Source organism: Tiliqua scincoides, chromosome 1 (assembly GCF_035046505.1).
Source record: "Tiliqua scincoides isolate rTilSci1 chromosome 1, rTilSci1.hap2, whole genome shotgun sequence".
NCBI classification, from domain to species: Eukaryota; Metazoa; Chordata; class Lepidosauria; order Squamata; family Scincidae; genus Tiliqua; species Tiliqua scincoides.
The window spans coordinates 119,394,467-119,462,438 of NC_089821.1; the positions used below are offsets into that span (position 1 = coordinate 119,394,467).

The window sequence follows — 67,972 nt, forward strand, 5'->3', positions numbered from 1 at the left end:
ACTTTTTCAAACATTGCATCCCCATGTAAGGGGAAAGACAACATCTTGACTGGTGAGGGACCAAAGCTTGGGGCGAGATACATGCTTTGCACACATCAGATTTCCCAGTTCAGTTCCTGGCCTCTAGTGAAAAGGACCCCAGTTACAGAGCTAAGAAGAATGTCATTCTGAGACACTGGAGACCTGTTGCCGGTCGAAAGAGACACTTGTGGGCTTAATGAATCAACAGGCCAGCTCTACATATACAGTAGAACCTCTTTAAGTTGACCACCCAAGGGACTGGAGAAATTGGTCAACATAGGGAAATGGTCAACATATGGGGGGAAAAGGCATTTAAATATTATCATGTTTAGCTCCCAGGACAACAAATGCAAGGCCAAGTTATTATTTAGATTGGATTTTTTAAAAGTTTTATTGCAAATATCAATGAGAATTGATCCTCTTGTGATGCTTACTATTTATATCATCTATATCTATATCAAGAGACAGAGAATAAACAGCCCACAATCAGTGTTTAAAAAAGCCCCTGAAAATTCATAAACTTAAAAAAAATTGTAAGTTAAAAAAATACTTTGTTTCATAGCAGACAGGTGGACCAATGCTGTCCCTTGCCAGCCCATAGCATGTAGCATGTTACATAGCCCCAACAGCTACAACAAAACAAAAAAAACCACTTTTTTACTTAGGCTGCCTGGCCTCCACTGGATCTCCTCAGATTCACCAAATGCCAGAAGGTGTTTGATACGGTCCCTCACTAAAAGCTGCTGAGAAAACTCCACAGTCAGGGAATAAGAGGAGAGGTCCTCTCATGGATTGGGAACTGGTTGAGGACCAGGAAACAGAGAGTGGTGTCAATGGGCAATTGACAAAAAAAAGTGGAGAGAGTTGGAAATTGGAGTGCCTCAAGGATCTGTCCTGGGACTGGTGCTTTTCAACATCTTCATAAATGACCTGGAAACAGGGATAAGCAGGGAGGTGGACAAGTTTATGGATGACACTAAACTTTTCTGAGTGGTGAAGTCCAGAAGGGATTGTGAAGTGCTCCAGAAGGATCTCTCCAAACCGGAAGAATAGGCAGCAAAATAGCAGTTGTGTTTCAATATAAGTGTAAAGTAATGTACTGGTGATGGGAACCAAAGTGAAGGGACAGTGGCTGCACTATGCACAAGCAACCTCATGTCCCTCACAACTTGGTACATGTCCAGGTACAATCGGCAGCCGGTGCATGTCTGTTGGCTATGTGCAGTGTGCCCACCTATAAAAACCCTTTCGCACACATGCCAGCAGGTGTAGGGGAGGGATTTTCACGTAGCTTCTTGCTTTTCCAAAATGGGACAGACCAGACAAAACACAGGCCCACAGTATCGCGTTAAGTGGGCAACGTGCAGAGGGTAAATTAATACTCTGTGCAATGGTTGAAGCAATCAAGATACAACTTTCAGAGGTGGTCAATATAGAGAGGTTGGTCACCCACAGTGTATATGCAGTGTCTGTCCATACTGTGAAAATTAGGTCAACTTAAGGAGGTGGTCAATATAGAGGGGTGGTCAACTTTGGAGGTTCTCCTGTATTATGCCTTCTAGGCAATGATGTGGAAGTAGGAGTTTTCTTTCTCAGGACAATGAGGTAGAAGCACTTGCTTCTTGTCTTCCTCTTTTCCCCTTGGGGCTTTTGAAACAAAATCTACTAAAAGGAGACAAGAAAACAAAGAAGCTCAGCACAACAGAATAAATGACAAGGAAATTGAGCCAATTATTTTGCAAAACTCTAAAAGTGTTGCATAGGAGTCACAAAGAGCACACATCTCAAAGCTACTTGATTTAAGAATGCTCTGCAAACAAAACAGTGTATACATTAAACAAAAAGGCTGAAACAGCAAAACAGTGAAAACAGCAAAAAAAAATTACAGCCAACTCTACAGACTAAGGGCCCAATCCTATCCAACTTGCTGGTGTTGGTGCAGCCACAATGCAGCCCTGAGGAAAGGAAACAAACATTCCTGGCGGAGGCACAAGATGCTTTGAATGCTCCCTCAGCATGGCTGCGCTGGTGTTGGAAAGTTGGATAGGATTTGGCCCTAAGGTGTCAACACCTGAATGTTTTTCCAAAATGAGTCTAGGCCTGTTGACACTTTGGGGCTGAATAAGGGCATGCTTTTCAGCATTTTCTCTTCAGCAGCAAAACTTTCTGGAGGGCAAGCACATAACTACTTCACATCTTCTGTTCTAGTTACACTTACATTAAGACAATGGTTTTCAAAATTTCTACCTTCAGGAAACCTTTACCATCACAACTTGTCTGCAGAGCAACTCCTGAATATCCATGATGGAAATCCTGCACACTGCAGAGGGTTTGGGGGATGGAGAAGCGTTGCAGACGACCTGCAGAGAACCTTCTGTTTGCTTTCTAGATTGCATCCAGCACTCTTTGGTGCCTGCATATTGCAAAAGATCTGTCATGTTGGAAAGCAATCTTTTAGAGATGTTTGTCCTTCATGACTTACTGTATCTTTACACTGAGGAAATTTGATACGTTGCACAGGAAACCGAGCGATATTAGAACCATCAGATGGTTCCTACAGCAGTTCCTACATCACAACAAATCTAAAACTTTGGGACAGCATTTGGGACTGATTTTCTTCAATGTAAAAAGCAAAGATTAGGCTGCAATTGACTCACCTATTGCTTTCTTGACACTGTGCAGAGAGATCTCTCTCATTTCTTCAGAAAACACATAGATACTTGCACTGAACACTTTCAAATGTTTTGGTACTAGGGCAAAGACATGGTCCAGACACAAGTCTTCGATTGGGGTCACATGTTCTGTATCTCTTCCATGGCAAATAAAATAGTAATATTTCAGCAAAATTAGACCATCACATGAGTTTAGCACTATAACAATTTGCTATCATTACATCTGGGCTTGACGGATGTCTGAATTTTTCCAGCCGAAAGTGCCTCACAACTGAAGAGAATGCAAGCATATGGCTATACGCCAACTATATGCCCATGCAGCTTCATAGCATTTGCCCATTCTGCTCCAGGGTTACCACACATGCTTGCTCTCTCACGCAGAAAACCTCTCATGACCGTGCTTCCCAAATTAATCTGTCACAATCCCCCTGCAGTCTCTTCCTCTTGCCTAACTTGGGTGCCACCATCTTGAATGGCAGCACCTGAGGGGAACAGGTGGGGCGCAGCCAGTGACATCCTGCAGTGCCCCTGTGAGTGTACCACAATGTCCTAAGGGGTCACGATGCATACTTTGAAGAACCCTGCCTCATGGTATTGCAAACCGCCAGAGAGGCTGCACTGGTCAGTGTAAGCAATCCTAGTATCTCCACCCAAGCACCCATCCTCCTGTCTCTGCTTGTTAGACATTCAGATCAAAGAGTTATTGTTTTATTGACCAAAATGTCTTTATCAGCACCAGACTCTCATGTGCTAGGCTTTCCTTCTTCTAGTGAAAGATGTTCCTCCACAGTAAAGTGTGGTGGCCTAAAGAAGAAACATGACATTCTGATATCAATATCCAATGGTGGTCTGTAGGCTTCTTTGTCTGCTAGTTTGTAGAGAGAAAATTAGGTCAGGCCCTGCTGATGGGCAGGAAGATCTTTTCTTTCCTTCACTTTCTTAACACAGATGTTTTTGCCACCTGTCTTTTCTTTAAAAAAGGAAAAACTGTATCATTCACATTTGAAAAGAGGGAAGTGCCTTTCAAGAAAACATAGAGATTTCTCACATGATGATGTTAACAAGGGCACTTTGAAAATTTTCCCAGTCCCTTTTACCACTGGTTATTGCTTTAGAAGTTGACAGTCCGTCCCAGCAGCGCACTAGACTTTATGCTTCTTGGCTCTGAGAGTCAAATATTCACCTGAAGGACGAAATCAAGCCAGATTTTGTATGGTACAAGTTCAGGGCTGCCAGTGACAAAGACACAACTTTGCAGAACCCTCAGCTCCTGTGTCTTCCAATTCAACGTTATAATCCCTCACAGTGCAAGCCTATGCCTATCTACTCAGAAGTAAGTCCCACTGTGTTCAATGGGGCTTACTCCCAGGTAAGTGTGCATAGAAAGGGGTCATCAGCAAGCTATCACGGCCAATAGATTTCCATACAACCATATCATCTCAAGTGCAATGCTGAAAATGGGCATCTATGTATTTATTTATTCGATTTATATTCTGCTTTTCTCCCCAAAGGGCACCCAAGGTGGCTAACAATCAGGTTAAAAATACAAAACAGCAGATAAAGATTAAAAATACAAAACAGTTAAAACAATTAAAACAAGATAAAATACATGGATAAAATACATAGCACGCAGTAAAAGACAAATTTATAGCAATAGCCCTTATGGTGCCTCGAAGGCTTTCCTGAATAAAAAAGTCTTCAGGCCCCGCCGGAATGCTAATAATGAGGAAGCAGCTCTTAATTCAAAGGGGAGGGAATTCCATAGTGCAGGTGCCACCACCGAAAAGGCCCTGTTTCTGGCCTCCATTCCCTTCACCACTCTCAATGACGGCACAACCAACAGGGCCCCTTCTGATGACCATCTGATGGCCCTTCTGATGACCAATGATACCATGATGTATGTATCATTGCAGGCAGTTTTCTAATGTATACTATTCCCAGATACTAATGCTTTGCTGTGTCTTTGGATTGAGGCCAATATCATTACCTTTGGTGGGAAAATGGCATAATCCACCCAGGAGGTTATCAGCGGAACTGTTTTATACCATGGAGCTTGTGTTAGCTGCCCTGATTGTGCCCATGAAAAAGCCAAGACACAAATGTAGCAAATAATAAAACCCCACTGGAATGAGTGCAAACTAGACCTGAGGTAGGCTGTTGCGCATCGCCCCTTCATTACAGTTGTATCCATTAAAAAATACACACTTTTGAAAGCTCTAAATCTACACATTAAACCAGCATTTCTCAACCAGTGGTACTTGTACCACCAGTGGTACTGGAGGTGGTGTCCACTTGTACACGCGGAACACCTAGGCCCCCGCCACCTGGCAGTGAGATCAGCAATGCAACGTGACAAGCAGCAATAGGAGGCTTGGCTTAACAGGCAGAGCTCCAGCATGGCTGTTCATACGCTCGAAAAAGCCCTCCATTCACCCTCAGCATTACTAGTGTTTGCTGCGCTGCAACTGGACTCCAAATTCAGTAGTAATGGGCAATGATATCATCGCCCATTACTTCCAGTGCACTTCCAATTGGTGGACCATAACAAAGTGGTACACTGGGGGACAGACATTGCGCAATGCTGCTATAAACAAAAAGCAGCCAAAAAAGAACATCCAATGGTGGTATACATTTTGACATCATCTCCTCCGATTTCCCCTTGTTGGGAGGGCTGAGCTGTGAGGAGGGAATAAAACAAAAAGGCCAAGAAAAACCCCACATTTATTTACACTTCTAATTCAAAATTTTAAAACAAGTTTAAATCATTATGTATGTTCGTTGCTTTCTTGCAGTGTGGTTGTTAGATCTTCATATGTGTTTGTTGTGTGTTCTTTAGCAGAACTCATGAAAGCAGTAGGTTCAAAACAAAAGACACAAATTCCTGCAAAAATACCACTAAAAGAAAAGGGTTTCTACAAGAGGTACATACCACGCTGTTCCAAACTCCCCAGATATAAGGAATGATGGTCCAATCTTGAGAACACTCAGCTACTCTACAGGAGATATGAATTCACTTTTCTCATGATTCTGAAACAACCTGACCATTTGATAAAAAATCCCACATGCCATAATGCATACACTGTAATATAGTTCATGTTTCTATACATCAGTTCAAAGCCCTGGTAGCATTCTTGGTGTGTACCTGGAACTCCTGTATGAGTGGATTTTCTCCATTTACTTCTGTACAGTGGAGTACTATAAGGGTGGATGAGCAGAGCAGACACTGGGAAAAATTTTATGGATAGAGGAAATTCCGTGTGCCCATCAAGAACCCACTACAGTGAACATTTGCTGTCTAGCCCTGCTCCTGTGCCTTTAATAGCAGTTTGACTTAAGTACTTTAAATGAGTGAAACATTAATGCTAAATTCCTGCTTGTGGAAAAATCAAAAGAATATAAGATAAGTACTAAGGCTCTTTAGCAGGGTCAGTAAACAAGATTCATGGCCAAATCCTATCAGGTATCTCATAGTGTGCGCTGGTGTGGGCTCTACTGAATGCTAGAGGTCAGCCAGGGAGTATAACATGATGGAGAGGTAAGTATTTACTGATCAGCTGCACCATGCCATGGTCCCTCATGGGTGTACAGGTTGAGTCTCATTCACAAGGATTCCGTTCCAAGAACTCACGTGGATGGCAAAAAAAATGCACTATAGTAAATCAATTTAAAGAACAAAGTCTCTTTCCTCATAAGAACATAAGAACAGCCCCACTGGATCAGGCCATAGGCCCATCTAGTCCAGCTTCCTGTATCTCACAGCGGCCCACCAAATGCCCCAGGGAGCACACCAGATAACAAGAGACCTGCATCCTGGTGCCCTCCCTTGCATCTGGCATTCTGACTTAACCCATTCCTAAAATCAGGAGGTTGCGCATACACATCATGGCTTGTACCCCATAATGGATTTTTCCTCCAGGAACTTGTCCAATCCCCTTTTAAAGGCGTCTAGGCTAGATGCCAGCACCACATCCTGTGGCAAGGAGTTCCACAGACCGACCACACGCTGAGTAAAGAAATATTTTCTTTTGTCTGTCCTAACTCTCCCAACACTCAATTTTAGTGGATGTCCCCTGGTTCTGGTATTATGTGAGAGTGTAAAGAGCATCTCCCTATCCACTCTGTCCATTCCCTGCATAATTTTGTATGTCTCAAAATGTGATGTCTCAAAATGTCTCCTCCTGTGATTTAAAAACCACCTTGCTGACCTTTTGAAATGCACATAGACTCAATCAGTCTCTCTCCAGGAGCTTAGGCTTCACTAGGAGGCAGCAATCCCTCCCTTCACCAGGAGCCCCAGCAAGGGGGAAAGAATGGAGAAGGTGATAATTGCTGCCATTTAGCCTTCTTTCACTGCTCAGGGGGAAGGGAGGAGTGAAGCCTGCAGAGAGAATGATTGATGGATTGTCAGCCAGCTCCCCTCTCTGGCATTAGACTGTTTTCCTTTAATTTAAAGGCCCCTTCTCATCAGCTTTGAGCTAGAAAAATCTGTGGATGCTTAGGTTATACCTGTAATCACTTCTATGACTGTCTCTCTGCAACAGTAAAAAGCAGTTTTTAAAACTGTGGTTTTAAAGGGGTGCATTTTTTCCTCTTCTCCAGAGATCAGCACATTCCTTCTCATTTGCAGGGGCCATTCATGTTGAGTCAAACCCGTGTATAACAAGGCTGGACCTGTACTCAAATCTCTACCAGTCCTTTGGCTGGTGCAAGTCCAAGTGGGCCCAAGCAGGCTTGTTGAGTCCAGGAAAGGAACAAAGGATATCAGTGGTGGTGCTGCCACCAATATCCATCTCTGCCCTTCTCCAGCATCCCCCCTGACTGGCCCCCCTCCCCATCCAATCCTCCTACCTCCCCACCAACAACCCACTCCTGTTGCCAACTTACCAGCACTAGCAATGGTTGGGTACTCCAAGGGTGCATTCATATAGTTGCGAGCAATTCATGCTGGTGGCCCCATTCTGAACATTGCTATGAGGGTTCCATCAGCGGAAGCCAATATAGGATTGGGCTGTTAGAATTATAGAGTCCCTGTGTCCACACAATATCACTGTATCAGGGCAAAATGTCTTTTAAGTAAAATGTGACTTAACAGGAATTTTATGAGCTAAGGTCCCATTTCCAACACCTCATTCACACAACTCATTTCCTACAGTATTATATTTTCAAATCCATGATTCTGGAAGAAAAGTCACATTCAGGTTTCCTGTCTCCAGGACCAAGAGGAGCCCCACCCACAGCCATTCTATGCAATGGATTCACTCCATATTTAAAATGCCTGCAGGAAAAAGCTCTGGCACTCTCATTTGTTGTGAGAACACCAACCCTCCGACAAACTGTCTGCTTAAGTTTACATTTCAAAAACTAATTTAAAAAAATTATATGAACAGCTGCGAGGAGGATTAGATCCTTTTTAAAAGCCCAACTTTGAAGAGCTCGGGTGCATTTTTTGTTTTCCTGGAGGATGTCATCCTACAATCAACTTTCCACTAATGAGACGAATATATTAAAGTCTCCTTCAACAAATATGGCTCCACCACCTGCTCCTTCCTCAAACAGTGTGAACGTCTAAGTAAATGTCAGAGAGGGACGGGGGGGGAAAAAGCGTTTCAAAAAAAATGTTAATCCACCTATTTACACAAAATAGCAAAAAAAAAAAAAGTTCTATCTACTTCAAAAGGACCAAAAAAAAACCCCTTGCCTATTCCAGAGCAACATTTAGTGACAAGGTTTACTTGTTTAAATGTTCCTAACCAAGCTGGTGAAGGAATGCCCTCTGCTGCTGATACATGAGAAGTACACCCTTGCCAGTGTATCCACTCAATCCCACTACACTGTCAGGTCTTGTACAAAATCATGTGTATCTGATTCTCCGGTTTCAGGCTCTGACTTGTTCACACTTTTAAAAGGTTCATCACAGGTTTACACCCAAGGAAAAGAGCCACTGACTGAGCGTCTGCTGTCTACCTGTTTAATCTCCAAAGACACACGAATGACCATAGAGGCAACACGGCATAAGCTGGTGTTGTATTTCAAGTCTGATGAAAAGACATGCTCTGAGAAGATCCTGGGATGAACTCTTCACTTGCGGCACTTGATCGGTTGGTGTTTACAAGGAATGATCTGACCGGTGTGAAACTGAACACACACTGCAATCCTATGTACAATGGAACTTACTTCTGAGTAGACAATCCTAGGAATTGTGCTCTCAAATTTGAGATCTTCAGAGAGTCCGACTTATACACTTACCTGGGTGTAAGCCCATTGGACACAATAGTATTTACACCTGAGTAGACCTGCACTGGCTTTGCACTGCACTGATTGCATTTTCTTAAGCAGTCTGGGTTTGGTTGCTTGAAGGTGTTGAATTTAACTTTGGCTGAACTGTCTCCATGTAAGTTAGCAACTCACCACCCATTGCTAATGGCTCTTTCCTCACCAATCTCACATCTGGTGATTCACTAAGCCAAACACAGTCCCACCATCCATGAACACCAAACACTTCCTTACAGGGAGACAGACCACAGATCCACTTAGCTCATTGACTAGCAGTGGTTCTCCAGGATTTCAGGCTGGGATCTTTTCCCAGCCCTACTTGGAGGTGCCAAGGACTCAATCTGGGACTTTCGATACGAAAAGTGGAAGGATTATGGTCTGCCTAGTGCTTGAAAACATGCCTCACTATTGCAATCCCAGACAGACAGCAAAACGGGGGGGGGGGGGAGAGTTATCGAGCAAATCATGCCTGGCTGGCAGGCTGCATTCATGCTGATGGTTCTAAAGGTTTACAAGCTTACCCAGTGCTATTCTACCTAATATACAAGTTCATGTTTGGATCATCAGTATCTATAAGTAGAGGATGGAGCAATAGGGGACACCACCAACACTTCACTTTCCATTACTGCTGTTTGAGATGGGCAGCCCAATCCTATCCACCATCACCCTACGCTGATAAAGCAGGGCTAGCACAGGCCACACTGCATCCTAAGGGGGAAATAGGAAAGTTGACAGGCTCCTTGGGGTAAGGGGATATTGGCCCAGGGTAAGACCCAGAACTTAAGCCCCTGATCCACTGGCTGAATCCATGTCAGTGGATCAGGCCCAAGAAGAATTGTGTCATCTACTCAGGAATTGCATTAGGGTTCCTCAGCACATCATCTTGACCCACCATGTTGCTATAAGTTTCTCGCAAAGTTGTAGGCAACAAGTGGAGGGTGGAGGAGAATGAGGAAGGATTGGAACAAGGAAGGAAAGCATCTGAGCACAAGTGTGTAGGAGGCTTTACATTTTGACAACACATTGTTAGACAGAAAGAAGTTAGAAACACAGAAGATGATTCATAATAATACTCATTACATAAGTGACTGCCTTCAGGCACTCATGCCACAAGTGAGTAGAGCACTGAGTCACCACAGCACTTTTTCATGTCTTTGCTGCTACTGACTCCTGTAGAATCCAGGCTTGTGAGGGAAGAGAGCACTGTAGGAAACAGGGAGCTAGTTGGAGGATGGGAAAAATGGACAAGCTAGGTGTCTTGCCAAATTCCTGCTATAAACTTGGCCTAGAGAACCTATGCCCACTTTAAGACCAATTAGTTCCCCCAGTTCAACCACAGCCAGCTCTAGCAAACACTACCACTGTACCCCAGCACCAGTGTAGGCCTGTGGGCTTACAGGGTCCCTCCTCTCAGTTCCTGAGGCAGCAATCCTTCCAGGTGCAGTAGCACCCCTTCAGCTGCCCACCACATAGCAATCTCAGTCCAGGTGATCAGTTGCCTAGTCCATTAGTTAATCCACAAGTCAGTTCATCATGCATCCACCTGTCCATTGATCAAGTTACCAGTGAGTCAATCCAAAAGTCCAGTAAGTCATTAGTCAGGGAGTCAGTCCATGTGTTAACAGGCCAGTTAGCCAAAAAGTCCATTCAGCCAGCCTCCTACACACACTCTCTCCAACTACAGCTTATCCTGCCCCAGGTGCTCCTTATATCCTGTAATAGCCTGACTGCCTCTAGTGGCCGAAGCTGTGCAGCACACCCTCTGCTGAAAGCCCAGGTCTTAACCCCGTGTTTCCCAGATTCACCAGAGCAAAGGTCCACTGCAGACACCACATTCTGTCTCCTCGCCATATCTTCCATGATTCCAACATACTAGGTGCCAGGGTATTAAGGAACGAAGGGAATAAGTAACACTGGAGCAAAAAGTACTACAAATAACTTCACTTCTGAAAGTCTGGTACTTAAATGAAATTTACTTATACATTAGTTACAGTGCAAAAGATCCACCTGGGGTTGGCAATGCAATCACAGCAGTTGTCGTGTAAATGCAGAAGCACTGGGAACCATTTCATATGTGATATTTTTAAGTGGTATACCCAAAAAGTGGATATGTGACAAACAGGTGCCCAAAATGTTTGCCAAATAGGGACACACAGCTCAATCCTGAGCTGCCTAGTGCACGAGGCTGCAGCAGTGCTGAAAATGGCATCCTGCACACTCCAGGCAGCCGGCAGCAGCTCCTTGGGAGAAATGAACTTTTGTCCCCCCCAGGTAAAGCGAGTAGCCCTGCAATGGGGCTACTCGATTCTACGTCAATCTGAAAGTCGGTATAGAATCAAGAGTCTCCATGTCAGGCAGTGAGCCCGACATGGAGGCTCTGGATCCGGTGGAGCAAAGCTCTGTTAGAGTTGCAACCCTTTGTCTGGTAAAGAGTTGTATGGAACCTTGGATGAGCAGGCACACAAAACAGCATACACCAGCAGAGTTCTTTGAATGCAGTGGCTATATTTCAGAGCAAGGGTTATCACAGGTAGAGTAATCAGTCCTAGTCAGCACGATGAGCAGTCAGTCCATAAACAACAAATCCAAATCAGTTTTCCAAGATACACAGTCAAAGTTCACTCCATGGTCAGTAACAACATGTATATGCTCACATCCAGCCTCCCAAGTTACTGGCAGTAGTCTCCTACTACACTCCTACTGCTGCACTGGAAGCTCAACAGACCAAACATTAAGTAGTTGGAGTGGCCAATCAGTGTAGACTATGCCACACCCAGGGTGAGGCAGTCACAGGTGTTTGCTGATCCTGCTGACTCCAGCAATCTGCACCTGTTCCTGAACCACCTTGTTGGCTGTGTTTCTGCCTTATCCAGACCTGACATCCTCTACCGGTCCCGCCTCCCTCCACCCTAAATGCCTCCTCCCTGCCCTCTCCCCTCCCTTCCTCTGCCTCCCCCGGAACACCTCCTCTCCGCCTCCCCCCATGCTCCCACCTACCTGCTCAGTGGTCTACACAACCAATGAGCGGTGAAGCTCTGGTGCTTGCCTGGCACGATGCCTTATGGCACATTTGTGACAGTGTGTGCCAACACTGAGCCGGCGCACCAAACTCAGAATTGGGCTCACTGAGTTGTCTGAGCTGGGAGACAGACCACAGCTGGGATTGTGCAGCCAGTCCCAGACAGCTGAGATGGCTGCACCTCCCTATCAAATATGCACTCAGTGGCAAACCCAGATCTCTTGTCAAGTTACTTGTAAAGGAACAGACATGGGAAATATCCAGGTACGATTGGCAAGTTAATGATACCAAGAATGGGAGATGCAGAAAAAAATGGAACCAAGCTTTGATAGCTTGGGAAAGGAAATCAATAGAAGACAGAGCAATGGGGGATGCATTGGCACCCAGTCAATGCAATGTTTGATGGAGGGATTGCCAAGTTCACTCTAGAGCATCACAGACACACGCTGCCACAGGAGCAGAACAGTGTGGTTTGGGCATTAAGGATTTACTGCAGGGGTTTTCAAACCGAGACGTCATGACGCCCCAGCCTGAGGGCCCTGGCCTCTGCCACCTTAGGGGGCGGGGGCAGCAAGGAGGCAGGGAGGTGGCAGCTGCGCAATCCCCAGGATCACACTGCTCAGGGGGTTGCAGGAGCTTGGGTGCACTTACCAGAGCCTCCTGCAGCCTTCCAAGGGTGCGGGGAGCCCTGCGCAACCATCTGCAGGGCTCCCCAAAGCTGAGGAAGTGAAAGTGGAGTGATCGCGGAGCGGATCGGTTTTGAAAGTGGATCGGTTTTGTGGACCGCTTTCACTTTCTATGGGGATTGCGTTGCTGCCTCCCCCCCCACCCCTGCAAGGACTTAGAGCTGTTCAAACTCTCCTAGAGAGTTTGAAAACTGCTGATTTACTGTATTGGACACCCCTCGGCTGAGAGGATTGGTGGGAGCCAACACAGTAAATGGAACCAAGAGTAGCTTGGAGGGGGGGCGATCAGGAGTGATGTAAGCATGCAGTTAAATTGAACCTGGACTCAAACACTGGATCTGAACAGTTTTCCCCAGTGAAAAAAAAGTGAATCCAAACTTAAAATCCCTTTAATGCCTTGAACCCGAGCTAAATATCCACACACAAAAAGTATTAACCATTTCAAAATAAGCAGCTCACTAATCAAGCATGAGGCATTTGGGCTTGGCTCAGGCATCTTCCTGTACATTCTGGTCACTTTGACTTAGCCAGCACACCTTTGGCCCCCATGGAGGCCAGGCTCAAGACAATAAAAGCAGCCAAGGGGGGGCATTTTTTCCACCCCTAAATGTGTGAACCTTCCATTCACAGTCACTAGAGTTTACGCGCTATTGTTGCCTGTCCCTTTGCCAACCCTATTGCAGTTCCAGTCCTGACCACTAGAGGACCTGCTTCTCTGTTGCTATCCCCAGTGCCCTTCTGCTCACGGGCACTCCAGGAGGCATGAAAGGGAGAAAGGCTAGGTCTGCAGAGATGTGGAAGGTTCATTGCAATCTTACATGCAATTACAAGCATTAAAGCAATTGGCTGGCGTTACAAGGAGCACATCCGAGCTGGCAGAGAAAGCGGGACAAACTATTTGTTACTACAGACAATTGTCCTAGAAACAGCTGCAGAACCTGGAAGAGTGGCTGATTTTCAACCACTGTGCTCCAAACTCCCGCGGCACACCAGCAGGCCTTTCACAACACACCAATATGCAGGCGTTCCACAGCATACCAATTAAAAATTGCTGCCTTAGCCATTGGTTGTTCCTATTCACGACCTGTTCCAGGTATGAGTGAGAGGTTAAAGGTTGTTATCATCATCATCAAGAATCTGAGTAATTTTGAGTTCCTCAGGTGGCAGGCAAGGAGAAGCATGGAAACCCATGAAGAGATGGGAGATTACTTTAGTTGCCTTGCACTTAAACACTTTTTGAAGTGCTGCATTTTCCATCTCTCTCACTGTAAGGGTATCATATTACTCAGACTGGTGGGTTTTTCACTGATTTCCCCCCCCCCCCAATTATTTATAATAATAAAGGAAAAAGAGAAAAATAAAAACAAAAGAAAAAACAGATAACAACATTAAGGATACATAAAAAATATAAAAAGTACAAAGAATACCTCTAATAGTGTAGCACTGGCAAAGTTGGATGTTCTAAGCACTTACAGCTTTATATCTTAATAGTCTCAATTTCCCCCCCATAAATGCATTACATCTCGAACAGCCCCTCTTATCTTCCCAAGTTTTTCACTTATTTTTAAGCATCCCACTTAGTGCCCATTTTGCCTAGTGCAGTGGTTCTCAAACTTTTACTCCCTCAGTAAGTTCTTGCAGGGGAGGGGCTAGGGCAGCAATGCCATCCCCAGGATCGCAACACTAAGGGGGGGGCGACAGGGGTGCTTGTGACTTACATTATATAGGCAGGGCTGCAGCAGGCTGCAGGAGGGTGTGGGGAGCCCTGCGCAGCCCTCCCTGAGGCTTGGAATGTTCAGAAACAGCAGGAGCAAAGCACCTACAAAACGGAAGTGCTTTGTGCCTGCTTTTTCCGAATGTCCCAAGCCTCGGGGAGCACTGTGGAGGGCTGCGCAAGGCTCCCCGCACCTCCTGCAGCCTGCTGCAGCCCTCCCTACATAATGTAAGTCACAAGCACCCCACTTGCCCCTCATATGGATGCGATCCTGGGGATCGCTTCCCTGCCTCTCCCCTTCCCCTGCCCCTTAAAGGAATCGGGGAACCTTTACACGAACCGGTGGGTCACGACCCACCAGTTTGAGAACCACTGGCCTAGTGGCTAGCTCCATTTCCCAGCTTTCATTTTAAAAAAAAGAAAAGCAAATTTCTATGTGCACTGGAAGCCAAAATATGTGCCAAATGCCCAACCAGTGTTCTCTGCCATCCTTCAATGAGGGAAAGCAGAGCCAGACATGCCAGGAAAGCAATTATGATGTACTTTCTTTCCTTCTCATAAATGTGACCTATATCAGAAAAGAGTCTCAGTGCCCAATCCTATTCAACTTTCCAGTGCCGGTGCAGCCGCAATGCAGCCTTGAGGAAAGGGAACAAACATTCCCTTACCTGGAGGAGGCCTGCATGATTGCCTCCTCACCTCAGGATGCAGCACATACCCCACTTGCACGGCTGCACTGGTGCTGGAAAATTGGATAGGATTTGGCCCTCAGTTCAGTTGTTTGACAACAGAACTTACCTATTCCTTTATAAAACCATCAAGCTTTTCTTCTTCCCCTTGACCAGAAGTGAGAGTTGCCCATAGATTACAATGGAGAAATCCAGGATTTCAGCACTGCATAACCGGTTAGCAGTGTCTGCCATCACCACCCCTACAGAAAAAGGTAGCAGCAAAGACAGGAGCTGACACTCTAATTCAGGTCTTATTTCATTTTTTTCAGAAGTGAACTTTTTTAGTCTTAAACATTTAAATGTGTGATATACATGCATACAAGTTGTTGCAGTACAAGGCTGCTGCATGCAACGGTGTGATAAACATCCTCTTCTTCCCAACACGTGTGCAGCCTAACCAGTTTGGTTAGACTCCAGTTTGGGTGCTAGCTGACACTGTTGGGGGCTAGGTAGAACTTCACTCTGGAAGGGGTGATGTTCATGCTGGCACTGGGAAACTCAAAGACAGACCCCAATAGCTGTGGGTTCATCCAAATGTACAGCCGTGTTTGTTATATAGTTCACATAAGTCAAAGCTGAACGTTTTGCTAATGCAGAAGCTTGAGTTCATGGCATTAATAACTGCAATAGTGTTCTTTGACCACAAAGGGGCATATGTTTCCTGCAAATCACCATCTACATGCGGCATTTCATCATGCATTTTGCTGATTCTGTAGGTCAGAAGCAGCTTCACAAACCTTATCTTTTCTCAATGAAACCAATCCATGTGTGCCCACTGACTACCAAGAAGATAGAAAGTGTTGTTCCAGTCTGATGTGTGGCTTGTTCTCCAGTGAAATCTTCATTCTTAAAAGGAATGCCTGTTCCTTCATGTTCCACTCTTTCCACTGAGGTCCTCTTTGGTCCAGCACTGGCCAAGGGCCCACCTGGTCCACTCATGAAGCCCTAGACAGCTTCTAGGCAGCAGCACAAGTCACTCAATTTGCAAGCTGTTCTATCACCATTTTTGCCTATCCAACTCGTTCACAACAGGACTTCCTCTGAGACTCCTGTAATAATGCACAGAGGTAGGCAAAAGAGACACATGGAAAATGGGAGAGTCAAGGCAACAAAATAACAGCTGCCCCCAGGTGCCTCTCTCCCCGGATATCCAGCGAGCTAGATGACAATGCACGTGCCTTTGGCAATTGGAGCAACCAGGCTGAAACAAAAAGCAAAAACAGTCAGGTGGAATAAAGTTTGACTCTAAAGGCATGGGCGCCTCTTTTCCCATGCATGGCAGGCTCTGGAACTTGAAGTCAGGACCTCCAGCACCAAAGGCAAGACATAACTGACATGGATGATGAGAATGAGAAATAAATATTAAGAATATTATCAAGAATACTTACATACCGCTTTTCAACAAGAGTAGTTCGCAAAGCAGTTTACATAGTAAAATAAGGCTGCAATCCTAACCACACTTTCCTGAGAGTAAGCCCCATTGAACAAAATAGGACTTACTTCTGAGTAGACCTGGTTTGGATTGTGCCCTTAATCAGTAAATGGTTCCTTGTTCTCAAAGGGCTCAAAATCTTTAAAAAAAAGATACACCAGCAACAGCCATTGGAAAAGATGCTATGCTGGGGTGAAGAAGATGTGACTTTAAAAGGTGCCTCTTTACCCAATTAGCAGGGGTAATGCCCTGATTAACTTGGGGTCATATTACTCTAGTTTAGCCTTTTGGCATAACTCCTGCTCAGTTTTGTCCCTTGCTCTGTAGAGTTTAACCTTATGCTCCATTATTTTGAATCACATGCCTGTCTTGTTATCAGGTAAGCAAGTCACAGCTTGGTTCATATTCCATCTTTTTTTTTTTCTTTTTTTAAATTTAGCCGAATAAAACACCCTATCACATTTTATTGGTCTATGATCTCATGGTTTTGGAATGGTGTTTACCGTATTGCCTATGACAACGGAAAAACCAGCCTGCCACTTTAGTGCCGCGGTGTGTAGTAACAGATTGCCTGTGAAAAACAACTGCAGGGGGCACATACTGAAGTTGTCCAAAGTATGGATTGTGATGGAAGGTAGTTCATCACGAACTCTTTTCAAAATCTGCATGAGGTTCTAAACATGTAGATGTGATAAGTAATTATGGGAGGAAGAGACACGTAATCCAAGGCACAAGTGCCAGTATGTCGTTACCATTCACATGCATATACAGGTCCAGCCTATTTATACATGGATTTGACTCAACATGAATGGCCCCTGCAAATGAGAAGGAATGTGCAGATCCCTGGAAAAGGGGAAAATGCACCCCTTTAAAACCAGTTTAAAAAACTGAACAGTCCTTTAACAATAGCCTCCTTACTGAGAGAGAGAGGGCAACTGGCTGACAATCCATCAATCCTTCTCTCTCCAGGCGACCCCTCCCTTCCCCCTGAGCACAGAAAGGTGATCACTTTGCATTGGTGAAGGGAGGGGCTGAGGGAAGCTCCTTTCTAAGCTCTTGAAGGACAACTGATTGATGGATTGTCTTCTTAATGACTCTTATCTTACATCACAAAGGTCAGCAAGGTTTTTTTTTAATCACCTGAGCAAAGAAACTTTGTTTTTTAAATTGATTTGCTATAGCAAGTTTTTTGCCATCCACTGTGAGTGCTTGGAACAGAACCCCCGCAAATAATGAGGCTCAACCTGTATATAACACTCACCACACAGCAGCTACTGTTCAATGGCATCATACTTCTGCATACTCAACACTGACCCCAGACTCAGAGTATGCTAGAGATATAATATCCCTAATACATTTTGTGTTTCTTCTAGTCCAGGCCTGTTCACATAAGATTTTAACTTTACAAAATAATCACTGGCTCTTATTGAACCTATTATATGCAACGCAGAGCTTATTCGTTCTCTTACCACCTGGCTATACATAGCTGTTTTTTTTCTATCTACATTCTTCCCAGCTGCTGCTGTTTTATGGTGTTCTTACCGTCTCTTATCATTGCTCTAGGTGAAAAGATAGGCTGCCCATAAATTGCCTGGTTACTTGTTTGTGACATAAACATACTTTGCACATGGTTGGGGTTAATTGCATTATTTCTGCTTTGCACATGACATGGCTGTGGCCAAGGAGGCGCTGAAAAGAGATTCTCTGAATCTGCCCTGCTGAGGCCTAGCTCAAACTAATCTCTGCAGTGGTTGTCTCTAGAGTAGAAATTTGTCCTATCTGGAATGAATCCATGACACGGCTGCTTTGGCTGTTCTATGATGCAACATGCTGGGGCTACAAGGAAGAGACGCTCCCATGTCAGCAATGCTGTGATATTTAATGATCATGCAATAAAAGAACCCTGTCACGTAAGCATTCAGGAAGATTCCAGAACTTGGTCTGAGGGCACAGGATAAGGCAATCTTGATGAAACAAAGGGCATAATCCTAACCCCTTATGTCAGTGCTTTCCAGCACTGACTTAAGGGCAATGCTGCTCTGAGGGAAGGGAACAAACATTCCCTTACTTTGAGGAGACCTCCCTGAGTGACACCCAACTGCAGGATGCAGCACACGTTCCATTGGCACAGCTATGCCAGTGCTGGAAAGTACTGACATAAGGGGTTAGGATTGCGCCCAAAGTCACTTAGAGCCTGGTCAAAGTCTGGAGGGGAGGCTGCTTGGAAATCCCATGAATGTTGCCTTAACCCATTTTTGCCCAGCCCACAGGTGTACACATCTGATCCCTGTTGGTTAGGCAGAAATGGCTTAAGGCAGGAAATTAAACAAAGATGAAAATAGTGGGTGCTGTACAGTTTCTCTTGCATTCTGGTTATAGCACCTTTCCATGTGCACAAAAGGCAGGAATTAATTATTGCTGGTGTCTGTACCTCCTACAGTGCCCGAGCATTACAGAATTTTTTTTAGAATATAGGAACCTTTATTGACATAATAATACAAAGACCTCATGAAATCCACACAATCCACAAGTACCCTGACTACAGCATCATTGCTGTTCATTAGCCCTGCTTTTGACAATCTCCCATAGAAAGGCTGCTGTCCTCTCCTCTACGTTTACAGACTCCATGGATAGAACAAATCAAACCTTTTCCTGGTTTGAACAACCTCCTATATTAGCCCAGATCGAGCCTAGAAGCTTCATGCTCATCTCCTTATAAAGTGAACAGTCTAACAGCATGTGTGATATTGTTTCCGCACCCTGCCCACATTGGCAATGCTTTTCAAAGTATGATACCCCCTTAAGTCTACCACACATTAGGACGGATGGCATGGCATTACACCTTGCCAAACAGCATGCCCTGCACTCTTGTGGTCCTTTAAGGATGGCGAGAAAAGCGGCCTTTGTTCTATCTTGATCGGAGGTGCAGTGGGGAATACGTTTTGTTGATGTCATTCAGCAAACTCCTGGAATTCTATGTCTAAAATTCTCCTTTTGATCACCTAGAAAGCTTGCTCTTGAATTAGCAAGCCTAATAAGTCAAGATCTATTCCCCACTGTTTTAATTTCACTGAGTATTACAGTAATTATTCACCCACCAGTGTCAGTACAGGAAATGTCTATTTTATAAACGTCTCACAACAATGAAAACAAGCACCAAACATGAGTATTCAATCACTGATTCTTTGTAACTTCCAAACCCTATTGGTTCCCACTGCCAGCTGAATTTGCGTTCCACTGGTGGCAAAGAGCCTGTAAAGCATGCTCCAGTAGCTCGCTGAGCAGTGTGCTGCCCAAGCACTGGTGGGAAGGTCAGAGCCTTCCTGTGCGTGTCAGGGGATCAGTGGCCGCTTGTTGAAGAAGGTAAGGGGGAGGTGGTGGTGGGGAGGTTGGAACCAGGTGGGGAGGGGCAGAATGAGGCAGGGAGGCTGCGGGAGGAGGTGGATCCAGCAGCAATGCCATGTGCTGGAGCCTATCCTATCAGTGGTCAGCCTCCCTGCCCCCTTTCTCTCCTCAGACTTGTGCAGGTCCAAGGAGACCCATTGCACTGCAGGAAGCTTATGGAGATATAATCTCCTTCCCTCTCCTAAGCTTCCCAATTCACCCTACCCACTGGATACAATGTGCCTGTTTTTGGCATGGCTGCACCAGCGGGTGGGGAGGGGGCGCAAAACCAAACCCAGCTGGTTCTTGGAGTAGAACATGTCCAGTGTAATGGGTCACTCACTCACTCAGCCTACCTACCTAATGAAGATCATTCCTCTGATGATACTCTCCATATTCTTTTAAGTTTTAGCAAAGGGCGTTCACGGGCTGTAGGCTGCTGACCCCTGACCTAAGACAAGTACTAAGGTTGCTTCAGGGGAGAGAAATTTTTTTAAGGATTTCTTTAATGCAGTTAAACAGCATTGCCATGAACTAGATGCTTGTGACAAGAAAGTTCAGGTCAAGATGAAAGCGAATGTGGAGAAAAGAAACTACCTTTTTCACTATATATTATTCTGGAACAAAGAATAGCGGGGCAGAAAGGGCCCCTTGGAAGGATCATGACTTTGACTGGTCAAGAAGGATACTGTCAGGGTCCATTGCCCGAATCCATCATCACAAGTAAAAACACATTAGAAAGCTTCACCTTAAATGATGGAAAGTATCCCTGGAAAAATTGCAATATGGAATAATATTATTGGGTAACTGGCTAAAGCTATAAGTCTCTCCTCCTGCTCCCAGGGCAGGCCCAAGATGTTCCAATGTCTGCGGTGATATGCAAGATGCACTCCCCTTACCTGGTGATGCGCCAGCCTCTCCCAGAATTGGAAAAAGAAGAGGGGGAATGAAGCAGAGGAGGAAGTGTAACAAATAGGAGAGTTGTGGGATGTGTCTCACTACTCTCCTCCACACTTCCATTCCACCCCTTCTTATTTTTTCAGTCTAAGCAAGAGGAAAGAGAGCAGTGGGGAAATAGATTGAAAAGTGTGAATGGAAGTAGACACCTTCCACCATCTACTGCCTGAGCCAAATGACTCCCATCAGTCTCATGGATGGACCAATCCAGATCCTCTCCATTTATATCCCACTTTTCTTCCGGCATAGAACTCAAGGGGGCAAGATCCTTTTCATGCACTGACCAGATCCAGCTTTCTGCGTCATGTGCCTGCTATCTGTTAGAGAAAAATTACACAGAGCCATAAACTGAGGCATGCATGATTGACCTCAAAAACACTCTGCTCTTATCAACCAGAGTTCACAGAACTCAACAAATCTCTGCCAAAGGGCTATCGTAGGCCATAAAATGGCAGGCGAAAGTGAGGTTACATAATGTCTGTAGGGATGTTGGGTGAGATGCAAGGGAATACCACCACATTTTTTTTTTATGGCATGCCTGAAAAATCAGCAGCATTTCATTCTTTGCAAGAGCCATTCTAGACATTAGATAGACTAAGGTGATAGAATCTGGATTGGCCCTACCATAATGCAGGATAAACCATTCAGGTGACAAGTTGTGGGCCTGTTCTCAGGGGAAGTTCACCCAGAACTTCCACCATGAATGGTCTGCAAGAATAAGGAAGATGATAGTTCCACGATGATTTTCCTTGTCCCTTCTTAATAGAAAATGAATGGAAAAAGTTTTGAAAGGAGCTGGGGAGGGGGGGTGGGTGTCTAATTTTAATATAAAAAAGTAAGGGGAGGGAAGGGAGACTATGCCATTTGATGTTCCACAACAGGCAACCAAATATTATGGAACAGCTCTGGGATCACCATATAAACTGCTGTTTGCATGTATTAAAACAGGAATATCAGATGAGAGCTCTGTTTTCTCTAATGTGCTCATTACCAGGAATACCTCTCCAGAAATAAGCATCTTGTGGATAATTCTCCAAAATGTCAGCAAAATGCCCTGCAATTGCCCCAAAAGCACAAAGAAAAATTTTCAGAGCTTTTTCAAGCTATGCTCACTCAACCAACCCAACCCAGCACTACCTACCTGTTCTGCAAGTATGCAGAGATCCCTCAGATCCATGGTTCTGTGCATGCATGCTTCATGCATAATTCAAAATAGGCACTATCAGGGTCATTTTTGATCCACTCTGTAAGTCAACTGACAAGGAAGCATCATTAAAACAAGTCAGCCAGCCTTCCTTAAGAAGAACTGGATCTTCATTTCCCCACCGCAATCTCTCATGCCAAGCTTCTTCAGTATTTTTCCTCAGGCACGTATTAATATATGCTGCCTTGCCTCATTCTTGGAGGAGGCATCTCACCAATCTGACTCAGGAGGACTTGCTGCTTTGTTGTAACACATTCCATCAATTCTAGGATTACACACACACCACACAAAGCCAGAAGTTGTGCCCCCTCCCTGGGCAGACTTGTCTCACAGTTTGAGGATTTAGGGATTATATGAAGAGGAACAAGGGATTCATTTTAAAATACTGTACATTTACACACACACACACACACACACACACACACAGAGTGAGTGAGTGAGAGAACATGCATCTGTGCAGTGTACACTGAGCACAATGGGCAGTTTGGGAACCTGACCCTGATGGGCTTGCACCAACCCACAGCTGGCGTACACTGTCCCAAACATGCCATAAGACATGCCTGTGACAGTTAGTGCCAGCCCAGCACCAGAGCTGGCCCAGCGCAAGCCTGCACTGGCCCAGCACTGGTTGGAGGACAGCTGCATGCTGCCTGGCGATCTGGGTGAGCACCAGGCGGCAGTGAGTGGGGGCATGGAGGGAGGTGTTCTGGGGCAGGGGGAGGGAGCAGGGTCGAATTGGCGGAGCTCAGCTCCACCTGATCCATAGCCCTGCATCTGGCCTCCCAGCCCCTGGCATAGGGTTGCATTCCAGCTGGTGCAGAGTCAAATAGCCACATTGCAGGGCTTCTTACCTTCCCCCGAGGAGATGTCGAGAGCCACTGGCGGCTGCCTGACACACATTGGATGCAGTGACAGCCATTTTGGTGTGGCTGCAGCCCTGGGCAGCTCAGGACTGGGCTCTTTGTCTTGTCCCAAAACTGATATAATCACATTGGAGCAAGTGCAAAAGCCTCCAGTAAAAATCAGCAGATCCAGTAAAAAATCAGCATATGCCTTTCCAGTGAGGAAAAGCTAAGAATTCTCAAAGAGATAAGATGGTTAAAGTATGTACATAACTGAAAAGATAAAGAAAACGGAGTCAGAATTTAGCCTGTCACTGCATGGGAGTAGCCAACAGTGGGTCTGAAGTAGTTTGCAAGCTTCCCCCAAGCCCTACAGGATAAGATTTCTGGGTTGTTGTCTGTTTTTACAGTTGTTCAGGCTGTTTTCAAGATGCTATTCTAAATTTGTGAGTGGCAAGAGAAAAATTGCATGTTTTAGCTGGCATCTACCCAGAGAAATCAAAGTACTACCACACTTTACAGTAACAGACTGGACTAAACTACTGGTTTATAACTTGCACAGTCACCTGTGCTATCAAAAGTGACTTCAGGAAGCTGGTTTTTAAACTTATATTAATCCTTTTGTGGACACGGAACACACTTTCTGGAAAAGCCCTACGTGCAGAAAATATAAAACATTTCAAAGGACTTCTGAGAAAACAGAAGGTCACAGTCATGATAAAACAAATACATGGAAACAATGTTCCTTTTAACATAGGAACTAAGGCTTCTCTGGCCAGAACCATCACATAGTGAGAGGTTCACTTCCTGGGTTTCAAGGCCACATTCATCATGTCTAGATTTTAACCCAACATTTCTCCCTATACTCTGTAGAGCATTGTAGAGCAAAAATTAAAGAAAAACTAATTAAAGAGCATTGACAGGGGAAGAAAAACAAATAATAAGGGGGAGCCAGCCCTGTTTCACCAAGCGAATTTTCTCTGTAGCCTGCAATAACACCCACCCCAAAATATCAGTGAGATTTTCAGCCCTCCCCAGTGCCCAGTTCAGTGTAAATTCTTATGTTTCAAGCATAGCACTATCAGGACCCACCTGGCTTCACAAGTCTTAAAACAAATGAAGCCTCCGTTTTATTCTTTGGGCAGGAGGGTGCTGCTTTCTGGAGCATTTGTTGAGCTCCACTTTGATCAGACTGGGACAATGCCGCTAGCCTTACATTCCCCTTTGCCTGACTTGACCAGGAGCCAAGGCACGTTTGCTTACTCACAAGTAAACACGTGTGGCTTACTTTCCCTTTCCACAGGGCTCAATACATTTGTCTGCTTGGAGGGAGAGACCTCCTTCTTGGGTGTTTTTTTTGGGGGGGGGCTGCTTTCATTGGATAGGAACCATTCTGGTGTTGTTGGATTCCTCTCAGCTTGACCTTTCCTAGGGACTAAGGCAACTTCACCTAGTCGCAAGTAAATGCGCGACATGGCTCAGTTTCACTTACTATAGGGCTCCATGCATTGTTTGGTTTCCGGATTTTTGGCCATAACCTTTGATGGAAAAGGGATATTTCACTCTGGTTTTTTTTCCTTGCATTCTGCTGGAAATTCCACATCCAACGGTAAACAGCATGATGGGGTTACTCGTAACCTCTGTGATACTAGTGATATTGGGTCACTTGTGGTGTCACCCCTCCCAAGGCTGGTACCTGGGGTGGACCGCCCCCCCACCCCTTGCTAGCTACGCCACTGCTGGGCATGCCTGTTCACCTGCCAAGGATCTGGAGTCCCAGACAGCCATGTCTTGAGCAATGAGACATGGACCCTGTAAATCAAACTGAAAGTCCTGTATTTCCACAGGTGGCAGGTGATCCACTTTTCATTTTTCAGTCAATATTACTACTATACATATGCGTTCTGTAGGTGGAAGGCTCCTCTTCAGGCAGTTGGGTTAAGGGAGAACAAGTCATAAGTGGGAAACAGGCAGTAATGGAAAAACTCTCCTTGCTTAAGGAGAAGCCAATTGCTGTTCTGAATTGAAATTCTGGGGGAAACCGTCGAGTTTCTAGTTGCAAAGTCTCTGAAGTAAGATTAAGACTGTTCCTGGATACCTCTAAAAGCATTCCAGTAGTTTGAGTTATGCTCAGAAATTGGGGTACTGCCAGTTGAAAGGGGAGCAGCTTCTTGTATTTTTACCTACTGGTTTAAGATCACCCAGATGGGGAAGGAAAAGCTGCCACCATTTCTATAATTATGAAACAAGTCACTTCGTTTCAGAAAAGCATTGGTTGTTTAGAACTATCTGTTATGGCCCAGTTTTTGAGATGCAAGCAGGTTCTGCCGAGAACATTTTTTGAAAAAGCAAATAAGGCCACAGTTCTATACACATTCTCCTGGAAATAAGCCCCAATAAATACCATGGGTGTTATTTGTGAGCAGACATGTTTAGGATTCCGCTGTAAGTGATGTTAAGCTGGGTGTAATTATATGGTAGTGCTCAGAATGTGTAAAATTGGCTCCTTGATAGCTCCTACCCAGATTTCATCAATCTTATGAAAGCTGTTTCTGAAGTGATGTCCATTAAATATTTCCAATGGCATACCCTGAAACAGCAATTAGCAAAATTGCAACAGTACTAAAGAAAGTGGTGTTGTGGGGGGTTATTACTGTATTTCTCTATTAAAGACTCTTCTGAAGTTCCATTCCTATTTTGGACAGCTATTTCAGGAACAATTGTATGTTCAAGCAGCATGATCTACAATTTTGTAAGTTACATACTATAATTTGCGAGAATAATAGAATGCATGCCCCATTAATTTATTGCCTGTCCCATCTACAAGTGCAGCTTCAACAGCTGTAGTCTCTTCAACTAATACTGATCATTGGGAAGTTTATCAAAAAGCCAAACTGTTGTTACCTAACATGGAAACATCTCTTGAAGCATGGTTTTATTTTCCTTCACAACTGCATTTGTCCAGCAGATTTTTTAAAACCAATGTTATGGGCTGCTCTAAGGACACCTGAATACACCTCCTTTAGTTACCTTGGCAAGGCTTATGGTCTAAACAAAGAGATTTATTTACTTAGTTACATATAACATTCCCATAGAAACCAATGATGCTTGTACAGGGGCAACTCCCATTGTGTTAGCTGAAGTCTCTGCATGTCATGCTGTGGACATGACCTGGCAAATGGGCATGGTGCCTGGAGTTTTGACAAGGCTATGTGAACTTTGTGCAGGATTGTGGGTTCAGGTACAGTGCTCCTGTTTTTCCTCACTCCAGCCAAGGAAAGGATTAACAGTAACCTAAGTGCTGTTTCTACAGAGCACCTGCCTCATAATGGGCTATAAGCAGCAATCATCTCTAAGGAATGTGCCTGTGTGCAGTTCCTGGACCCTGAGTAGGCTGTCAGTACTGATGTCATGTCTGGCCCATTGTGTGTGTGCGGGAGCAAGAGTGTGCATAAAAGAGAGAGAGAGAGAGAGACTGTTGCCAGGAAGTGCAAGTTTACTCCAGTACTGCAACTGTGCACAGGTGCAAAATTGCCTATGGATGCCATCAAGTTTGTATAGGAAACTATGTAATTCTAGAAATATGAGCTTATTGTTCCTGTTTATTATCCCCCCACCCCAAACATTGTGATGCTATAGCATTGTAATTTGAGTAGAAACACGATACGGCACAGAGACATACTGGCTGCCATCTCAGTGAGACTTATAGGTTCACAGTAGATGCCAATAACTATTTACACACACTTATCACAGCTCAATAACACCGAACACAGGACAAAGAACTCAGAATATTTATCATTCCAATAAAATTATATACAAACTTATGGCATAAACAAATAAGAAACCTTACAAAATTAGAGATTTAAACAACTGTCAAAATTTAGAATTGTCAGATTCAAGTTACATCCAGAATTTACATACATATACAAGTGTTTACAAAAACTAAAAAAGTTTTGTTGACTAGAAACAAATATTGACTTATTCAAAATTTTAAGAAACTGTAAGAGGAAAGGAGTAAGAAATGTAAACGTCTGAAAAAAATACCACAATGGAAACATATTTATTCTACAATAAACTGTTTTATAAAGTGCTGGTATTATCATTATTGTGGCATACTGATTTGCTTACCTTTCTTTCATGTTAAACATGTATTTCTGCAATACAATCTTCTGTTTTAAAATGCCTAAAATTAACACTTTAAAAATCAAATCCAATGCAATAATTTGTCACCCCCCTTTTCATGTACAGTTTTAAGTGATAGTCAGAAGACGATATGGCTTTCAATACTGAAATCCTGCCCAAAATTCACAAACATAGGCTTGAATCTGTATCACCTTGAGCTTAAAATGGCATTTCTCAAACTGTGAGGGAGTTTTACTCCCTCAGTGTTTTGGGGGGAGGGGCAGTGACACGATCCTCGGGATTGCATCACTAAGGGGGGCAAGGGGAGGATACTTTCAACTTACTTGTAACCAGGTAGGGTTGCTTGAGGCCGCTGGAGGTGTGGGAAGCCCTGTGCAACCCTCCACAGGGCTATCCGAGGCTTGGAATGTTCAGTAAAAGTGGGCGCAAACCACCTCCTGCAAAATGGAAGTGCTTAAAGGGGCAAGGGAAAGCGTTACATGAACTGGTGGGTCACGACCCACCAGTTTGAGAACCACTAGCTTAAAACATATGTTGCAGCACACCTACCTCCAATGCCAGCCTCACTTCATGGCTTATGAAACTGGGTTGGTTGAGTGGATGGCACCCCTTATTCTAAGCAGAAGAGCAGCATGTTTGAGGATTTGGGGTTTTATTATGTTTGTGAAATAATTGGTTATTTAATGTAGCAAAACACTGATTCTTTCCTCTGTGATTTTGTTCCCACATTACTCATGCTGATGAATAGTAACCTGCACATACAATACTACCAGGTCTCAGTTGGATAAGACCAATAGATTCAACTGATAAATACTAGGACAGAAAAATGTAATTTGAGGGAGTTAACTTCATCTAAAGATGACAAAAAATAGACAACTGCTTCTTTGTGGTCATCACATCCAACACCTACTTTTGTAGGATATCTCATTGAGTAAAACTGGGGGTGTGGCTATGAGCCTTCATACTTAAGCCCCACAAGATCTAACCTGCCCTTAAGAGATATATGGTACTGCAGAGATTCTCCTGCCATGATACAGGAGCTGGCTAACACAACACTCTGTAAGAAAATAGCTAAGAGCATTTTCACACTGCCTTTGAGCATTTTGCATATTATTTGTGCATAAACATGAAAGTTATCAATGCAGAACAAAAAGTAAATGGTTACTGAGAAAATGTACACTATAGACTTGAAGACACTATATTTGCATTACAGAGATGGGGAATGCAAAAACGTAAGCGCCACTAATGGAAACGGTCCAAGGCTGCAATCCTGCACACACTTTGAGAATGTTCCACTGAGTCCAGTGAGGCTCATTTCTGTGTAACCCTGCACAGGACTTGGCTATCAGTCAGGAAGCCTATCCAATCACCAGCAGATGTTCCAAATGGAAACACAGGCCTGAAGGGCTTAATTATAGTACAGCTATGTACTTATAAGTCACTGGTTTTAATCATTCAACAAACTATGACAGTATGAGACTATATTGCAAGACTAGTTCAAAAAGGCCCATCTCTATGCTTTGCAAACGTCTTAGAGCTATAATAGCAATCCAAAATATTAATGGATTATTAGATCTCTTTGGTTTAAAACATGACTAGCATGTGTTTAAGTAGGCATAATTTGTTAACATTCAGAAAATATTTTCCCCAGTTTGCCCACTTTATTATAAACACATCAAAAGCCATTTTGGGGGGATAAAAATGTAAAAAGTGCACATATACTCAGTTGCCTGTTTGCTTCCAAGGACAAGTCACCCCATGTGCCAACTCCGGTTTCCGAGAAGTCAAACCCATTGCCAGCAATGGCAGCACAAAGAAGGGCTAGCCAACCCAAGAACAACTGAAACAGCATTGCCAGTATAACCACAATGCAGAAGTGGACAAGCCACAGTCCTAAAGCATGTACCACCCAGAGGAATTCGAACTTGACATTCAGCTCAAACAACCTGCAGGAGTGCATTTGTCCATGGGGAACTCTTGGGGGTACTGCAAAGAATCATCAAAGCGAAATCTTTTGGAGACTGTGCTGCTGTCTTCTGGAATGTTCTCCTTATCCTCTCGCTCACTGCACATGAGCCTGTTATTATTTCTTTCTTCTGGGTACTTATTCATGCAATCAGGCATCGAAGAAGAACTGAGGCTTTCTTCGGGGCTGTACAACAACAAGACATCTCCTTGCCGCAGCCAAGAGTGGGACAGACAGGCCTCTGCTGTTGGACGCTCTCTTTAAAATAAAATTTAAAAAAGAGGTATTAAGCTTATTTGAGAACGATAGTTGAGCCCACTGAAGGGATGGTTCATGGACCACTTGATACTGAAAGAGCAGTGCCAAAGAGGGCTTTATTCCTGGTCAACAACTAGATTTGGCAGGCAGCCACTGAGAGGGATGCAAGCCCACCCGCTCCCCATCCCATACACTTCATCGCCTCCTTGCCCTGACAGTCCTTGTAACTCACTCTCCCACCCACCTCACCCCTCAAGTTCTCACCACAATTTTTGGCAAGGAAAGAGGAGGAGAGGGAACTGTAGACAAAAGCTTGTTGTCTGAAAGGTCTATACTGTGCTCTCCTACTCTACCACTCCTTGCCAAAAACAGATATTTCAGACAGTGGGAAACAGATTGTTACATGCATGTGAGCAAGGGAAAAAGAGCAGGGAGGCTCATTCTTCCTTCATTCTGCCTTCTTTTCTTACACTCATGATGCAATTAGAAGATTATATGCAAGTTTCCTTCCCTCCAAATCACCTACTTACTCAGGATTTTTAACAAGTAACTTTTGAATGAAGTCTCTGGCCAATGATGAAATTGAAGCAAAAGTCTCATCTGAGTAATCTACATTCACTTGAGAAATATTGAGGTATGTTTCTTGTTTATCTGCTCCCATGAAAGGCGATTCATGTGTAAGTAGCATGTATGAGATGACACCCACACTCCTGCAATTAAGAGAAAAATTAGACATTTTTTCCATTCTTATATTTAAAATGAACATTTCCTGGTTTTAATAAATGTGAAAACAAATTTGGTTTTCCTCCTGAAGCATTAAAATGTTTCATTGGTATTTTTCACATTGGCAAGCTGGTTATCAAAGAAGAAAGAATGGCAGGCATGGATCAAATGAAGGCCAGTAATCCAATTCTGCAGGACAGTACAAGTTACTTATCAGAGCACCAGAGAGTGATCGATTGCAGTGAATGGAAATAGCTTCCTGTACACACACACACACACACACACACACACACACACACACACACACACACACTTGCACATATGGAGATGGTCCAGATATCACATGCACAATACTCCAAGTGACTAGGCTTCCTCATTCAGTGCGAAGTCAGGGGCAGGCCCATACTACGGTACTAAATCTGGATATGCGTTTCCTAGGAGTCCCCTGTGCAAATCATGGAACTCTAAATCAAGCTGCAAGCACATTTAACAGATTTTCAGTGTACTCCGATTCAAAGCTGAGCCGAGATAAGAATCCAAAGCACAAAAGTCTGTACAGGTTTAGCAGCAATGTTAACAAATTCTTTCAAACTGAATGAGGAAAGAGAAGATTGGTAACATCACAGGATTCTTTTTAAAATTTTAGACTATTTTCCTAGATTTTTTCAATAACCTACTACTCCAGACTCAGTAGTCCTAAACATTAACTGTAGCATATTACTTGCTAATTTTCTGCAATCTGTTACTCAACAGGGACACAGAATGGTGGATATTTTCACCCTTAGAATTTAATTATTCAACCATAGCAAAGATATCTTCTCATACACCCCAGTTTTCAGGCCAGAATTACATTAAAATCCAGAATATGTTTTGATACACGTGCTTGGTAAATCATACAGTATTTTCTTTGGCACAAGCCAGTGTGGCAGCTGGAATATTCGATTAGGACTTGAAGGCCAAGGCTCAATTTCCTCCTTAGCCATGAAATTCATCAGGTGTCTATGTAGGAGTTAATGGAGACCATATGTATGTCCATGCACTCCACTGGACTGACAGTCATCAGTCACACTGATCTCCCAGCTTTCCCTTTGCAGCTATTAGAGGAAAAGGAGGAATCAGTGAGGACTGCCAAAGTAAGAGACTGCCCCCCCATTCTCCTCTCAAAGTCTAGTACCACTGCCACCTAATGGCTGGTGGAGGGTATGCTCTGTGGTTATTATAGGAAGTGATGGCAGCACAGAATGCCAAAGAGGAGTAATTAAGCAGGCAAGAGTCACTCTCCCCGTTAGTCTAATTAATGCAGCCAAAACTGACAATACAGTAATAAATAATTACATCCCCTTGAGCTTGGAGAGTGTGGGAAGGGGAAAGAAGAAGAGCATGCAGGCCCAGCAAAGGTAAAATCTTAACTATCAAAGATGTCCTTTTAAGAGCCTGTAGGAGTAAAAAGATATGCGGGCACCAAAGGACATAAGTGAGAGGGGGATTTTACATCTACGTCCTCAAGAAGTTGAAGATTTAAATGGGTAGAAACAAAGGGAAAACTTATAATGGAATCCTTGTATTGGTCAAGTAATTATAAATGGTCACCACACCCTCAGGAATCCTTCACCTTTGACAAATGAGCAGCTACAAATATTTAAGTCAAAACAGTCCCCTTCCTCCTTTCTCCGTTGTTCACTTTGTGCCTATCTTGACTAAACCACTTGGGGCAGGAACACATAAAACATTAGTGCACATAGGTGACACTATATTAACAAAATAATGTGAGCTTACCATATATCTGTTGCTGTAGTAAGAGGATCATAACTCAAGACTTCTGGTGCTGGGAGAAGGGAAAGAGGACTATTAAGTACAGATTTAAAAAATTTTCATGGATAGTCTTTGTTAGAACAAAGTTGCTATAGTACTGAATATACTAGACAATTATTTGTTGTGGGCCTTTGATAGCATTTTACAAAAAAGTTTATGCAACTAAACAAAAAAAGATCCTATTCAGCACCTAAGGAACACTTCATGCAGCTCTTCCCACTGGGCAAGCTTTAAATGCAAAGGAGCATTTAACTGAGCCTGCACAATCTGGCCACCCTTTATTGCAGCAGATCAGAGGATATTTTACATAATGGGGGGGCACACAAACCCAAGACTTGGTGACTGTGACAAGATGCAGCATACTATTGGTCCAATCCTATCCTGACTGTTGCATGCTATGGGACAAACCATGATAGGATCACGCTGTTGATCAGGGAATTTCATACTTGCCTATCTTTTCTCTTTACATCTTCTTGTTAAATCCTCAGCCCCTAATTTTGATACTACTTCCCTTATTGTCTCCCTACAGCATCTTCTTTTTCCATCAGTTGTTCAATTACAATGTTAAAACTGTTATGGTTATAATTTTTCACCAAGTTCTCTCTGCCTAGCCTCAATAGTTCTGAATCAAATTCGGCACCCCTCATCTTTAACTATACATAATACTTTACAGTACAAACTTGGGCCATAATTGGGAAAGAATAGGCCATAATTATTTGTACTTTGCACAATGCTTAACACTTTACTAGTAGTTAAGAACTGTTAACTGGTAGTAGTAAGTGCATATCTCAGCAGAAGAAATGGCCCAAAGTTAGCATTGCACTTGTGATAGCTCTGGTGGTAACAGGCACAGCAGCATATGGAAAAGCCAACTTTCCATTTTCTATCAAATTATGATTGTCACGGTAAGAATCATGGTAAACACAACTATGTATCATCTGATGCAATTACTTAGCACAGTTTTGATTTATGAACCTCATTTTGCATGCCAATGGAAAGAAGAGATAATTGAAATGAACAAACATTCAAGTGTAATTAATGCAAGGGAATCCTAAGGAATCTAGAAACTTATATTCTGTTCTAACCCATATTATATTCTATTAGTTAGTATATATTTATTCCTTTAAAAATCATACAGCACACAAATTTTAGGAAACCAATCTTTCCTGACCAATGCTGATGAATACAATGTTTCCTGACCAATGGTTGAAAAAGAACTGAGGAGAGGGTGTCCCTTTGCCTTATATACAGAGTAACAATATATGTTCCATAAGCATAACTGGTACTGTACTGAGAAAAATTACACTGTGTCAAGATATGCATGGAACTAGTCAGAGAGAGAGAGAGAGAGAGAAAACAAACTGTGCATACACAGTGACATACCTTGATATTCAGGGGTTCCAACAATTTCCCGTATTTCACTACAACTGCCAATCTTTCGAGACATACCAAAATCAACTATTTTTATATCACCAAGGGGATATGGACTACTCAATAAAATATTCTGGGGCTAAAGGGAAGAAGCAGGAAAAAAGTTTATATACAATTTACAAAATATTAAAAATGTTTGTTAGAATACTATTAATAAACCATAAACCACTTATGATAGAATTCCACTAATACCTGTAATATATCAATATAAGTGGCCAGTGACTGGACTCACTGCAATAAATCTATTAATTTTTGTATAAACCTCAAGGTCAGTTTGAAGTTTACCAGAATATACAGGTGATCCTTGGTTCACAGCCAAGTTGGTTTCACCCAAAGGAGGGCTTTGGCAGGATAGCCAAAGTTAGATGCCTGCAAGTTAGATGCCTGCACTTGGGGTGAAGCATTCTAGTCAGGACCCACTGAGTTTATCAATTAATTAATACACCTGGTCCTAATTGTTACCAAATTTTTTATCATGCACATTTGTTTGGGGGAATACCCAGGCAAAACACTGACCACAGAAGGTAAGCACCCACTTTCACTCACCATAGATGGTAACTAGGATGAAAGGAAGCAAACACATTGCCTTCTGGTGCAATTCTATTTCCCTAAAGGTTCCTTTTAGTTTAAACAAGAGAGAAAAGCCAAATAGATATGCACTGTATGCGCATCTGATTTGGTCTCACTAATCCAACTAATGCCAATAATTCACTAGCACACAAAAATCATCTTAAATGGATTGATGAGGAAGCATGGCTGGTAATGGAGAGGAACAGCAAAAGGAATAAAGTTCTCTTTCTTTGGAAATTGAAAATAGCAAAGATAAATAGATGCAAAATACATGAACAATGGGAGGATGTACATTATTATCCTTCTATATTTAAAGATAAAGTCAGGCAATTGTGATACAAGTTGCATCAGGATAAAGCTTTCTTTATTACAGTTTATTTTCAATGATTTGACCAGTATGTATATATGCAATGACATCCAGTTTATGGCTCTTAAGATACCCCTGAAAAGAACTGTTAGAATTACAAATTTTAAAAATACGTGCACTAGTTTCACTAAGGCCACAAGAAGTGCTACTTTAAGAGACACTAAATATTTTAGCACCCATGCAAATTTCCTCTATTCATAGAGCCATTTTCCTCTTGTTTTATTAAAAAGCAGCATCAATACAAGTACAGATCAGATGACCCATTTTGAACTGCTATACAACATTACCTTTAAATCAAGATGCACAATATTATTCCGATGTAGATGAGAAATGCCTTCTAGAATTTGCCGCATAAGCCTAATAATATCAGTTTCAACTATGGTTTCTTCTACCTCAGGGAGACAGAGATTAAATATTTCTCCTCCAGCAGCACTGAAAAACAACACATGTGCACAGAAGAAATATTGAGCATGTTACTCACAAAACAACAAGGTTCAGCCACAGGGGCTAACCTTACTATAGCATAATCAACACTTCTGTTGCCTTAAAGCAGCCATTTTCAACAACTGTGCCGTGGCACACCAGTGTGCCACGAGTGGTCCACAAGTGTGCCACAGGAATTTGGGGGAAGGTCATTTATTAATAGGGCAAATGGGAGATGTGAGCCCCACTGGCAGCATGGTGTGCCTTGTCAGTTGTCAAAAACCTGGTGGTGTGCTTTGACCATTTTAGTGTCTTGTCAGTGTGTCATGAGATGAAAAAGACTGAAAATCTTTCAACTGCCTTCAAGCAGCCATTTTCAACTACTAGCACATTGGTGTGCCGCGGATAGTCTGCAGGTGTGCCATGGAAATTTGGGGGAGAATCATTTGTTAGTAGGGCCACTGGGGGAAGCAAGGCCCTGCTGTCAGTGCAGTGTGCCTTGTCAATTGTCAAAAAACTGATGGCTTGCCTTGACAATTTTAGAGACTTGTCAGTGTGCCATGAGATGAAAAAGATTGAAAATCGCTGCCTTACAGGCTGGAACAAACTTATGTTCAAGATAGAGTTTGTTGGAACTGAGCATTTTTATCTTGCTGATTGTCTTTGATAATTACAGTGAAGACAAAGGAAAAAAAGAAATCATTCAGGGGTTTTCCGCCCATCCAACAGAAACAAATTCTTTGGGGAAGGGGTGAGGAAGTGATGGTGAAGTTATAAGCTGCAAAACTGTATGCATGGTGTCACACTCCTGAGGTCAGTTAAATGATATCAATTTCCAGAATCCCGGCATATATCAGAAAAACAAAGAAGATTTAGGAGAAGCTGATATCTGAGCACAGAATGCGGCTGACTCAGTAAACAAAATCAATATTTTATTTCTAAATAAACATGAGACCTCCAAACCAAAATCCAGAAAAACAATTTTATCTTGCTCAACTTTAAGTGTTCTCTCTTGGACTTTCTGAAAATGACCCCTATAATTCTATGAGTGACTCAAGACATTTTGTTCTGAACTATTTTTACCCTAAGTGTTAAAAAAAGCTATTCAACTATTACAAGCTGTTACCACAACTTTTCAAGAAATGCTAAAAATGAAACCCTCGTATTTTCTGGAACGTATTTTAATTTTGGCACTCTAGTCACATACCTTCACTGAACTAGTCATATTTAGTTAAATAAAACACACTTTTGGAAACAAGATGAAAACAAAGTCTATGCCAGAAACACAGACAATGGATTGACACTATTCAGTGCTGCAACATTTGTTTGCTTCCACTGCTTCTAAAGATTCCCATGTGCACACCGTGCTTCTGCAATTTCTTTAATCCAACTTTGGCTCCTTGTGTTTTGGGTGATGCGTACAATCGCGTGTTCCAAAGCTGGAAAAAGATGTCATTCCACAGATCAAGTTATCTATGGGTAACAAATTATAATGCAGGCAAGTTTCAGCCCCACACAGTTCCAGGCCACCTGTTAGATTAATTTTGCTGCCTCTGTGTGCCCTAGAATTGTAGACACTACAAACTATTTGAAGGCTCTGGGCCATGGGACAAGATCAGAAGCAGCCAGGCAGCTCTTGCATGAATGCAACTCCAATACCCTGAGGCTGCCTGGCATCCTTTCCTTTGTGTAGAGAGAGGCACAAAGCACCTGTCATGTGACCAGCTAGCTTGTGGTTTTTAAATTGAGCAAACTTGGAGCATTATCCTCATGTGCCAGCACAAGCCTCAGGAGAAAAAAACAGGGTGTTTTATTCTTTTGTACGGGATGGATGAAGTCCTTAAACTATACCTATAGAAACAATAACCCACAACAGTAGCCACAAGTGACCTAAACTGCTTTTCCTTATCAATTTGCAATCCAGACCTAAGAAAGAATTGTCAGATTATAGCTCTATGCAAGAACACTTAACAGGGGAGACAGAAAGAGGTCCAGTTGTTTGGCACAAAAGCTCCCTCTTGCTACAAAGAACTCTGAAAAGAGGGTAGACAGAGCCTCCCCTAGCAACCCTATCCAGGTCCAGTAATCTGGGTCCAGGACAATAACCTTTCAGGTGTCTACAGCTACAAATTTCACCACTGTGAACTGGAATCAAGTTGTACTTTCTGAAGATAGAAAGATACGGGCAGCTTCCACCAGTTCAGCTGTCATACCTAGTAATAGTGAAACAGGAATGTTACATTCCTCTATTGCAGTGGCACTCAAACTGATGGGTCGCAACCCACCAACTCATATGATGCCTTCTTCCCTTTAAGGGGCAGGGCGGGGGGAAAGCAGTGAAGCAATCCCCAGGATTGTGCCCTTGAGGAGGAAAGGGGGCTAATTTTAAACTAAACATATATGCTCTCAGGGTCAAGGAGGTGTGGGATGCCTTGCAGAGCACTTGCAGGGCCTTCTGCGGCATCTAAAATGTGAAAGTTGCAAGCACAATTAAACCGGAAGTGGAATTTCCGGTTTCGTTGTGCTTGCAACTTTCACTATTTGGAAACCATGGGGAGACCTGCAAGCACTCTGCGGGGCTCCCCCCCCCCAAACCTGGGAACACATATGTTTAGTTTAAAAATAGCCCCCCTTCCCCTGGAGGGGTGCTATCCTGGGCATTGCTTTGCTGCTCCCACCCCCACAAAGACTTATCCTAGGAGTAAAGCTCTCAAGAAATTTGAGAACCACTGCTCTATTGCAAAGATCAAGCCACCAAGTGTGCCCACTGAAATTCTCTAGTACAGTACTTCAAGACTCTGGAGCAGGGGTGCCCAAACCCCGGCCCGGGGGCCACTTGCGGTCCTCGAGGCCTTTCAATGCGGCCCTCAGGGAGCCCCCAGTCTCTAATGAGCCTCTGGCCCTCCGGAAATTTATTGAAGCCCGCACTGGCCCAACACAAATTCTCTCAGCGTGAGGGCGACTGTTTGACCTCTTGTGTGAGCTGTGGGATGACAGCCCTTGAGCTGTTGCAAGACCTTCATTCATTCAGATAAGTTCATCTTTAATATATTCATTATGTAAACTTATGTAAATTTATACAAATTTTAAATGTAAATTAATTCTTTCTCCCCCCCCCCGGCCCCCGACACAGTGTCAGAGAGCTGATGTGGCCCTCCTGCCAAAAACTTTGGACACCCCTGCTCTGGAGAAATAATGAAAGGCAGCATTTTTTTTCCCTTACTGCTGGCCCCCTTTTCCTGATGAAGCCTCATTGTTTTAAGAGCATCCCTTTTATATTTAACAATGCAAAGTGATAGGTTCTGTTTGTTTTCTTCTTGTTACAATAGCATACAAGAGCAAGAGGATAGAAATTTTCTCCACCACAAAACAAAAGTTACAGCATGTTAACCGTAGACAAATCTGGCAAGGAATTTATAATGAACTTATAAAGGGCTTCAAAAATGTAAACTGAATCTAAGTGGAAATGCTCACAAGTGCCAAAACTGAACAGCTGAATAGTAAAAACATTGTTAGGGATCTGATCATGCTGACAGTTTTAAAAGGTGTGAGGAGGACTGTTTAATAAAAGAGCACTCTCTTTTGGACAGAGACCTGAATCTGAAAAGTTATTTTCAGTGTGAAACTTACTGGATATGATCTAGAGACTATAGTTCAGGTATACAGGTCCAGCCTATTTATACAGATTTTTTATACATGGATTTGACTCAACACAAATGGCCACTGCAAATGAGAAAGAATGTGCTGATCCCTGGAGAAGGGGAAAATGCACCCTTTTAAAATCAGGGTTTAAAAAACTAAACAGTCCTTTAACAATAACCTCCTTAATGAGGGGGGGGGGCAACTGGCTGAGAATCCATCAATCCTCCTCTCTCCAGCGGACCCCTCCCTTCCCCTGAGCACATGAAAGAAAGGTGATCATTTTGCATTGGTGAAGGGAGGGGCTTTGTAAGCTTTTGGAGGATGACTGATTGAAGGATTGTCTTTTTAATGACTTATCTTACATCACAAAGGTCATCAGGGTTGTTTTTAAATCACTGGAGCAAAGAAACTTTGTTTTTAAAATTGATTTGCTATAGTGTGGTTTTTTGCCATCCAAGTGAGTGCTTGGAACAGAACCCATGCAAATAATTAGTCTCAACCTGTTACTATATTATATACTAGTATACTACTATAAATACTGTATAACAAAATTTGAACAATTTTCAATGTTTATTAATTTTGCTGTGAGGATTTCAAAAATGCTGCTATTTTTGGCATGACATCAATAGCTTAGCCACAATTTACACTATGCAGTTGTATTAGATGTCATGTATTACAATGCATTAGGCTAGCTGCCTCCGAACTCTGGCCTGCAGGTCGGACCCGGCATTTTAGGATTGCTTATCTGAGTGCTGTAGTGGAGACTTTCCATCTAGTTTTCACAGCTGATCTTTGCCAAAATTTGTGCCTGGCAGCCACTTCCCTGAGAAGCTACAGAGCCAACCTACAGCTTGATGGGCAATGGAAGTGGCTGCCAATCACAAGTTTCTGCCAAGATCAGCTGTGAAAACTAGAAGCTGTGGCGCAGAACATAGCCTTTGCTACTGCCACACCTGGATGGGTAATCCTGGGGTACAGCAGGACACAGTTTGGAGACTGCTGCCTTAGGCAAAAGAACAGATACAAACACAAAATTTAACTAAAATTTAACCCAACGCCTTGGGTGCCCTTCGGTGAGAAAGGCGGAATACAAAAGTAAGATTACATTAGAAACGTTTGTAAGAAAAATTAAAAATTCAAGATAAACAATTTGTGTTATACAGTATAATCAGTAAATATATATTCTATATTTTAAAATAAGTAAAGCAAATCAGGTGGTCAAAATGCAAAGGTATCCTGTAGAATTATACACCAAGAAGATTGTGAAAAAACTAACAATTGAACACACTGCTAAGTATACAAAGTACAAAGTGAGTTAACAAGAGCATAGTAAATGCCCAATTCAGAAAATTTACATGGCACTTTATTCAATGATGACTCATAAAAGGAAATGAGAGCAGTGCCAAAAAAATAGAGGAAGGAAGGGACAGGTTACACACCCCAACTTGATAAAATTTACCAATGCTACATGGTCATTGCACTAACAAAGAACCTGTTTGCATAGGTTTATATCTGTGCACAGGTTTATTGCACGGGTTCATTTATATCTCCATTTAAGCTCACTGAAGCCTCAGATACAGCAGAGAACACTTTGCAGAGCTGAGATTGGACCTGGAATAGAGCTGTGGGGACAGGTGCAAGGCCAGGCAGCAGCGTGGTAGTGTGTGTGGTGAAGAGGGGCAAATGAGAGATAGCAGCACCAATGGTAAACAGAATAAGGGAGAAGTATCCACAAAATAATTTTAAGACTGATAATTTTGTGCATGGATGGAATAGAGATCTCTTGCAAATAATGAGTGACTTGTGTGTGATCTAGCACAGGAAAGTGCATTTGAGTTTGTGTAAGGAGGAGAGAGAAGGTTAAACATGGAATTCCTGTCTATACCGAGAAAGGATACATTCAGGAACCTTCGAAACCATGTATCCCAGATCACAGGAAACTAGTCTGCTCCCATTCAAAGGACCTTACAGTATCTTTTGCAGTCACCATATTGGAATTGTGAGAAAATGGCCCAGAAAGAGACACCCCTGGGATAATTCTCTTGACTGCTATCATGATAGTCAAGAGGCATTTGCTCACAAACCCCCAAATGTCATTCTCAGTATAAACCATTTGACACCTTTATATATCCAATCTTGCTACAAGAGATTAAACAGAAGATAGGCTAACTCAACTTAATCACTTATTGCACAATCCAAACTAAAGACACACACAGGCCAATGCAGTTCCACCAATGGAGCAGGTTGTGGAGGGGAGACAGTCTGGAGGTTTCCTTGAGATAAACAAACTTTCATTCCTTTACCTTGGCTTAAGCCTTCACTCCCCAATGGGTCTCCTCAGATGAAAACAAAACCAAGTAGTTTTATCCATTGTCTTTACAAGATCCAATGCTTAGAACAGACATCTGTTCTACTGCAGATTAATTTTTACTGCTATCATTGTACAATACTTTAAAAGACAGTAGGTTATACCCATTGAAAGTTAATTACTAAATTTTACTGAAATTAACAGGACATAAATTAGTCAGGTAACTTGTCTCATTGATTTCAGTGGTGCTTAATGATGATTAACTTTCTTTGGATATAATCCAATGATTTGCCAGCTATGCATAAAATTAGAAGACAAAGACATAGTTCAATGATAATAGTGTCACTGGTAGAAGTACAGGTCATGCCAACCAAAGTGCAGGTCATGCCAACAGAACTAAGACCCCAAAACTACCAGAGCTAAATGCAACAGAAAGTACAGAGTACAAAGTCTCTAATGTTGCCTACTTGCTATGCTTACTCAACTAATGAATACACTCACAGATCTATAATCACAATGAACACAATGAAGAGGACATAATGCATACTTACTATTCTAACACTAAGATTATTTCATTTGTTGTTTCATAGACTTCATGGAGATTTACCACACGGGGACTTGGCTTTGTTAATTCCAGAATGGCAATTTCATGTAAAATCTCTGCTTTGCAGTCTTGGCCTCTTCTCCTCTTCTTCAGAAATTTCGCTGCATATTCCTGGCCTGTAGATTTTGCTATACATTTTCTAACCACCGCAAATTTTCCTCTGTAAAGGAAAGAAGGAACATTTGTGAAATTTGTATCCCAAACAGAAACATTAAGAATAATGTTCAAAAATAAACTGAAAAATAAATATTTCAAATTAACATTAATATCATTGCTTTGCAAGTAAGGATATTCCTTGTATTCCTTGTATGTGTATTCCTTGTACTCATGGCTTTATAATCATTAGTTGGGCCTGATGAGATCATCAAACTTGGGGAAGAATTCCCAACAATCAAAAGGTTAAGTCTCCTGTCCTCCTCTTATGGCAACCACGATCTATTCTTCTCCCTTCTTCTGAACCCTCATGCCAAATTTACATTCTCATTACCCTGCCTCACCCCACTCCTTTGCAAACCTGAAAACATCAGAAACAGAACAAAACTGTAAAGAAAGTTAATCACTGCACGTTTACTTAGCATGCGTAATTTATTCAGAATGCATAATTTAGATTTCACAGGTTCTGAGTGCAAGAAAGGACAGCTAACCCTTTAAGGTGGCTCCAAGGAGTTTTACTCTTCACATGATTGCAGATTTTTATATCCAAGACAGTCACATGAGTGGACTCTCCCATTTAAAATATCACTGCATTTAAGAGTTTCTGAATGGTGCTAATTTTGTTAGTTTCATTACGACTCAATTAAGAAACCTTAGCAGAGAACAGTTAAAGCAATAATTCTTATTGTACTTAAACGGATCACAAAAAATATATATAGCACTTTAACCAACCTACAATCGCCATTTCAAACATAAAAAATACTGCACAAATGAAGTTACTAGGCACATAAAAGATAGTGCTGCGTTTGTGATCCTGGATAAAAGACCATGTAAAGTGCTGTAGAAGCATTTAATTACGCTTTACTCCACCCTATGACCTAGTATGATGCTAGCAACTTTGTTTAATATAGAACAGGTAAGTCATTTAGGTTTCCAATGTAAATTACAAGGTTTTTGTTTTTGCCTCCTTAGAAGAGCTCCAAAAAGAGATTTTCTCTACCAAGAGAGAAACTCTTTCAGCTTTTAGCCTTTTTCAAGCACATCTTGCTTAAACATCTGCCCAAGCTTTTCAGTTTACAGAGATTTTATCATAAAGAGCTGCAAACTTTTAGGTTCAAATTGCTATAGTAAGTTATCAACAAACAGGCCATGCTCTTCAACTGGGTTAGGTCCACTTGAGGATCCTTTGAGAACTAATCTATATATTACAACAGTGGTCTTAGATCAGGTCATGACCTTACCTACCATGAGCTAAATATTCAAGGTTGCATCCCAAATGCCTTACATAAAAGCAAAGGCACTTCTGTTCAAAGGGGGGGGGGATTTTCCCCATCTCTCTTTAATCCTGCAGCCTACCATACCCAATACATTTCTGTTCCAGAGGGTTCCCTAACCCCTCAGATCACTGGGACCAGCTGCATTCATTCAAGCATTCTTAAGGAATTCAAGTGTGAAATTACTGATCTTCTGACTAAAATTTCCCCTGGGGGCTGGGGATAAGAATAGGCCCTCAGTTTGGCTGTACTTGTCATAAGAGGCGACTAAACAGCCACCGGGTGAATGGGACTCATTAGCCTGGGAAGGCAGCTCATCCAAGAGAAGGAAAACTCTGATCCCAAACCTCCACTGCCTTGTGGCTACATCCAGTTATGGAAAAGGCTTCTGGAGTCAACCTCGAGGCAAAATCCGGAGCCGGAGTCCCTGAGGCAGTTCATGGCTGAACACAGTCACGTTCTGGCAACTCCTGCGACGCCGCTGGAACCAATCGTATTGGCCTCTGCCTTTCCATTGGACCATTTCAGCGACGTGGAGAGGGGGGATTTGCTGCATGGGTAACAGCCTATCCTCCATACCTACTTTACCCAGGCTTCGTGCACTGGAGAGGACACTCTGTTCCAGAACCACCATTCAGAGCGTGACACCATAGTCTTCCGAGACTGAAGGATGCCAACAAGATGACTAAAATATCCAACTGGTCCCTTAAAACAGCCAGTGTGCCAGAGAACCGAAGGACAGGTTATGCCATATCAATCTTTAAAAAAGGAGGAGGGGACCTGGAAAACTACAGACTAGTCAGGGTCAGCTTAACAGAATGGTCAGTTCTAGGTAAGGTAGCGGAAAACCTAATAAAGGATAACAGTCTGGAGCATATTGAAGAGCTAACTTTGCTGAGAGAATCAGCATGACTTCTGTAATCAGTTTCTCTTGCCTTACAAAACTCTTACAGTTCTTTGAAAAGGACAAGAGGCATATGGATGTAGGTGAACACATTTATGTTATACTGTATATCTGAACCTTCAGGAACCATTTGACACAGTTGCTCATCAAAGAATAATGAGAAAACTCAACAGTCAGGGAATAAGTAGGCAAGTCCACTTAGGGTAGGGGTCGGCAACCTTAAACACTCAAAGAGCCATTTGGACCCGTTTTCCAGAGGAAAAAAAACCGCAGGAGCCACAAAACCCTTTTGATATCTAAAATGAAGATAACACTGCATATATAGTTTTGTTTTTTTTACCTTTATGCTCTTATAGGTCCCATTTTTATAATGTAGCCCCCTCTTGTAGCTTTTAGTTAGTTTTGTCATACATTCTTGTCCTGTGTTTACAGACGCCTGGTCCTCTATGGTGTTTTGCCTGATTCCAAGGCCATTCTCTGCCTGGAGAATTATGCCCACTTTAACCAAATTAGCTCCCCTTCTTTCCCCCAACAAATGACCCTGGTTCTGCCCTGCACTCCTGCTGGACCCCACCACCAGGGTAGCTTGCCTGTTCAACCTGCAGAGGTCCTCTCTCCTGCCAGCAGCCTCCCGCCACTACAGCAGACCCTTGGTCCACAGCAGGTCTTGGGCACAGCAGCCACACACCAAACTCCAGTGTCTCCAGCAGTTCGTTAGTCACAAAGTCAGAGTATCCAGGGCAGAATCCAAAGTCAATAAGCCAAGTCACAGTCCAAGGTCAGATTCCAAAGTAAGTCAAATCAAAGTCAATAAGGCAAGTCAGTCTCCTCGCCTGCCTCCAACCTGCACTCCTTCTCCAACCCACACCCCCCTTCCTGCCTCAGGTGCTCCTTATATCTCAGAGGGCCCTATTGCCTTCAAGTGGCTGCAGCTGTGCAGCACACTCTGCTGGATACCAAGGCCTTACCCTTAAATAACAACAACAACAGGTATTTATATACCGCCTTTCTTGGTCTTTATTCAAGACTTTATTCAAGGCTGTTTACATAGGCAGGCTTTATTTAAATCCCTTATTAAATAGGGATTTTTACAATTTGAAAGAAGGTTCTTTCTTTCAAGAACCATTACATTCAGGTGTTTCATTCTGATCTGCCCTCCATCCTGGCCTCCATCCTCCCACACTCAGAGCAGATGGAATTGCTCGGCCTCAGCTTGTCAGCTGCTTCAAGGTCGCACGGTGCCAGTGGCCTCGAACTGGCGACCTTGTGGATGTTATCTTCAGGCAGACGGAGGCTCTACCCTCTAGACCAGACCTCCTGGGGCCACTGCTGACACCACATCTACCTCCTCACCAGATCTTCCAGGATTCCAATACATATGTCGGTTATGACATCTGCTTATCTTACATGGATACTAAAGAACTCCCCCCACCTTCCAGAGGCACCCTGCTGGAAGGAAAAAAGGACAAAGACTCCAGAGGTGGGGGGGAGCCATAGGCCAGCTTCTGCCCTGCCTGCCTGCCCTCCCTCACTCAGGCTGCAACCCTCTCCACACTATCCTGGGAGTAAGCCCCATTGGCTACAATGGGACTTCTGAGCAGACAAGTTGGTTGGAGCTCTCAGGTTGCAGTCCTCTCCACACTTTCCTGGGAGGAAGCCTCACTGACTACTTGTGAGTAGACATGCATAGGAGGGGGCTGAGGCTGCAACCGTCCACACCTTCCTGGGAGGAAGCCCCACTGACTACAGCTTACTTGTGAGTAGACCTGCACAGGAGGGGGCTGAGGCTACAGCCCTCCACACCTTCCTGGGAGTAGCCCAGGGACTACATCGGAGCTTGCTCTCGAACAGACCTTTGCAGGCTCCCACTCACCCGTCCTTGCACTTGCCCTTGAGCAGGCTCCAAGGCTGCCATCCCAGGCACCCTTTCCTGGGAGTAAGCTTCATCTGCTGTAATGGGACTTACTACTGAGTAGACACACCAGATGTCTCCTCAGCTGTGGAGGAAAAGCCTCTCCTTGCACTGAGTGGGGACCGGCTCAGGGAAAGGCGGGCTGCAAGGGCTCACAATGGCGGAGGAGGGCATCTTGCTGGAGAGTTGGGGAAGGGAAAAACAGGGAGCTTAAGCCTGCAGAGCGGGCAAAATTGAAAAGGGAAACCAATGTGGAGCAGGTGGGGGTGAAGGGAGAGGAGGGCAGTGAGCTCAGGGGGCAGAGGGAAGCAGCCTGCCCTCCCAACACAGGGGCCTCCTGTTACCCCCTTTGCCACTATCATCGGGAGGAGGTGCAGCAGACAGCTGAAAGAGCCACAAGCGGCTCTAGAGCCGCAGGTTGCCGACCCCTGACTTAGGGTTTCAGAACAGCTAAAGAACAGAAAACAGAATGGGTGTAAACGAGCAATTTTCACAATGGAGTGAGGTGAAAAGGGGTGTGCCCCAGGAATCATTCTTAGGATCAGCACTTTTAAATTTGTTCGTAAATGACCTAGAGTTAAAGATAAGCAATGAGGTGACCAAGTTTGCAGATGACTCTAAACTTTTCTGTGTTGTGAATCTAGACTGGATTGAGAAGAGCTCCAGAAGGATCTCTCTAAACTGGGAGAATGGGCAGCAAAATGGCAGATGCCCTTCAGCTTAAGTGTCAACTGCTGCACATTGGGGCAAAAAACCAAAACTTCACATATACATATAAACATTCTTTGTCACAGACAGCTGAGATCTTGAGGTTGTGGTGAACAGCTCGAAGAAAGTGTTTACCCAGTGAGAAAGAACTGAAGAAGGCCAATTCCATGCTCAGGATAATTAAAAAAGGAATTAAGAACAAAACAGTCAATATTATTATGACACTGTAGAGATCAATGGTAAGGCCAGATCTGGAGAACTGTGTCCAGTTCTGGTCACAACTTTGCAAAAAGGATGAGTGGAACTCGAAAAACTACAGAGGAAGTAAACAAAATGCTGGGGCATCTCCCTTACAAGGAAAGGCTCCAACATTTGGGGCTTTTCACTCTAGAAAGAAGGCACATGATAGCGCTTGAGACATAAAAATTATGCATGAGATGGACAGAGTGGATAAAAGGAACTTTTTCTTCTTGCACAACACCAGAGCCAGGGGATATCCACTAAAATTGACTGGTGGAGACTCAAAACAGACAAAAGGAAATCTTTCTTTACATAGCACATAACCAGTGGAAGTCTTTGCCACACAATGTTATGATGGCACCTAGCCTAGATGTCTCTAAAAGGGAAACAGGCAGATTTACGGAAGAAAAAAAACTCTACATTTTAGAAGTAGCTTATGTCTAAATGCCACGTGCAAAAGAGTGGCAACAGGATATGGGTATCTTGTCTTGAGTGCTCTCCGAAGCCTCTGGTGGGCCATTGTGAGATACAGGAAGTTGGACCAGATGGACCCTTTGCCTCAACAAGCAAGGCTCTTCTTATGTGTTGATTTCCAGAAGGCTATGATGCTGTAGAAGGCTAAGGAAGCTCACTTGTGCAAGTTTCCTTCTGCTTGTGCTCATCAGAATGCAACTCAATGTCTTTGCTGCTGCTTGGCAGAGAAGAGGAAGCACTAAGTACCACCTTTCATAGTTTGGGATGGAAGAGAGCATATAATGGCTGCAACTGGGCAGTAGCATATTAATAACAGGTCTCATGTTGAAGGCCAGGGTTAACATCCTAGGTCTGGACAAACTGAGCAACACTAAAATTACACTATCAGCTGGATTACCAAGACAAAGCATACCTACTTAGTATAGCAAATAGGCACAGCAAAAGTAAAGATCTAATCAAATTAATGCAGCATGTTCATGCTAAATTCATACAGCCCCACAAAGTACAGCTTGAAGTCTTCAAAATGAAGCCTGTTCTTCACTAGTAAAAAACAAGTTATGCAAATTTTGTCTCCTTACCAACTGCTTAGCCGTAGAAACAAAAATGTACATTGCTAAGCTTGTGTTTTTAGAAGAAAACCACATACTGTTTAAAAACCAAGCTGACCTTTAAAGAAGTTAAGAAAAATGTATTGCCCAAGCCAAGTTATGAATGCCTGAAAATCAGGATTTTTATTTCAATGCTAATGTTTACAGGAGTGCCCAAAAATACAATAGCGAAGTGTTTAAGATTAAACTGGGAACAGAATCAAGCTTTAAGGTCCTTGAAGATACTGAATTGAAAAATGTATCATGTGTAAGGCTAAGAAGTTAAAACAAAAAACTAATTTTATGTACTCTTCGGTTCTTATCCCACCAGGACTCCTTAGGTTCAGGAAGAATAAGCAACATTTTTAAACGGCGTATTATAAATGCTACAATATATATATGCTCCCCAAGTTACAGATAGCTGCATCAATGGTTTCACAAAGGTGCAATACAAAGTTTGCAGGTGCTTTCACATAGGCATGATAGCACTTGGGACAGCAACAGCCAGCTGTTCAGACCTACATCAGTTTCAAGTTATGAGCAGACCACCAGAACTGCACCTCTCTGTAAACAGAAGACACAGTGTACAACTAAAACATTCCTGTCTCTAGCTCTCAGCTATTAAAAGCATGTTTAGACCAAAAAAAAATCTGTTCCTTCTAGAAGATACCCAGACTTAGGGCCCAACCCTATCCAAATTTTCAGAACCAGTGTAGCTGCGCCAATGGGAGGCAGTCACAGAGGACTCCTCAAAGTGTGGGAACATTTTTCCCTTACCTCACGGCTGCATTTTGGTTGCACCGGAGCTGGAAAGTTGGATAGGATTGAATCAGTCTGCTAGAGCTTCAGAACTGGGTATCGGTCGCCTATATGCCATCACGAATTTTACATACGGTGTCAATAGCAAGCAAATATCCTTTTCGAAGTGTCACCTCCCAGCCAGATAGTTTGAATGTACAAATTCTGAAATTTCCAAATGTGAATACAGACATCAAAAAGAACCTAAATTATTCTACCACCAACATGAAAAAAACATGACAACTAAGAGGACTCTTCCAAGAAGAAGTCTGTTTTAGAAGATCCTATTACATTTAAGACTATCCTGCATACTATTGAAAGTATGTTGAATTCTTATAACAAATTGGCAGAAAGTTTCTATTTGCATTTTTTTAAAATCCTTCTTGAAGAGCTCCCTTAGGACCCCATTATAAAGCAATTATGGAAAGAATTTTTTAAGTAAACAATGAAATGTAACAAGACAAAAGACTGCCTTTTCTGAAGTCAACAAGTGTGTAAGGAAATGCAGACAAAAAAGTTGACCCCCAAGAAACACATACAGGAAGTTTCACCTGTAATTTAAAGGGCATGGACCACTTACCTACCAATGAACTAATACTGCTAAAATGTGAGTCAGTCAAATTTACACAACCAAGTTTGAATATGCCTCAAAGTATTGCTATTGTCTCAGCCTGCATAATATATAATGACTACAAGCAAATTTGCTTACTACACATAAGAATAAAGTGAATTACTTAGGACAGCCAAATCTACAGTATGCCATTCTCTAGATTCTCATCTTTCTTTCAGCATTTCAGACAGTTTACCACTCATGCAATGAGAAAACTAATACACAGACACTCAGATTCTGCTTCTTCCACAGTTGTTTAAAAAACATAAGCTACTCACTTTCTACCATCTGCTTCCTGTGGCCGTCCACCATTTCATCTGATGCTTGCATACCTATGCATCAAACCCTGGCCTTTGTAAGCTCCACTTCACACATGACAAGGACACTGTGTGACAAATGTACATACCTATTTCAAGACAACAACCACTCACCAATGGAAGCTTCCTGCCAGATGTATATATACAGAAGACACAAGCTTGAGTTTACTAAAGCTGATGTTGTATAAAAATTTAGTATACATTATCTTGCAGACGCAGAAGCAATGCAGATGTACAAAAATTAGTCATAAATAAAGAGTGTTATGAATCCAAAAAGTAGCAGTAGTAAACCTGGAGGCAGGGGCCAATGAAGTACCAAACCAGCAAAGGTTTATGGCCACTACTGACTCCTCCATTTGGGACAGTCACTCCCCCTTCCTGCTGGACTTTTGCTGGAGCACCTCATTGCTGCCGAGGATGCCAGAAAGCAGACACTGCAAGACCTGAATAAGGGCCCACAAATTTTGGCTAACTTTACTAAACAGACAAAAAAGTGTAGTCCTTACTTACCCCACCCCTCTTTCTCTGAATCCTCAGGTACACACAGAGAACTTTGAAGATACAAGATCCTCAGTTTAAATCAAGCTATGAATATTTTCTAAAGCAGAAACTTTCTTTTGCTGCTTCCAAGAGTCTTCAAAGCCCAGCATGAAGTGAAAAAGTTGTCCCTCCACTTGCCCAAGTTCTCTACATGTGTCTGTATCTCTCACTCAGCATGGATTAGCAAGAGACCTCTTCTACCCCAATGAGTTACCTGCGATGCAGAAGAAAGGGGTCTCTCACTTTGTGCTGTGCAGTTGGTCACCAAAATGGTTTGTGATCTCCCCAACTCCAAATCAAGAGACAAATATTATGGAAGCAATCCTGATTATGACCAGAACATTCACTCCCATGCCTCACCTTGAAGTATTGAACAAATTACTCCTCTAATAGGCCCCTACGTGTAGGCTACTCTCATCAAAACAGGAGTACCACCACATGAGAAAGAATGAATCACTGAATACTCCAAGGTGTGGCACAGAAAGCAATAGAAATGCCCTGGATACAACTCCATGTGCTCAACAGAGAACTGATGCACCTAAAGCTAAGCAAGATGAAAGGAAGTCGATGGTTATACTAGACTCCAAAGGAGCTGTTCTGTATTACTCCCTCCATATGAATGGAATTGGGGCCCACCTTTTTCTTTACAATGGGCAGCCCAATGGAGCTGATGAGCCCAAGTATTATAGTCAGTGTTTTGAATTTCAAAATCAGTCCCATAGCATGAATCACTCTCAGATATGAAGCAAAATAAAAATACTATACCTTCCCAGTTCAATCGGTTCAACTTCATAGAAACTGTGGAAGTTATCCACCTTTATCGGCGTTTGAAGCGATCCAAAAGGCAACAAGCCAGGAGGGCTTCTGTTCTCCGACTTCCTCCTTGACATATTAATGCATGGAGTCTCTCTGGTACCAGTTACTTATCGTCACCTGTCAAAACAATATTTTGTTAAATACAAGAACGTTGCAGCTTTACTATACCACCATTCTCTTTATTTCAGTTGAAATATTTATTGACTCACTTAAAACAAAAACTTCTGCACTTAACAGTTGTAAAATGTGAAAAGAAATGTTTTGTATAAAATTCCAAACTTATTTTGCAAAATTCAAACACAAAAATTCTATAATATAGCATACAAATAATAACGAAATACACCCAAGGTTATAAAATTGTTAATCTTTTCACTATAATACGTAAGTGCACTACAGCATACCACACAATATTAATGGGGCAAACAAAATAAAAGGAGAACAGGATATGGGGGCAAAACCCAAGAAAGTACAGACCTACCACCCTTACTTGTCTCAAATTGATGAAAGCCTTATGAAGACTTAAATTGTTGAATATAATCACAAGTCTTGCAAAAACAGAATTAGCACAGCTTCTGTAAAGAGAAGTCTTGCCACATTAACTTTCCAGAATTATTTGAGGGCATCAACAAATGTTTAGCTAACACTGGTCCAATTGCTGTGTTATGCTATTGTGGTCCCTCCCCTTTCAAAAAGTCCCTCACTAAACATTCCTAAAGAAATGTAGTGGTCATGAAATAAAATAACAGGTCCTCTGATAAGTAACTAATCAGTTAAAAGCAGATTATACAACAAACTAGCAGCATTACCATAAATGATTTAGAATTGAGAGTGACTAGGGTACAGGTGACACCAAATTGTTTAGGATGGTATAATCCCTAGAACAGGGGTGTCAAACTAAGGACCAGGGGTCGGATGCGGCCCCCAGAAGCTTTTCATCCGGCCCTCAGGCTCTCAGCTGCTGAGGTGTTACCGCTGAAACGGCAGCCCACATGAAACTTGGGCTTTCCCAAATCTTGAAATATGATCAAGATTTGCGTATTTTCTCTTCTGTCATTTGCAGTTAATGAGTTTCTGTATGAGAACAAGGTCTGGCTTCTGGTCTTTAGCCGCTTAATGATGTCACTTTCTGCTTAATGACATCACTGCTGGCCCTCAGCAGGTCCCCTGAATGCCAACTACAGGCCCTCTGTTTGAAACGAGTTTGACACCCCTGCCCTAGCAGATTCCACAATGATCTCTCAAAAGGGGCTCAGTGGAAGAGCATCTAGTTTGCACGCAGGAGATCCCAGGTTCAAACCATAACATCTCCAGAGAGGGCAGATAAAGATTTCTGCCTGAAACTTTGGAGAACAGCTCTCAGTGTTAACAAAGCTGAGCTAGATGGACCAGTAGAAGGCAGCTTCCTATGTATGCAAGTGCAAAGATGTGCACAGACATGATATAGCAGCAACTTATATTCTATACAGAACATATGTCTGTTGGCATAACACCTGTGTACGTAACACACACTTGCTTTTCTGAAGGAATGGGAGAGTCTTCCCCTTTACCACTACCATGCAACTAATCCAGCTCCAGCATTGATATTACAGGTCACAGGGGGAATCGTGGAATAGAAATATTTTAAATAAAAATAAGTACAATACATGAGTAAGCCTATAAAACAGAAGAGGGTGAAAGAGGACCCCTCCTTCCCTCTTTTCCAAAACTGTATCCTCCCAGAGTTCTACAGAATTTAGAAACGATGTGAAATTCACTAGATCAGATTACAATCCCCAAGGTGACCCAAACACATTTTGAAATTCTTTTCTTTTCACACTTAAATGCATGTGCGAATATGCATCCATCCCTTCACATGCTTACAACTCCTCTTGAACACTGTTTAATAGGTACCCATGATCACCATACCAAACATACACATCTGTGTCTTCTGCAGGGTTTGTTTTAGTTTTCTCAATCTCTGAAAACCTAAAGCCTAATACAACCTTAGATATACACGCACTGAGCCTCAAAATTGTTTAGTCTTGATTTAGGGCAGATCACCACAACAAAGCCTGAATGCTTGTCTTCAGAAGCACAGCATTTGCTAAAATATTTCACATCCTGTTTCTTAGTTAACCATACTCTTAGCAAGAAATGTCTGTCTCAAGGAGAACAAGATTGGCAGCACATAAATGCAACCTTGTACTTTTCTTCTCTACATGCATTTTGCAATGGCAATAGTTTAAAATAACTTTAAGAGACATTGTATATTTTGACATGTGACTGTCAAGCTATACAGAAAATATTCATTTAACAAAATTTATTAACTATGATAGAACTTCAGCATTACCACAGGTTTACCACAAACTCTTCCGGAGAAAAGTAGAAGTTTTGCATGTGTGTTCTTAAGTCTGTATCTTGTTCAGATCTGTTATGACTCATATTTTATGACACATTCATATCAATCTCATTCCCTGTCACAGGTTTGGCATTCTCAGATATATGTGTTCTTAAATGAAGTGTTGTCATTCAAAAAGCTACCCAGTATAAGTATTTGGTAACTAATACTTATTTTGTGGTATTTATTTATTAAGTTTGAAAGCAGCTTCAGAGTTTAACAGAAAGTTGGGCCTAGGACGTGAGATCATACAGAAGGAAAAAATGAACTCAACCAAGATATAACCACAGCCAGTTTGAAAGACTGAAGGCAATTAAGATTTTTCCGTTCACGCTACAGCTGTACCAAAAAAGCAAGTGAAATTATACTACATAAATCAACCTTGTTTGTCATTTTTATAATTGTATTGGCAACCTTCAGTCTCGAAAGACTATGGTATCGCGCTCTGAATGGTGGTTCTGGCACAGCGTCTAGTGTGGCTGAAAAGGCCAATCCGGGAGTGACAATCCCTTCCACACCGGGAGCAAGTGCAGTCTGTCCCTGGTCTGTCTCCCTGACTATGGGCCTTCCTTTTTTGCCTCTTAGCCTCAGACTGTTGGCAAAGTGTCTCTTCAAACTGGGAAAGGCCATGCTGCACAGCCTGCCTCCAAGCGGGCCGCTCAGAGGCCAGGGTTTCCCACTTGTTGAGGTCCATCCCTAAGGCCTTCAGATCCCTCTTGCAGATGTCCTTGTATCGCAGCTGTGGTCTGCCTGTAGGGCGCTTTCCTTGCACGAGTTCTCCATAGAGGAGATCCTTTGGGATCCGGCCATCATCCATTCTCACGACATGACCAAGCCAACGCAGGCGTCTCTGTTTCAGCAGTGAATACATGCTAGGGATTCCAGCACGTTCCAGGACTGTGTTGTTTGGAACTTTGTCCTGCCAGGTGATGCCGAGGATGCGTCGGAGGCAGCGCATGTGGAAAGCGCTCAGTTTCCTCTCCTGTTGTGAGTGAAGAGTCCATGACTCGCTGCAGTACAGAAGTGTACTCAGGACGCAAGCTCTGTAGACCTGGATCTTGGTATGTTCCGTCAGCTTCTTGTTGGACCAGACTCTCTTTGTGAGTCTGGAAAACATGGTAGCTGCTTTACCGATGCGCTTGTTTAGCTCGGTATCGAGAGAATGAGTGTCGGAGATCGTTGAGCCAAGGTACACAAAGTCATGGACAACCTCCAGTTCATGCTCAGAGATTGTAATGCAGGGAGGTGAGTCCACATCCTGAACCATGACCTGTGTTTTCTTCAGGCTGATTGTCAGTCCAAAATCTTGGCAGGCCTTGCTAAAACGATCCATGAGCTGCTGGAGATCTTTGGCAGAGTGGGTAGTGACAGCTGCATCGTCGGCAAAGAGGAAGTCACGCAGACATTTCAGCTGGACTTTGGATTTTGCTCTCAGTCTGGAGAGGTTGAAGAGCTTTTATAATACAGTAGTTTATAATAAGTAGTTTATAATACAATAGTTATATTTTACTCAGTTTGGATAACGCAGTGCTTAATTTATAAAAAACACTGTTTGAAGTTAGGTATGGTTGCCCTTGAACATAAGGCACTGCCTTATACAGAGTCAGATCACTGGTCCATCTACTTTAGTATTGTCTGCATCAGGGCGTCAACAACCAATGGCCTGCAGATCTGTCGCCATACACATTTCCCAAGCCAAGCTCTTCACAGTTGCTTCCAGGGGCTTGGCAACCTGGAAGTTCAACGATGATGTAATGTTATTGCGGAGCATCTGGCCCCTTTGCCTGAAAAGGTTGCCGATACCTGGTCTATATTGACTGACAGCATCTTTTCCAGTTTTTTAGGTAAGGGTCTTTCCCAGTCCTACCTGGTGATGCCAGTGATTCAACCCAAGACCCCCTGCACCCAAAAGTATATGTTCTACTAGAGTTCAGGTCCTTTTTGAATTATCAGATACATGGAAGCTGGTTGTAATTGTTACTCAACCGAGAGGAAAATATTACTTCGACATGCTTACTAACATACTTTATTCTGAAACTTCATACTTTCCAGGGCTGAATCCTAGTACTGAAAACAGATTTAATACTAAGCCCTAGCTCAAATTAAACCTTGATATAAAACAAACTTGTATGGAATCTCCTCCCTATTATGTCGTTAGGATTTCAACCTTATATTTATAAACTTCAGAATGTGATGACTTTACAATCTTTTTTCCTACAACTTCCTAAAGTCTTAGAAACTGCTATCATAAAACAAGACAGAATTATTCAAATGGAAAGTATGAACCACCACTTTGAGACCAAAACTGCTATCTGCACACTGAAAAGGTGATGGAAGAATTTGATACCATTTTATGGGACACTACTGGATTCCAACACATACTCTTCAACATGCCAAAATCTTAAAACACACTGATCTGCAATAATTTACACACATGTAGTCACAGCCAAAAGCATGCAGCAGGAAGTGTAGTTTCCTACACATTAAATGATGTGCAATGCTGAGATCTTTCCTATCCTTATTATGCGAGATCCTTTAAAATTTCAAAGCCCTTCACAACATACAACGCACATACCTTTGAAACCTTCTCTGTATCAGTCCTTGTTCCAATTGCTCATAAAACCTAGGCCAGCTTCACATTCCACCACTGAGGGAGGTGAGAACCTTGGCTGCTAGGAGGAAGGCTTCCACAGCGGTGATCCCGAGCATCCTCTCCCCAAACCACCCACAGGAGTTTGCAGTCCTTTGGATGCATTTAGGGCAGCTTGCAAGATTTCATCTAACTTTTGTCCTGTCAAGTTCAGCATTACAAGCAGCGCTGAAGGCCAGGGGATGCTGCTGTTTCTGTTGCTGCATACAAGTCTCATCCTGTGTTCTCATTTTTAGTGTTTTATTCATTATAGGTTGCTCTGAGCTTGTGGGGAAAGCGCCCTTTAAACATTTCAGAGGTAAAAAACCCGCCAGAGATTGCTTGTAGTCACTCTCCAGGTCAACATGCACATTCTTTCCAAAAGCCGTCGTTCCTGCCCCAGATCTGTGCAGTTTTCCCCTGAGACAACCATAAACACCAAACTATGCACATCCAACCTAGCCTAATACAACCAACACCACCACTTCCTGAAATAAATTTCATCCATGAATTGTCTTTGGCTGAAAGCAATTCATACTCTCTTAAGGAGATATAAGTGGATTGGCTTCTTTCTCAACTAGTCAAGGCATTTGTTTGGGGGGGGGGAGAGAAGAGGAGGCACCCAGGAAGACCTGAAGGCATAGAAGCAAAGTTGTACTGGAGAAGTTACACACCTCATCACCTTTGTGTGAGAGAGCAGGAGGTTGACAAGGGAGAGAAAAGCCCCCCCACCAAACAGACCCTACACCAGCTATTTTGACCCAGTGTGCCACAGCACATTGGTGTGCCGCGAGTGGTGTGCAGGTGTGCCGTGGGGGTTTGAGGGTGGGTAATCTGTTAGCAGGGCCATTGGGGGATGCAAGCCCCCCACCCGCAGCACGGTGTGCCTTGTCAATGGTCCCCAAAGCCGTGAGCATTTCAGCACCCTGTCAGCGTGCCCCGAGATGAAAGAGGTTGCAAACCGCCGCCCTGCGCGCGTGCAGGCGACCCCGTGCCCACCCCACGAGCGCAACAGGCTCCCGGACCCGTGACACGCACATTCACACGTACAGCAGCACCCGTGACGCAGCCTCCTCACTGACCCATCCCTGCAACCGGCCTGCCCCCCCTTCTCCTGCGCTCAAAGCGGCCGACACGGCGAGGCGCTTCTCCCGCAAGAACTGCCACATGTCCTGGGCCGCCGCCATCACCGAGCCTCCCTCACCCCCCCCCCCTCGCTGGAAGCCAGCCGGCGGGGAGAGGCGTCGCTCCAGCCGCTCCCCACCGCAGGGAGGGACGGGGCGGCGGGAGGAAGGGGCTCCGAGCACCCCGTCGGTGGGACACAAGGGCCGTCAGCGCGGAGGGAGCCGGGCTTCCCGCGGGGCCGCCAGGGGGCGCCTTCACCCCCGCCCGCCCCGCGTCCTTGTAGGTCGCGCTCCTTCGACACCCGCAGCCCGGAGGAGAAGGTCGGTCCTCGCCACTCGCCCGCCTCAGGACTCACCGTCGCCGCCGCGCCTCCTCCGGACTCGGTGGCCGAAGCCTGCCGGCAGACTCTTCCCTCACGGGGCGCAGGAGCGCGAGCCCCACCGGTCCACGCGCCGGCTCCAGCCCCTGCCGCCGCCTCCTCCTCTCGTGTCAGCAGCCCCGTCGCGCTCGCGCCCCTCTCACGGTTGGCGTTTGAAAAGTGCAAAGCCGGTGTCTGCGGCTGTTCGAACGGCCGGCGCCCCGGCCCCGCCCCCGGGGCTCCCGCTAGCCAATCCTCGGAGAGGGGAGGGGACTGAGGCTGGAGAAAGAAGAAGGAGGTTTCCCGTCTGCTCTCCTCCGCTCGAGTGCCCTCCGAATGAATGACAGCGGGTGACAGCCAATCACGTGTAAGAAAAAAGCCGCGGCGGTGGGTGACACTGTGACAGCCAATCAAGTGTAAGAAAAGAGCTGAGGGGTGGGGTGACTGTGTGACAGCAAATCACGTGTAAGAAAAGTACCGACGGTAAGTAGGTGACAGTGTGGTACCCAATCACGTGTAAGAAAAGAGCCGAGGGTGGGTGGATGGAACTGTAATAGCCAATCATGTTTAAGAAAAGAGCCTAGGGGTGGGTGACAATGTGATAGGCAATCAGGGGTAAAAAAAGAGCCTAGGAGTGGGTAACACTGTGATAGCCAATCGGATGTAAGAAGAGAGCAGAGGAGTGGGCTGGATGGGCACTTGAAGTTGTCAGGAAACTGACAGAAAGTGAGAAAGGGGCAGGGCTAAGAGGGAAGGAAGTGGTGGCTGCAGGAGCAGCAGCAGAGCAGCAGCAGGAAGGGCTTGTGGTGGGACCTTTCCACCTGAGAGTGGCTGGGGCTGAAGGAGCCTGGACTGCCTCTGCAGCAGCGGAGGGCTAGGCTTGCTCCAGGCAGTCAGGCATGTGGAGGAGCAGACAGGGCCAAGGCCCACCTCTGACACTGAGAATAAGCGCAGGGTTCAGAGTCCAAGTGATGCTCCCTGGAAACATGCAGAGAGAGACACCTGAGGACAGAGGCCCCTCAGCACAGCCCTGGACCGAGACCGGCCTCTGAACCAGGGAGCCCCACTGTACCAAAGGACAATTCTCCGCTGTCATAAGTCCTGCTGGGGTGACGCTCGAAAGCTGTGCACCGCAGAAGAGTTGTTCAGAGGAGGTGCCACCTGAAAAGAAAGTAGACAGTTGTATCATCCCCTTTAATTAGGACTGGGAAACAAAATTAGAGGCCATCAAACCAAATTAAAGATGCAAAGGGAGAGGATGTAGCTCAAGTGAGCAGCTGAATGTGGTGAAGATGCTGATGCAAACACACTTGGGGAAAGGGAGGGGGAGAACAAATTGCTGTAACTGTCTGGAACTGGACTCACCCCCATCGGGGTGCTGTGGTGGTGGCAGACAGGCAGACAGGCCTGCCCAGGCGAGGAGGAAGCTGGATCTGCTGAATGGATCAGTTACAGGGGTAACTGGGATCAGTGGGTGCTCCTGCAGCCACCGAGGGCCCAATTCTATTCAATGTTCCAGTGCCAGTGGGGCATGCACTGCGTCCTGTGGTGGGGAGGCAGACACAGAGGCCTCCTCAAGTCAGACACATATGGGAGCGCTTGTTCCCTTACCTCGGGACTGCATTGTGGTTGCAATGGTGCTGGAAAGTTGAATAGGATGGGCCCTGAGAGAGTCAAGCATAGGCTATCAAATAAAATAGCAAAATAAAGCCCAGCATGTTTATTGTGGCACAGGTTTTTGCGAGCCAGAGTCCACTTATAGTCACTCGCCTAAGTAGTAGGTATATATATCCTGAATACAAAGTCAAAAGGTCAAGCAATGCAAGAGATAGCAGTAGGAGAGTGTCAGCACTATGCAGTGCACAGCTGAATACAATCACATGAGTGTAAAAGTATAGGACTTGTAAACAGTCACCACCAGATCACGTACAGAGCATTAGAAGCACCTCCAGGTGACCAGACAAGGAAGTTTTAGTAAATTGGAAGACAATTGGCTCTTATTTTCCTTTCAGGAATCAGTATAGTATGGATAGCTAGGCCAAATGTGCCAATGAGCTAGTAAAACTATTTGTGGGTTGTAATTTTTGTGGACTCATTTACATGGTTGATGTATGGGTGGAGCCTGGCCCAGTTTAAACCCATAGATTTGGGAATTGTGGACGGCTGGATAGGCTGTAGAACTGGCATTACTGGCAGTGCCTCATCCTCAGTAATGTGTTATGCTGCCATAAACCCAGACAAGGGAAACACTGAAAGTCTCACCCAAGGAGAACACTTGTAATCATCCATTTTTTGTGTGATTGTTTTCCCTAGTATATGACAGATCCTGTTCCAAAATGTGCTCAATTCCCAGTTTTGTTTCTCACAAAATGAGCTGCCAGCCTTAATGTAAAGTTCCTTAGTATCAACAGAATACAATAGAAGTTATATCCAGGACTCAATGATCTGGAAAGCTCTATTAACCAGAAATTGGCTTAAAGGCCAGTTACATTTCACTATTTTATTAATTGTCAGCACCTAGCAGCAATTCACAGTGGCTGTGAGAGTTCATCATGGAAGGATCAACTAGGCACATAAAAAGTGGAAGAGAGAGAGAGAGAGAGAGAACAGTACTTCCACCCTGAGACATTTGTCTGCTGCTCCATCTTTATCAGGGTGCCAGTTTATTTGTTTTTCATGAGATTGTGCAGACTTCCACCTGCTAAGTAAATTCAACATTGCTTTCTTGTTTCTTTGCGTGTTTTTTTCCTCATAGCAACAACTTTGAAAATTATCTAAATTTTCATGGATGTGTCACACCTCCAAACAATATTGACTCCAGGCTGTGGGGCTCCTCAGTCAAGAGCCTCTTAACCTTGCAAGAGGGCGGCATGCAAATTGAGAATTCTCTCATCTTGCCTTAGGTCTTCTTGATGCTTCAGGCAAAGTTAAGATAGTGATCTCAGCACTAGGGAATGCCCAATCTCACTTCCCTTCAGAGCTGTCCCTGAACTCAAATCAAAAATTTACAAACATTTTTTGGTTGTGTAAAGTTCAGCACAGTTAAAAAACAAAACCCAAGGTTCCTGCCCCTACAGATGCAAATATCAGGAGGTACTTTCATAACTTAGGGTTCAGTTAACTTTGTTGTTTTATTCAAAAATGTGAAATAATAATTCTCGTGTTTAAACACCAACATTTATTATTTGTCTAGAATATTTATATAGCATCTTTTAGCAAACAGAGTTCTCAGAACAGTTTATATAGCAAAAGGAATGAGAAGATGGTTCCCTGACCCAAAGAAGCTCAAAACCTGAAAAGGAAAATGAGTCATATCAGAAAAATAGCCATTGGAAAAGATGCTGCATTGGGACAAATAGGGCCAATTACTGTTTCCCTTCCTTTAGCCGACTTGGTATCTGCAGACATGCCCATTGATCAATTATTCAAAAAGAATAACTTTGCAATGGTAGTATTCATTATTTTAGTTATATTCTACCTTCTTATCCAAAACTCAAGCATGCTAGCAATTTTAACAATTTAAAACCATAGAATAAAACAGAACAATAGCACAAATTCAATATGAGTTGCAATTCTAACCACACTTTCCTGAGAGTAAGCCCACTGAAAAAAATCGGACTTACTTCTGAGTAGACCTGGTTAGGATTGTGCCCATAGAATCATATCCCACCTGCAGAAGAACATCCAACAATCTTCTAGAGCTCAAAGATGTGATGAAATGGGTATGGTTTTGAAAGATGAAAGAGAGGGGACCTTCTGGATGTTTTGTAGAAAGGAGTTTCACATTTTTGGGGGGGGGGGGAGGCACCACAGAGAAGTCCATGTCTCATATGCATGCCAAACCAACCTCCTTTAGTGTTGAAATATGAAACAGGGCCTCACTGAAAGATTTCAACACCCAGGCATTTTCATGTAGCAGAAGATGGTCCTTCAAGTATTAAAAGTCCAAATCGTAAAGGACTTAAAAAGTTAAAAACTAGTACTTAGTGAGTCAAAAATTGATGGGAAGCCAGTGTAGCTCTTGCAGGGTAGGAGTAATGAGTTCTCACTTCCTCCCCCCCATCAGCAATCTGGCCAAGAGATTCTGTAAGAGTTGCAATTTCCAAATACTGTGCAAGGATGGCTCCATGCAGAGCTTACTGCAATAATCTAAACAAGAGGTGACCAAGGCATGGAGAGCTGTGGCCAGCTTGGCTTTCTCCAAAAAGAGTTGGCACACCAGATAAAGATGCGTAAACGACTCTTGGTTACAGCCAAAACCATGTTATGAAAAGCAAATGTTAGCAAATATACTCTGTTTATCCTTAAGAATAAAAGGATGTATGCCATTTCATTTAAGAATGTACAAACAGCTGTCTGGCACCCTTCAATTTTTTTGTACAGTGTGGATGTTTTGTACACAGGCTGTATGACTTTATTAATTAATCAAACTGTTTGGCACTAAACAGCTGGTAAGCTCAGAGACCAACCATACACCTGTTGCTCTCAAAGGAATGTCCAAGTACCAGCAAGACTGGACTGGACACGCATTTATATGCATTGCTATCATTTAAAATGGTTGGCAACCTTCAGTCTCGAAAGACTATGGTATAAGCCTACAGCACCCGGTATTCCCAGGGAGTCTCCCATCCAAGTACTAACCAGGCCTGACCCTGCTTAGCTTCCAAGATCTGGCATGTGCAGGGTAACAGTTGCTGTCACAGGCAGTGCAACAACCCCTTGGGTTGGGGATTAGAATAGGCCCTCAGTTTGGCTGTACTTGTCGTAAGAGGCAACTAAACAGCCACCTACTAAACAGCCATCTAATGTAGATAGGACTCATTAGCCTGGGAATTAGCCTTAACCCCTGGGGGCTGGGGATAAGAATAGGCCCTCAGTTTGGCTGTACTTGTCCTAAGAGGCAGATGGGACTCATTAGCCTGGGAAGGTAGCTCATCTGTGAGAAGGAAAACTCTGATCCCAAACCTCCACTGCCTTGTGGCTACATCCAGTTATGGAAAAGGCTTCAGGAGTCAACCTCACGGAGTCCCTGAGGCAGTTCATGGCTGAACACAGTCACGTTCTGGCAACCCCTGCAACACCGCTGGAACTAACCATATTGGCTTCTGCCTTTCCATTGGACCATTTCAGCGACGTGGAGAGGGGGGATTTGCTGCATGGGTAACAGTCTATCCTCCATATCTGCTTTACCCAGGCTTCGTGCACTGGGGAGGGCACTCTGTTCCAGAACCACTATTCAGCGTGCGATTACCATAGTCTTCCGAGACTGAAGGATGCCAACAACATTTAAAATGTGGTAGCAAATGAAGCATCTATAAAGACATAGTATCCTCTGTTTAAAACACATGAATGTTGAGCTCTGATGTCTTAAAACCTACCCTGCCCTCATGAAGATGCCACTTTACAATTCTCATTCTGCAATAGTTGAAAAAAATAATAAGCAGAGGTTTACTTCCATCAGATTACCAATTAGTAGAGCTGCAGCCAATCAAATAATTCATAATCAAGTAACCATATGGTGTAGTCAGTTAATTGGTTGGATTTGCATATTTTTGCATATGAATAACGATAGTTCTCAATGAAAAAAAAACATGCTTTGCTTTTAGATGAGCAAAGCCCAATCTGTAATTGGGCTGTGTGTAAAGGCTGTGTGTAAATGATACCACTTCTAGCATGAAGCTTGCCTTTTGTGGTTTGTGCAAGTGCTTGTTATAAATAATTTAAAAACCTTTAAAATAGGTCTGATTAAGTGGGGCATTTTTTTTAACCACCAAATACTGGTTTCAATCCATTACTCTAATTAATAGAAAAAATTATTAGGGCTGCAATAGGAACATCATAGAATTTTGAAGTTAGATACTATCCTGGTTACAGTACAGTACTAGGTAACTAGCCAGCATGAACTCATCTGGAGAATGTTCTTAAAGTTCTCTAGCCAGGACTGTATCTCCAACATATTGCACATCATGGACATTATATTAATACATATATAACTCGGCAACTCAGTAATTATATATATAAATATATAATATTTATATATATAATATAAATATTATATATTATTATAGTACTATACTATTTATAGTACTTTATACTATACTATATACTATAAGTACTATACTATTTATAGTACTTATTTATAGTACTATAAATACAGGTATGCACCACTTAACAATGGGGATACATTCTCCTATCCCCATTGTTATGCGATTAGGTCATTAAGTGAGCATTCAGTCCAATCTATTGCCTTTGTTGTGTAAACAGACACTCCCTGCCAGACATTAGCTGGCTGCACAGGCTACTGGAGATAGATTGCCTCTTCTTTGCATTAAGAGCCTCTCTGTTGTGTAAACAGACCCTCTGTTGCAGTCTATGGAAAACGCGATTGCCTCATTAAAAATCTTTATTGTTCTTCATCATATATGCGGTCCGTCGGTAAGCGAATGGTTGTTAAGCGGCACACACCTGTATTATATAAATTATATCAATAAAACCCCATCATGGTGTCTTTTCCAGTGGCTGCCTGTTGCTGGTGTCTGTTTTGCATTTTTTAAAGCCATTTGGGGACTTGAAAAACATATTTAGCTATGTAAACTAGTTTCTTTTTTTCTTTTTTCTTTTATTGAAAAGTGGTATATAAATATCCTTAATCGTAAAAATAATCCAATATGAAGAATAAGAATCGAGATGATCAGAACATCAGATTCTTGGTAAGATTCTGCACTGTAGAATCAACTCATGAGCATATGACCAGCTAGCTCCCACCCAGCCATTATATTTCTGTTGCCTGTACACAGTAACCATTACGTTTGACATAGCATTCCAACCAACCTCACTGAGCATTCCACCTGGATTTTTTGACTGCAGCTGATATACATTTTTCACTATCACTGTCTGGGATCTTGTGTAGGATCCTCCCACTGAGTTAGGCATTTTTGCCAAAACCTTAGCCCACGCACCTGTTCCATTAGAATTTCATGCCGTTCTGCCAAAGAAAGCAAAAAGCCCTCGTCACATGGAAGAGACTCACTGGATTAGTCCTGCGAGTGCATTTGGCACCCTATGGAAAGAAAACACAGCATTCCAAGCATACCCAATATTACACAGGATGAAAATTAAAAGATGGCTGCAATTAAGATGCTTTGTGCTGTTATGAAACATGGAATGGCAGCACTTGTGTCTCTCTTCGGCTTATTGTGTCTCCCGGTAGATCCCTTTGGAGCCAGAACTGCTTTTTGCTTTAGCAGTCTGGAAGCCATGTAAACAAGCACACTTTCAGAAGTGGAGAGCCCTGGGAATATTATGGCAGCATTTATTCTTTATTTTTGCAGCATTCTTGGCATGCATAGCACTTTCTAGAAGAAGATAGCTGACAGAACACGGCCCCCAAGGACTTCAGAATTTAAATGATCTGAAGAACCGGCACTCTGGGATGGGGGGAGGAATCAGAAGGTGTGGAAAATGCTATGGAAAGACAAAGGTTATGGCAATACAAGATCATAAAGCAAGTTTAATATTATGTATACACGAGTTTACTGCAGGCCTGCTTAACTTGTGACTACCAAGCCCAAAGTAGTCCTATAGCCATGTGGTCTGCTAGACCATCAACAAGCCAGACAGGAAAAAAAACAGGGATTTATTGAGCCCTTATGGGTTTCCATGTATGGGTTTGGCTTGGTGGGTCACAGCTTGTGCTAGCCTGGTTACTATGAGAAGTATAAATAAGAACACAGAGTAAGATAACAAACCATTTGTCATTAAGCTATTTTAAATTCCATTGATTTAATTGGATTTAGGTCCAAAGAACTGCTGGAGTAGCTCCAGGCACATAAGGGGACTTTGAATCGGCCTTTCTCAAACAGCAGATTCCTATGCCACAAGGCAAATGCCATTTGAAGCTTTCAGAGGTAATTTGTTATATTGGGGTGGCGGGGAGAGAATTGGCTCTGCTGCTCAAAGGAAAGTTTAAAAAAAATCTCATTGGGCAGACTCAAATCCTTGGGATCATAAAAAAGTTACTGTTCGCTCTAAGCTATGGTTAATTTTCTCCCAGTGGAATATGACAAACAATAACTAATGGCCCAATCCTAAGAGGCTGCTGTGTCATCAGAACTCACATTACAGTGCCACAGTAGCCTTTCTGGTGTCGCAAAATGCAATGCATTGTTGTGTGCAGCTGAACTGCCACTGGAACAGGGAGTGGCAGCTGCATGACACCAGCCTTCCAGCATGCTCCAGAGCTGGTAAGTTGGCATGGGTGGGCGGATGGAGGGCAGAACTTGGGTGGAATGGGGAGGGGAAAGAATGCAGCAAGGACCAGGGCAGAGAGGGGGTAGGTTGAGGGTGGAAAGGGGGGTTATCTGCATGAACGGCTCCACTGATATCCCCCTTCCTCAATCCACGTCCTCAAGTCCACTCAGAGTTGCACCAGCCAAAGACCTGGAGCAGGTCCTAGTAGATCTATTGGGAAAAACGGAGGCTAATTTTTTTCATTTTACTGCTTTTGTCTACATTCTACACCCCCTTCAGTTCTCCATTTGTTCAGAGGGAAAGCCTGCATATAAATAATTTAATAAATAATGAATCAATAATACTGTAGAACTGGGAAAAGTGCAAAAAAGGGTAGCCCAAATTATCAGGAGGTGGGAGCACTTTATGATAAACAACTAAGGGTCCAATCCTATCCAGTTTTTCAGTGCCGGTGCAGCCATACCAATGGGGTGTGCACTGCAATCCTGTGATGAGGAGGCAGTCACAGATGCCTCCTCAAGGTATGGGAACATTTATTTCCTTACCGCTGGGCTGCATTGTGGCTGCACCAGTGCTGGAAAGTTGGGTGGGATTGGGCCATAAAGCATTTGGGGCTTCTGAACTTAGAACAAAGACAGCCAAGGGGAAACATGTTAGAGCTTTTAAAACTAAGTATGGTGCAGGGAAATTAGACAAAGTTTTTTCTCCCTTTCTCATGGGCCTTTCTTATGAGGACAAGAAATTATGAGACTCGCTCAAGGTCATCCAATGAAATTAAGTAACAGTAGCTCAGACCAGATCAAAGACACCACTTCTGTAACACAATTTACAATTAACCAGAAGATATGGCAATGGTCATTGACCTTGTAAAAGATCACAGCCCAATCCTATGCAAATCTACTCAGAAGTAAGTCCCCATTAAGTTCAATGGGATCCACCCCCCAAATAAGTGTGTATGTCAGTGGTTCTCAAACTTTGAGGGAGCTTTACTCCCTCAGTAAGTCTTTGCGGGGGAGGGGCAAGGGCAGGGAAGCGATCCCCTGGATCACGTCCCTAATGGGAGCAAAGGGAGGGTGCTTTCACTTACTTGTAAGTGAAGGGCTGCTGGAGGTGCGGGGAGCCCAGCACAGCCCTCCATAGGGCTCCCCGATTCTTGGAATCTTGAAATGGAGCGATTGCAATGCACCTCCTACAAGCAGGAAGTGCTTTGCGATTGCTCTGTTTCAAGATTCCAAGTCTTGGGTAGCCCTGCGGAGGGCTGTGCTGAGCTCCCTGCGCCTCCTGCAACCTCCAGTAGCTCTACAAAAGCTAAAGTAAAGCTTTTTTGTGGCTGCCTTCGCTGAAATAACATTTGCCCTCAACACACGCACTGTCTGTCTTATGGTGTTATGAACAAGTACGCCAATCCTGAAGAACCCATCCCTTTTGACAGCCCATCTGCATATATAGTCAGTTCTCTTTATATGCAAATTTGCTATCTGCAAATTTGCTTATCTGCAAGGGCCAGAATTGCCGCCTACCTCTCTTTATCTGTGAGTCTGTTCTTATTATCCTTGAATACTGTGCTGCATCAAATGGACATTGGCCCATGCCATGGAGAATCATCGGATACATTTGTGTTCACTTCTAGGCTTGCTTTACCATCTTTGGCACTATCTCAGAGACTCCAGCTGAACTTTCACAACTCTGGTGATGATCAGATGATGAGAGGTCTCTGGAAGGCTGCTCTGGACCTGGGGCAAGCCCAAGGAAGGAGCCAAGAGACAGGTGGAAGAGGAAGATGGATAAAGCAACCCCCTCCCGCTGCTGAACTCTGAGGCTTCATTGTTGGACCAGCAATCTTCAAAGAGTTGAAGGATAGCCAGCACTGAGAAATCACCATCACCACAACCTTCAACACATCAAGGGATATGCAGCACGGAAGAGGAAGCTTCAGATGTTGGAGAAGTTGATGAGCCCTGTAGACTTCAATTTAAGATTCAGGTTCCTAAAATGCATGGAGTGTATGGCGAAGAGTGTCTAATCCCATTTTCCCCAAAGGCTCAGTGATTCTGTATCTGTGAATTTGGTATCCACTAGGTTTTCCAGGAACCTAACCATAGCGGATAACATGAACTGACTGTACTGCGGCTGAATTTCCTACCTTCTCCTTCAATTCTGTCAATTCTGTCAGGAGCTCTGGGTCATGTATCATACATATAGCATACTCCCGAAGATGTGTAATGTCCTGCCTGGCATTCACCTGATTGTTGGACTGGTCAGTCAGCCCACCTGACTTTGAAGTAGAAAATTTGAGTTTGCTAATTTCAAACTAGCCTATCAGACCTTGGGGACTAGTCACTCCAAAAAGAAAAGACCAGCTAGTTTAGGTTGTGAGATGCTTACCATGCCAGGATGAAAGCCATAATGCTATTCAGTCAGAACAGCTTAATTCCTAAGAAGTTCTTTTTCCTCAGTGCTGGAAGTTGTTGACTTGTAAGTGGACTATTTCAGTCAAGGAAGTCTTAGGGCCCAATCCTAAATAGTGTGTGCCAGCTTACCACTGGAACACACTGTCACAAGCGTGCCGTAAAGCATGTTTGCAAACCCTTAGCACCGGTGGAGCACCGGAGCTAACCCAGCTTTGCTGCTTCCCAGTTGTCTAAACTGCCAGGTGGTGGAGAGGTAGGTGGGAGTGTGGAGGAAGGTGGGGAGGAGGCGTTCCGGGGCAGAGGAGGC

At 43.5% G+C, this 67,972-nt stretch overlaps 1 protein-coding gene across 1 annotated transcript; it reads right to left on the minus strand.

The window, feature by feature from the left end:
* Positions 1 to 26,846: 26,846 nt before the first annotated feature.
* On the minus strand, positions 26,847 to 57,200 carry STK17B (serine/threonine kinase 17b). Its single transcript, XM_066635833.1, has 8 exons — positions 57,002 to 57,200; positions 50,465 to 50,632; positions 41,130 to 41,342; positions 34,493 to 34,637; positions 33,221 to 33,347; positions 31,802 to 31,850; positions 29,833 to 30,012; positions 26,847 to 29,302 (listed from the first exon to the last, which is right to left on the minus strand). The coding sequence occupies exons 2-8, from the start codon at positions 50,587 to 50,589 to the stop codon at positions 29,011 to 29,013; spliced, it is 1,131 nt and encodes a 376-aa protein (XP_066491930.1). The 5' UTR covers positions 50,590 to 50,632; positions 57,002 to 57,200; the 3' UTR covers positions 26,847 to 29,010.
* Positions 57,201 to 67,972: the final 10,772 nt, after the last annotated feature.

Excerpts from the sequence above, each read along its gene's own strand:
- STK17B (XM_066635833.1), bottom strand. The coding sequence starts at position 50,589 with ATGTCAAGGAGGAAGTCGGAGAACAGAAGCCCTCCTGGCTTGTTGCCT. Across the intron at positions 31,851-33,220 it reads TGGAACCCCTGAATATCAAG|CACCAGAAGTCTTGAGTTAT; the intron begins GTATGTCACTGT and ends CCCTTCTCCCAG. Across the intron at positions 30,013-31,801 it reads ACTACAGCAACAGATATATG|GAGTGTGGGTGTCATCTCAT; the intron begins GTAAGCTCACAT and ends TCTTAATTGCAG.